This window comes from Salmo salar, chromosome 01, assembly GCF_965601325.2.
Source record: "Salmo salar chromosome 01, fSalSal1, whole genome shotgun sequence".
NCBI lineage: Eukaryota > Metazoa > Chordata > Actinopteri > Salmoniformes > Salmonidae > Salmo > Salmo salar.
The window spans coordinates 134,173,836-134,245,924 of record NC_138291.1 but is presented as its reverse complement, the minus strand read 5'-3'; the positions used below and the strand labels follow the sequence as shown (position 1 = coordinate 134,245,924).

General features: G+C 41.7%; 1 protein-coding gene across 2 annotated transcripts; it reads left to right on the top strand.

Moving 5' to 3' along the window:
• Positions 1 to 36,398: 36,398 nt before the first annotated feature.
• On the top strand, positions 36,399 to 64,507 carry LOC106561213 (zinc finger and BTB domain-containing protein 7C). 2 transcript variants are annotated; one of them, XM_082978817.1, is made up of 3 exons: positions 36,399 to 36,585; positions 58,977 to 60,360; positions 62,264 to 64,507. In XM_082978817.1, exons 2-3 carry the CDS (start codon positions 58,997 to 58,999, stop codon positions 62,952 to 62,954), a joined length of 2,055 nt encoding a protein of 684 aa, XP_082834943.1. In that variant the 5' UTR covers positions 36,399 to 36,585; positions 58,977 to 58,996; the 3' UTR covers positions 62,955 to 64,507. The 2 variants fall into 2 exon arrangements, with proteins under 2 accessions (XP_082834943.1, XP_013980409.3); XM_014124934.3 differs by lacking the exon at positions 36,399 to 36,585 and adding an exon at positions 53,412 to 53,986.
• The last annotated feature ends 7,582 nt before the right edge of the window (positions 64,508 to 72,089 follow it).

Below are 72,089 nucleotides of genomic sequence, written 5' to 3'. Positions count from 1 at the left end.
CTCACCACACTGAGGAAAGTAATTGTTTTTCGCAACAACAAAGTTTAAGTAAAAAGTGTATGAATGTGAATAAAATGTGATATGTTAGAACGAACGTGAGCAACTATAAGCTGTCTCCTGATTAGTAGCAATACTGAACAAAATGATGAATGCAACATGCAACAATTTCATTGATTTTACTGAGTTACAGTTCATATGAGGAAATCAGTCAATTGAAATAAATTCATTAGGACCTAATGTATGGATTTCACATGACTGGGAATACAGATATGCATCTGTTGGTCACAGATACCTTTAAAAAAAAGTAGGGGTGTGGCTCAGGTAAACCAGTCAGTATCTGGTGTGACCAACATTTTCCTCATGCAGCGCTACACATGTGCTTCGCATAGAGTTGATCAGGCTGTTGATTGTGGCCTGTGGAATGATTTCCCACTCCTCTTCAATTGCTGTGCAAAGTTCCTGGGTATTTTTTATTTATTTATTTTATTTAACTAGGCAAGTCAGTTAAGAACAAATTCTATTTAAATTGACGGCCTACCCAGGCCAAACCCAGATGACACTGGGCCAATTGTGCGCTGCCCACCTCAAACTGGATGAAGAGTTCTTCAATGAGTCGGATGGGAGCGATATACTAGTACAGACACCCAACCAGGCCCAGATCCCTGTGATTCACTGGAGAAGGAAACATAGATTTAGTGGAAAAAGATCCGGGTGCCACGTGAGGATCAGGCGACAAGTGGCTAATCTGCCATTACCTTCCGTCCTACTAGCTAATGTTCAATTGCTGGAAAATAAATGGGATGAGCTGAAAGCATGTATATCCTACCAACGTAACATTAAAAACTGTAATATCTTATGTTTCACCGAGTCGTGGCTGAACGACAACATTAAGAACATACAGGTGGCGGGTTATACACGCAAGACAGAACAGCAGCCTCTGGTAAGAGACTATGCGGGGCCAATGCATATATGTGAACAACAGCTGGTGCACGATATCTAAGGAAGGCTCAAGGTTTTTCTCGCCTGAGGTAGAGTATCTCATGATAAGCTGTAGACCACCCTATCAACCTAGAGAGTTTTCATCTGCATTTTTCATAGCTGTCTACATTCCACCACAGACCGATGCGCGCACTAAAACCGCGCTCAATGAGCTGTATACCGCCATAAGCAAACAGGAAAACGCTCATCCAGAGGCGCCGCTCGTAGTGGCCAGGGACTTTTAATGCAGGGATACTTAAATCCATTTAACCTAATTTCTATCAGGATGTTAAATGTGCAACCAGAGGAAAATAAATTCTCTACCACCTTTACTCCACACACAGAGAAGCGTACAAAGCTCTCCCTCGCCCTCCATTTGGCAAATCTGACCATAATTCTATCCTCCTGATTCCTGCTTACAAGCAATAATTAAAGCAGGAAGCACCAGTGACTCGGTCTATAAAAAAGTGGTCAGATGAAGCAGATGGTAAGCTAAAGGACTGTTTTGCAAGCACAGACTGGAATATGCTCTGGGATTCTTCCAATGGCATTGAGGACTACACCACATCAGTCACTGGCTTTATCAATAAGTGCATCGAGGACGTCGTCCCCACAGTGACTGTACGTACATACCACAACCAGAAGCTATGGATTACAGGCAATATCAGCACTGAGCTAAAGGGTAGAGAAGCTGCTTTCAAGGAGCGGGACTCTAACACGGAATCTTAAAAGAAATCCCGCTATGCCCTCAGACGAACCATGAAACAGGCAAAGCGTCAATACAGGACTAAGATTGAATCGTACTACACCGGCTCCGATGCTCGTCGGATGTGGCAAGGCTTGCAAACTATTACAGACTACAAAGGGAAGCACAGGCACGAGCTGCCCAGTGACAGAAGCCTACCAGACAAGCTAAATAACTTCTACGCTCGCTTCGAGGCAAGTAACACTGAAGCATGCGCGAGAGCATCAGCTGTTCCGGGCGACTGTGTGATCACGCACTCCGTAGTCAATGTGAGTAAGATCTTTAAACAGGTCAACATTCACAAGGCTGCAGGGTCAGACGGATTACCAGGACGTGTACTCCGAGCATGTGCTGACCAACTGGAAAGTGTCTTCACTGACATTTTCAACCTCTCCCTGTCTGAGTCTGTAATACCAACATGTTTCAAGCAGACCACCATAGTCCCTGTGCTCAAGAACACTAAGGTAACCTGCCTAAATGACTACCGAACTGTAGCACTCACATCTGTAGCCATGACGTGCTTTCGACACCATTATGCCTCCAGGTGGTAAGGATAGGCAACACACGTCCACCACGCTAATCCTCAACATGGGGTCCCCTCAGGGGTGCGTGTTTATTACCATCCTGTACTCCCTGTTTACTTTTGACTGCATGTCAGGCATGACTCCAACACCATTATTATGTTTGCCGATGACACAAGAGTGGTAGGCCTGATTACCGACAATGACGAGACAGCCTATAGGGTCAGAGACTTGGCCGTGTGATGCCAGGACAACAACCTCTCCCTTAACGTGATCAAGACAAAGGAGATGATTGTGGACTACAGGAAAAGGAGGACCGAGCACGTCCCCATTCTAATTAACGGGGCTGTAGTGGAGCATGTTGAGAGCTTCAAGTTCCTTGGTGTCCACATCACCAACAAACTAACAAGGTCCAAGAACACCAAGACAGTCTTGAAGAGGGCACGACAAAACCTGTTCCCCCTCAGAAGACTGAAAAGATTTGACATGGGTCCTCATGTCTTCAAAAGGTTCTACAGCTGCACCATCGAGAGCATCCTGACTGGTTGCATCACTGCCTGCAATAGCAACTGCTCGGCCTCCGACCACAAGGCACTACAGAAGGTAGCGTGTATGGCCCAGTACATCATTGGGGACAAGCTTCCTGCCATCCAGGACCTCTATACCAGGTAGTGTCAGAGGAAGGCCCTACAAATTGTCAGACTCCAGCCAGCAACAAGTCTAGGTCCAAGAGGCTTCTAAACAGCTTCTACCCCCAAGCCATAAGACTCCTGAACATCTAATCAAATGGCTACCCAGACTATTTGCACTGCTCCCCCCCCTTTTACACTCCTGCTACTCTCTGTTTATTATCTATGCATAATCACTTTAATAACTCTACCTACATGTACATATTACCACAATTACCTTCACTAACCGGTGCCCCCACACATTGGCTCTGTACCGGTACCCCCTGTATATAGCCTCGCTATTGTTATTTTACTGCTGCTCTTTAATTATTTGTTACTTTCATTTCTTTATGTAATTTTTTTTCTTAAAACTTAATTTTTGGTTTAGGGTTTGTAAGTAAGCATTTCACTGTAAGGTCTACAGCTCTTGTATTTGACGCATGTGACAAATAACATTCGATTTGTGTTGATTTTTATATCGGATTCTACTTGGATCCTTGTATTGGAATCCTATAGGATTTCAATGTTTTGTTTTCTCCTATAGCATTTCTATATTTTTTTTCTATAGGAATTATATCGATATTTGCATTAAAGATGCACTATGTAGAAATCCCTCCACCATTCGAATTGTTCTTTCAATTTCAGTTTATGCAACAAAACAAGAAAGTGTGAATGGTCTGGTCAGCCAAAAAGTTGCATAGTCCATCTTTAAATTCTAAAGGATTTATCCTCAAAATGTGGCTATACACTCTACCCTCCAAACCTCTTAGACATGAAGGTGGACAGTGGACACATGGGACTGTACTGGAAATGAAATGCAGCCTTGAATCATTCCCATATTGTGGTGGTGAATAAAACAGAAATGAATATGGAACTGTTGTTTCTAATCAATAAATGTTGTATTGTACTGGAACAAATTACAACAAAATACAATTTAATGGGTTCAATTAAGATTTTTTTTTATAATATGATTCTGATTGACAAAGTCCTACAAGACTACAAAAACCTTTAGAATCCCATTGGATTACTTTTAATTTCCCTTAGGCAAAAAGTAGTCCATTAGGATTCCAATAGGATTCTGATAGAGGTGACACAAAATCCTATAGGATTGCAAGAATCCTACAGGATCCAATAGGAATACTTTTGATTTCCAATAGGAAAAAGTTGTGGAATAGGATTCCAATAGGATTCTGATAAGAGGTGCCACAAAATCGTATAGGATTGTGAGAATATAGGATTTTATAGGATTTTTTGACTAGGATGGTTCTAGTGTCAGCACTGGTTTGTGTCCCAGTCCCATGTGATGAGGGGTTATGTATGCAGTGTGAGAAATCTAACCCAACATCCTCACTTCTATTTATCTTAGAGCTAACATAATGACACAGTGGGTCTATGTGGAGGTTGAGGTTATTCTAAAGCTCATAGTTCTGGCCAAAACAAACCGTGAGTGTATACTTTTTTGGGTTGAATTGCACAGGTAGTGGAACAATATAATATAATTTTCCTTCTCTTATATCTAGCACACAAAATTAGGTCAATTATTTAAAAGCTAAAAAAAGAAGACCATTTAAAATCTAAAAGTGATTGACATTATTAAGAAATACATTAATTCATTTAAAACGTTTTCAAAAATGTACCTTCACTTCACATAATATGTATTGGTGTGAGTAAAATCTTCTGCCTCTTCAGTAAGACTCTAAAGTGGTCCCAGTATGCCCTGTTATGCCCCCTGTTATGCCTATGGCAGGAGTAAATGCCCTAGGAGATGGACTGATTGAAGTGTATTTTATGGCTTTTATTTATACAGTATATTGTATCCTGTAACTATAGATATGCCTACCATAGATACTGTAAAATTAAACTCATTGTTGACCTATTATTCAAGTAACTGTCTCATAACTCTGAAATGGCCAATTAAGGATGTAGACTACAGAAACCTATACTTCCTTTAATGAACCTGATTGCCTGAAGCCCAGGTGGGGGGGGGGGGGGGGGGGGGGGGAGTTGGTGAGTTCAACTAGTTGCAGTAAGTTGTTCCACGCAAAGTAACACTACAATGTACAATCTGTACAATAATTTTATGAGACTCAACAAGTTCACATGGGTTCATCAGGCAGGGAGAATTTTACATACAATTTAAAGAGTTCCTATCGATCGAGATGGAGCCGCCGGTCGGTTGATGGAGACACACACACACACACACCGCACAATCAGGGCCCTGAGCTTTTTCAGGTCAGGATCCCTCCCACTCCTTATTTCCCATCCTGCCTAGCATGCTGTCATCAGCAATATGAGTGCTGAGCTACAGGCTGGTGGGCGGCACTTCTAAGGTGAGGCAGGGGGTTATCGTTATCTTCATCATTATCTAGATGTGATTGGTTTCCACTGGAACAAAAGGATCTTAGAATCTGTCTGTCTCATGGGGGGATTGTGGTCTTTCCCCAAATAAGGTTAAAGCAAACTTGTCTAACTGCAAACTCAATTGCATCTGATGGCTAACTGACTCTGAAGGTAGGTGGGCGGTTAGTAACTGAGAATGACATTTTCTCTCTGAAGGATGAAAGATTTGAAAGGCTGGGGCAGCATAATCTTAGCTGATGTCAACCATTGGCATGACTTGGATTCTGTGAGTCAGTTTTATGTTCTTGTTGATAATCTTCCATTTAACATGATTAAATCACAATTTCCATGTAAATGCTGTAGTTTCTAAGTATTCACACAGTTATTTCAGGAAAAACAACTGTGAGAGGATGTGTAACCAATAAAGAAGGTGTATGATAAGAGGAAAGAGGAGTGATTCTAGTTGGTTGGCAGGATGCCTGTCCGTCCAACACACAGTATCTTGGTCTATCTATCTAACACTGGTGCAGCCTACTCTCTTAGAAACAAAGGTGCTGTTTAGAACCTAAAAAGGATCTGTGGCTTTCCCCATAGGAGAACCCTTTTTGGTTCCAGATAGAACCCTTTCAGGATCCATGTAGAACCCTTTTTTTTGGGGGGGGGGGGGGTCTACATGGAATCAAAAAGAGTTATCCTATGGGGACAGCGGAATAACCTTCCATATTGAGCAAAAATATAAACCTTACATGCAACAATTTCGAGGAAATTACTGAGTTACAGTTAAAATAAGGAAATCACACATTTTAAATAAATTCATTATTGGGAATACAGATATTTTTTAAACCTTAAAACAAAGTAAGAGTGTGTATCAGAAAACCAGTCAGTATCTGGTGTGAACATTTTACTTATGCAGTGCAACACATCTCCTTCGCGTAGAGTTGATCAGGCTGTTGATTGTGCCCTGTGGAATGTTGTCCCCTCCTCTTCAATGGCTGTGCGGGAACTGGAACACGCTGTTGTACACCTTTATCCAGAGCATCCCAAACATGCTCAATGGGTGACATGTCTGGTGAATATGCAGGCCATGGAATAACTTGGATTTTTCCGGGTCCCAGAAATTGTGTTCAGATCCTTGTAACATAGGGCCATGCATTATCATGCTGAAACATGAGGTGATGGTGGCGGATGAATGGCACGACAATGGGCCTCAGGATCCGTAGCTTATGCCTGCCCATACCATAACCCCACCGCCAGCATGGGACACTGTTCACAACGTTGACATCAGCAAACCGCTCTCCCACACAACACCATACACGTGGTCTGCGGTTGTGAGGCCGGTTGGATGTACTGATAAATTCTCTAAAACAACGTTGGAGGCGGCTTATGGTAGTGAAAAGAACATTCAATTCTCTGGCAACAGCTCTGGTGGCCTATCCTGCAGTCAGAATGCCAATTGCATGTTCCCCCAACTTAAGACATCTGTGGCATTGTGTTGAGTGACAAAACTGAACATTTTAGAGTGGCCTTTTATTGTCCCCAGCACAAGGTGTAGTTTTGTAATGATCATGCTGTTTAAATCAACGTATTGACATGCCACACCTGTCAGGTGGATGGATTATATTGGCAAAGGAGAAATGATCACTAACTGGGATGTAAACAAATTTGTGCACAGAATTTGAGAGAAATAAGCTTTTTGTGAGCATGGAACATTTCTGAGATCTTTTACCTCAGCTCATAAAACATGGGACCAACACTTTACATGTTGCGTTTCAATTTTTGTTCAATATAAGCTTATAGCAATTTATTGTGATTCAGAATTATGCTTCTACATTGTACATTTTTATTTTCATAATATATGGCACTTTCTACACTGTGACGGTTAATGTCATGAGTAAGTTGTTGAAAGATCCCTACTGCAAGAGAGAAAGAATGAAAATACAGCTGCAAAGAGGAAGTCATGGAGAGCCTGAAAGTAAGAAAACCTGGGGGGGGGGTTACTACATTGAGAGCAGCTGTATAGAGGACATGGTGGGTGGAAGTGGTGGAGCCCGTGGGTGAGCTCTACTCTGCTCTGGGCTTGACTGTCATTCGTCTATTATGAACTCATAAATATTTCCCAGTGTGCCTTGCCTTTTGAGGGAATTGTAGTTACCACCCATGACTGCAATGGTTTTCAGTACTGTAGCCTTCACCAAGTGAGTGTCTTAATGAATATGTCATCTTTAAAATTAAGCTCCTTGTGACAATACATTGCGTATATCATAAGGCATTTGAAGGTATAGTTACATACTAACACATTTGTCTGAAACTCCTGGTTTACTGGCCATATCAAGCCTACAATTCACATTATGATGTCTTTTAGTCATGAGAAAGTCCTATTGGAATCCAGAGTGAGCACATCTTGTAAATGATGGTGCCAGAGCGGATGGCTGTCGTCTTATCGGCTCTTAACCAACCATGCTATTTTTTTATTTTTTTTTGCGTTGTTCATAACTTGTTTTGTACATAATTTTGCTGTTACCGTCTCTTATGACCCGAAAAGACTTCAGAACTGCAATTACTCACCTCAGATTAGATTAAGAGTTTTTCTTCAATGAGTCGGACGGGAGGGATTTACTACAGACATCCTACCAGGCCCAGATCCCCATCATTCGCTGGAGAAGGAAACTGAGATTTCTTGGAAAAAGATCAGGGTGCCTTGTGAGGATCAGGCGACAAGTGGCTAATCTGCCGTTGCCTTCCATCCTGCTAGCTAACGTTCAATTGCTGGAAAATCAATGGGAAGAACTGAAAGCACTTATATACTACCAACGGGACATTAAAAACGGTAATATTTATGTTTCAACGAGTCGTGGCTGAATGACGACATTAAGAACATACAGCTGGCAGGTTATCGGCAGGATAGAACAGCAGCCTCTGGTAAGACATGGGGCGTGGGCCTATGCATATACACTACGTTCAAAAATTTGGGGTCACTTAGAAATGTCACTTAGAAATGTCAATTTTTTTTGTCCATTAAAATAACATCAAATTGATCGTAAATACAGTGTAGACATTGTTTATGTTGTGAATGACTATTGTAGCTGGAAACGGCTTATTTTTTATAGAATATCTACATAGACGTACAGAGGCCCATTTTCAGCAACCATCACTCCTGTGTTCCAATGGCACATTTTGTTAGCTCCTAGCGGCCGGGGACTTTAATGCAGGGAAACTTAAATCAGTTTTACCTAGTTTCTGTCAGCATGTTAAATGTGCAACCAGAGGGAATAAAATTCTAGACCACCTTTACTCCACACACAGAGACGCGCCCAACTGCAAGGCACTACAGAGGGTAGTGCGTACGGCCCAGTACGTCACTGGGGCCAAGCTTCATGCCATCCAGGACCTCAATACCAGGCAGTGTCAGAGGAAGGCCCTACAAATTGTCAAAGTCTCCAGCCACCCTAGTCAGACTGTTCTCTCTGCTACCACACGGCAAGCGGTACCGGATCACCATGTCTAGGTCCAAGAGGCTTCTAAACAGCTTCTACCCCCAAGCCATAAGACTCCTGAACAGCTAATCAAATGGCAACCCAGACTATCTGTATTGCTTCCCCCCCACCTTCTTCTACTTTTCTGCTACTCTGTTATTATCTATGCACAGTCACTTTAATAACTCTACCTACATGTACATATTACCTCAATTACCTCGACACCGGTGCCCCTGCACATTGACTCTGTACCTGTACCACCTGTATATAGCCCCAGTTTTGTTATTTACTGCTGCTCTTTAATTATTTGTTATTCTTATCACTTACTTAAAAAAAAAAATTGAAAGTAAGCATTTCACTGTAAGGTCTACACCTGTTGTATTCAGCGCATGTGACAAATAAAATGTGATTTGATTTAATATCCAACAATTGGAACTTTTGACCTCTCGCAACCTGCATTCAGAATGACTGCTAGGGTAGGGAAGATTGTTTATTGAAACTGAAGTAAATACATAAACTGGAACAGCCATCTTAGTAACAGGTGCCATAATTTTAACTACTAACAGATTGGAATAGATTTGAAAAAATGTATGGTATTTATGTTTGTGTAGCATAAGATGTTAATCAACCAATCAAAGTACATGCAAAAAGACAGGTATTGAAACCAACAATTCTGAAAAATCTACCTGCCAGAGAGCATGCTGGGAACATGATAATGATGGGTGTGAGCATTTTTTATATTACTCAACAAGCTTGTTCAAATACAACTGACCTCAACCAGAGTTTGTTGAGTAAACATATGTAAACACATTAGCTCAAATTCTTGTCCTTTTGAAGCCCACTCCACTTGCATAATAACGCTGATTAAGCAATTGGTTAAGTTGTCTTTATATATATATATATATATATACACACACACTATTTTTTTTACAGTGTATTAGAACTGTATTCCTTGACTCTTATGCAGACCACTGACACTGTAGTGTTACTTACTGTATATGGTTGTGTTTGTATTGACAATGAAGTAATGTTCTGCAAAGCAGTTGTTTGGTGTATTGCGTAAGCCTATTAGGTGAGGTGGGGCAAAGATCTAGCTGGTTGTAATGTTATTTACCAGTTATTCACCAGGTTGGGACGATGTTGCACAGACAGATCTGGCAGTGGGGCTGAGATGAGGAGTAGGTGGGTTCTACACTCGCCTTGGTTGGGTCGGGGAGTACAGAGGGAGGGAGGGAGGCTGCCCTGCCTGCCCATCTGCACCCAGTCAATTGTAGGTTGTAGAGCCGTGCAGAGAGACTCCATCTATGATAAATAATGAGAGCGGCGGATCCTGAAATAGCCGCCCCCTCTTCTCTGCGGTCCACTCTTGTGAAGCTCTCGTCCAGCCGCGAATTTCCAACTGCACCCTCCCTTCTTCCTCCTCCGTTCTGGTTAGAATCCCGGCTAAATCTGTTGCCGTGTGCCTGTAATTAGGTCCTGTGTTGGAAAGAGCTCCAAACACAAGCTAGGCTATACACAACTAGGTGTCTGCAATACATTTGTGTAGAAGAAGCTAATCTAGATATTTCTCTCTCCCCATCTCTCCCCCCTCTCTCTCTCATTTTCTCTCTCCCTCCCCTAGTTCGCCACCCTTGAGTCTAAAGTAGGCAGTAAGCTGTGTGTGTGTTAAAGACTTAGGGAGCTGGAAGAGCTTTTTACTTGCTATATAAAAATATCTGAGTGAAATTACCTCCGTTCTCCATCCGCCCATTAAAGGGAAGGGGCTAGCTAGCTAATGCTGTATAAAACACAGGCAGGGGCGATTCCATTCCCCTCAATAGTGAATCATAAATTGCATAAGAGAGCAGCACACCCCATACTGTGTCATACTGAACACTACAGGCTACAGTCAGAAATGCCTATTACAGGACCTGGTGCTGTTAACCTATAATTAACCCTGGGTTAAATGCACTTGCCTCTTGACAGGTCGTCGCTAGGAAAATATAAATTCTGTATTGCAGGGTACAGGAGATGTTATGGTGTGCCCAAGGTTGCAGACAGACAAAAGGCCAACAGAGCTTGGTTCTGAGATGTGATAACGTAACTTTAACAAGGTGTCCTCCTGTCTGTCTACAGAAATGTTGTCCTCTCTGTGTACTAGCCACAACAGACAGTAAATAGAACATGGGAATTGCAAGTACACATTAAAAAAAATGATCACGTGAAATCACATTTGCAGTTTCACATGTAAGAAATTGGCCTGATCAACTGTTACGCACGCCTCTAGAAAGAGGGAACGCAACACCCTGCTACAACTTAACTCTCCGTGGTGTGAAAAAGGTATAGAAGTGTAGGTGTGAGCAAGGATGACAAAAAGGCAGAGAATACCATTAACAGGGAATTTATTCCTTCACGCGGTAAGGTTGGGGAAAAGGGTCTGAACGGAACCAAAGCAAAGTAAATATCAAAGCCCCCTCTCCTACCTTACCTGCCTACCCACTACTTACCTAACTAGCACCACCTGATGCACTAACCAAAATACAGGGGATGGTCCACCCAGGTCTTTCCTAGTGTGCATAGACAATAAATTACTAGAGGGTAGTGCCTAAGCACTCCCTAGGTGCCTTCCCCTTCCCCCCTGGGAACAAATGAAACAGAATATTCCAAATGTCTTTACAACAAACTGAGAAAAAACCACTAACTCAGGACATTAAAGAAGCTCTCTCGGAGCAACAAACTAACACAGAAAATTACAATCAGCTCTCACAGCAACAACTACACAGTACATACCAAATGTCTTAGCAACAACCAACATGCTATAACTCTCAGCCATTATCTGTGTCTCCCAGCAAATATCTCTCTGCCATCATCTGTGTGTCTCCTCCTCTGAGCAACAGCACACTAGCTTATATAGCTTTAGGTGGGGTTGTTAATTGGAGACAGCTGCGTCCTGACGAGGGGGCGGGGTCAGCTCTCCAATCAGCAATGGGGCCGACCAATTAGCTGCTTGGAGAACTTCAGGGAGCCATTACCTGAAACACAAACTACAACACAGAAACTGGGGAACGTAACATCAACTCTATGCAAAGGAGATGTGTCGCGCTGCATGAGGAAAATGGTGGTCACACCAGATACTGACTGATTTTCTGATTCACGCCCCTACCTTTTTTTAAAGATATGTATATCTCTTTTTCCAGTCATGTGAAATCCATAGATTAGGGCCTAATGAATTTATTTCAATATACTGATTTCCTTATATGAACCTTAACTCAGTAAAATATTTGCAATCGTTGCATGTTGGTTTATAATTTTGTTCAGTGTAAGAACATGAACAACTTCATAGTTAAGAACCCTATAACAATATGGAAAAAAATGAAACATATTCTACAAGAACCAATATCATTTCCTAAAAACACAACCTTATTGAACAATCTTTGGAGAGCTTTTCAAAATTCACAGATAAATTGGTCCACATGGAAAACTAAAGGCATAGAAATCATAAATTACTTGGTAACAGGAAATACATTGATTTCCATGACATAATTAAAAAGTAATTCTGGACTGACCAATGTAGATAGTTTCAAATGCATGCAACTTAAAGTTACAAAATCATGAAATTTCGATTTGAAATATTTTGGGCATCAGAGCAACCTTGAATCTTATTTGAGTTGTAAAATGTATTCTCGTATCTACGTGCTCTCCTCCTCTCACCTTTTCCCTTTCTTCCTGTACGGAGAACCCCGCTGGCTGAATGGAAGGGGAGAGTATATCCGGAGAGAGCCATTATTTCCTGAAACATAGTATTTTACAGTCCTTGATGTCTCTCTGGATGGAGATCCTCGCCCTGAACTTGTGTACTTATTTGTCCAGGGACTGAACATTAGCGAGTAATATACTCGGAAGCGGTAGATGGTATGCACACCTCCTGAGTCTGACTAAAATCCCACTCCTTATTTCTCAGTGATGGCGTCTTGGAGCAGCCCCTGCGATGAATGGAATTGCTTCGGGAAGTTCAAATAAAGGATCCAATTCAGGGAACTTGAATTTCTAGTCAAAATGCTTGTGAGTGATCGCCGATCTAACGTCCCAAAGTTATTTTCAGCTGTAGGTAATAATGGGGGTGCATGTTTCATGATTAACTACTTATGGTGATTGTGGTATCGTACAGGAACGCAAGTCCTTTTGTTCTCCCGATCTTGAATACCTCACGCTCAAATGCTGACCACATTACCTCCTGAGATAATTCTCTTTGGTCATTGTCATGGCAGTGTATAGTCATCACCAAGTCGACACCACAATGGCTCTCAAGGAACTACACTGGACTTTGTGCAAACTAGAAACTGCATATCCTGAGGCCGCATTTATTGTAGCTAGAGACTTTAATAAAGGACATATAAGGAAAATGCTACCGAAGTTTTATCAACACAAATCATGAGCTACTCGCTCATCGAGCACTTTTGACCATTGCTGCTCCCCCTTCGGGGACTGCTACAAGGCCCTTCCCTGCCCTCTTTTCAGCAAATCAGATCACGCCTCCATTTTGCTCCCCTCCTCCTTTAGGCACAAACTTAAACAGGAAGTACTGTTCAATATTGGTGTCACCAATTGGAATCTATGATTCAAGATCGTTTTGAGTGCACGGACTGGGATATGTTTTGGCTTGCCTCTGAGAATAGTATTAACGTGTACACTAACTCTGTGACTGAATTAATCAGGAAGTGCATAGAGGATGTTGTTCCCACTGTGAGGATTAGAACTCATCCAAACCGATGAGAAAGGGGCACAAGACAGGGATGTACCCTCTCCCCCCTCCTGTTTGCACTGGCAATTGAACAGCTTAGAGAAAACATATGACAGGACCCAAACGTAACAGGTCTCAGTATTGGTAAACATGAATATAAACTAAACTTGTTTGCAGATGATTTCCTTATATACCTGACCAATACTGAAAAGTCAATGCCCCATTGCAAAAAATATTTTACAATACTCAAAAATCTCAGGATTTAAACTGAACGTAAAAAAACCACACTAAATAATGGCAATAAAAAAATGTATTAAAAAAACTCACGATCTACAGAAATTCTTTAAGTGGGGCACAACATTTTTTAAATACTTTGGATGCTTAATAAGTGAGAACAAACACACGTCATTCCATTCTCAACAATATGAAAGCAGATCTAATTAAATGGAAAAATCTTCCTATATATCTAACAGGTAGAATACATCTCTTTAGAATGGCATGGTTGCTAAAGTAATTTTTTGGTAATACCAATTACCCCACCGAAGATATTCTTAAAAAAGTATACTCTGTCGTAACAGACTTTATATGGGCAAATAAAATGTATAGAATAAAAAGGAAAGATGTACATCTTCCCAAATCTGGGGGTGGTTTCAACCTTCCAGACTTTGAATTTGATTAACTTGCTACACAAGGCTTTTACTCATGATATATAAATAAATGCACTAAAGAGGAACAATTGGTACATTTTGAAGATATGCATGCTCATCCCCAGAATTGTTTTACGTGTCTCTTTTCTAAGGATAAAGCTATACTGAACAAAAATATAAATGCAACATGTAAAGTGTTGGTCCCATGTTTCATGTTCAGAAATATTCCATATTCCCAAAAAGCTTATTTCTCTAAAATGTTGTGCACAAATTTGTTTACATTCCTGTTATTGAGCATTTCTCATTTGCAAAGATAATCCATCCACCTGACAGGTGTAGCATATCAATAATCTGATAAAAAACCTGATCATTACACAGGGGCACCTACAGAATTGCTGGAGACAATAAAAGGACACTTTAAAATGTGCAGTTTTGTCATACAACACAATGCTAGAGATGGCTCAAGTTTTGAGGGAGCATGAAATTGGCATGCTGACTGCAGAAATGTCCACCAGAGCTGTTCATTTCTCTACCATAAGCCGCCTCCAATGTCATTTTAGAGAATTTGGCAGTACGTTCAACCGGCTTCACAACCGCAAACCACATGTAACCATGCCAGCCCAGGACCTCCACATCCAGCTTCTTCACCTGCAGGATCATCTGAGACCAGCCACCCGGACAGCTGAGGAAACTGTGGGTGTGCACAACCAAATAATTTCTGCACAAACTGTCACAAACCATCTCAGTGAAGCTCATCTGCATTCTCATCATCCTCACCAGAGTCTTGACCTGACTCCAGTTGCATTTTATCGTTGGCAATTTGAATGCAAAGAGATACCGTGAAGAGATCCTGAGGCCCATTGTCGTGCAATTCCTCCACCACCATCACCTCATGTTTCAGCATGATAATGCACAGCCCCATGTCACAAGGATCTGTACACAATTCCTGGAAGCTGAAAATGTCCCAGTTCTTCCATGACTGTATCCTCACCTTACATGTCATCCATTGAGCATGTTTGGTATGCTCTGGATTGACGTGTACGACAACATGTTCCAGTTCCCGCCAATATCTATCAACTTCGCACAGCCATTGAAGAGGTATTCTGAGAGTGACTGGTATTCTGATCCACACCTCTACCTTTTTTTAAAGGTATCTGTGACTAACAGATGCATATCTGTATTCCCAGTCATGTGAAATCCATAGATTAGGGCCTAATGAATTTCTTTCAATTGACTTGATTTCCTTATATGAACTGTAACCTAGTAAAATCTTTGAAATTGTTGCATTTATATTTTTGTTCAGTGTGAGAACTTTAACAACTTAGTTTTATTTATTTATAAAATCTTTATTTAACTAGGCAAGTCAGTTAAGAACAAATTCTTATTTACAATGACAGCCTACCCTGGATGACACTGGGCCAATTGTGCGCTGCCCTATGGGACTCCCAATCATGGCCGGATGTGATACAGCCTGGATTCAAACTAGGGACTGTAGTGACGCCTCGTGCACTGAGATGCAGTGCCCTAGACCGCTGCGCCACTTGGGAGCCCAAGTTAAGTACACTATAACAATATGGAAGAAATGAAACGTATTCTACAAGAATATGGAAGGGATATGGAAGGGATATGGAAGGGATATGGAAGGGATATGGAACAATCCTTGGATAGCTTTTCAGGAATTCACTGATAAATTGGTCCACATTGAAAACTGAAGCCATAGAAACCGTAAATAACTTGGTAACAGGAAATACATTGATTTCCATGACATAATTAAAATGTAATTTTGGACTGACCTATGTAGATAGTTTCAAACACATTCAACTTCAAACTTACATATGAAGTAATATCGATTTAAAATACTTTGGACATCAGAGCAACCTTGAGGGAATCTTGTTTGAGTCAGAGAAGGATGTTCATGTGATAAGGAAGATATACAAAACCTTGCAGAGAGCATATCCAATTGACAATCTCTTAGAAGATTCTACAGTGCAACGACAGAGTCATGTCTTAAGTGTAAAACTAATAATAACTTAATAATCCATGCTTTCTGGGAATGCTAAGAAGTCCAGAAGTTGTGGGCGGAGCTAAAAAGGTGGCTGTCAGAAGTATTACAATGTTAATATACTATACTTTAAATCCGTCTGTCTGCATATTTCAAGACATGGGATATGGGGGTGCAGTGAGATACCCAATGGTTTGGATGATTCACTTCTCATCAAAAATCTTGAAAAAACGTAACTCGCCGTCACAATGGAAAAACCGAATTATTTATTTTTGAAATATTGAAAGTGCGTGGGCTATGGATAGAAACAGAACGGTGCAGTTTCAGGCCATTTGGCAGACAGTAATGCGGGTGCTGGAGATGGGGGTGTGTGCTAGTCGGTCTGGGCAGGTGTGATGTAGGGGATGTTTGTATGATGTTGTCGTATGTTTAGTATTAAAAATATACATTTTTATCCAAAACAAAAACCATGGATAAATGGCAGCATTTGTGCAAAACTCAAAGTGGGAACCATCGCACTTAACCACGGCAAAGTGACTGGGATGTGTGCAAACATGGACGTGTGCAAACAGAGCAGCTATGCCTTCCGTAATGCAATCAAACAGGCAAAACGACAAAGTGGAGTCACAATTCAACGGCTCAGACACAAGACATATGTGGCAGGGTCTCCAGACAATCATGGATTATAAAGGGACAGCAAGTCACGTTGTGGACACGGCACCTTGCTCCCGGACAAGCTAAACACCTTCTTCGCCGCTTCTAGGAAAACACGTTCTTCATTCTACGTGGCTGACATAAGTAAGACATTTAAGCGTGTTAACCCTTTCAAGGCTGCCAGCCCAGACGACGTCCGAAGCCGCGTCCTCAGAGCATATGCAGACCAGCTGGCTGGATGTGTACGGACATATTCCATCTCTCCCTATCCCAGTCTGTTGTACCCACTTGCTTCAAGGTGTCCACCATTGTTCATGTACCCAAGAAAGTGAAGGACATTTAACTAAATGACTATAGCATTCACTTATGTCATCATGAAGTGCTTTGAGAGGCTAGTTAAGGATCGTATCACCTCCACCTCCACCTACACACTAGACCCACTACAATTTGTATACCCCCCTAACAGATCCACGGATGACACAATTGACATCACACTCCACACTGCCCTATCCCATCTGGACAAGAGGAATATCTATGTAAGAATGCTGTTCATAGACTACAGCTCAGCCTTCAACACCATAGTGCCCTCCAAGCTCATCACTAAGCTCGGGACCCTGGGTCTGAACCCTGCCCTGTGCAACTGGGTCCTGGACTTCCTGACTGGTCGATCCCAGGGGGTGAAGGTAGGCAGCAACACCTCTGATCCTCAACACAGGGGCCCCACAAGGGCACGAGCTCAGCCCCCTCAACTCCCTGTTCACCCATGACTGCATGGCCAAGCACGTCTCCGACTCAATCATCAGGTTTTCAGACGACACAGTAGGTTAGGCCTGATTACCAACAACGACAAGACAGCCTACAGGGAGGAGGTGAGGGCCCTGGCACAGTGGTTCCAGAAAAATAACCTCTCCCTCAACGTCAACAAAATGATGGGGCTGATCGTGGACTTCTGGAGACAGCAGAGAGAGCACACCCCCATCCACATTGACAGGGCAACAGGGCATTGACAACCTGAAATGGTTCAACCTCAGGAGGCTGAAGAAATGTGGCTTGGCCCCTAAGACCCTCACAAACTTCTACAGATGCACCATTGAGAGCATCCTGTCATGCTGCCTGGTACGGCAATTACGCTGTCAGCAACTGCAAGGCTCTCCAGAGGGTGGTGCGGTTAGCCCAACGCATCACCGGGGGAACACTACCTTCCCTCCAGGACATCTACAGCACTGTGTCACAGGAAGGCCCAGAAGCGTATCAGGGACATAAGCCAACCGAGCCACGGCCTGTTCACCCCACTACCATCTTGAAGGCAAAGACAGTACAGGTGCATTAAAACTGGTACCGAGAGACTGAAAAACTGCTTCTCTCTTCAGGCCATCAGACTGTTAAATAGTCACCACTAGCCGGCCTCCACCCAGTACCCTGCCCTGAACTTAGTCACTGTTACTAGCTGGCTACCACCCACTACACTACCCTGCACCTTAGAGACTGCTGCCTTATGTACATAGTCATTGAACACTGGTCACTTTACTAATGTTTGCATGCTGTTTTATCCATTTCATATGTATTAAAAAGTCTAGTCAAGGCTCATCCTATTTAACTATTACTGTAAACACCTTTTCTATTCATATCATTTTCATAATGTCTGTACACACCATCATATACATATATATTTATATTCCGGACTCTGACATTGCTTGTTCTGATATTTATTCAATTGTATATTTTGGATTTCTCTGTATTGTTCGGTATTACTGCACTGTTGGAGCAAGAATTACAAGTATTTTACTGCACCTGTGATAACATCTGCAAAATACACTACTTGACCAAAAGTATTTGGACACCTGCTCATCGAACATTTCATTCCAAAATCAAGGGCATTAATATAGAGTTGGTCCGCCCTTTGCTGTTATAATAGCCTCCACTCTTCTGGGAAGGCATTCCACTAGATGTTGGAACATTTCTGCGGGGACTTGCTTCCATTTAGCCACAAGCGCATACTGATGTTGAGCTAATAGGCCTGGCTCAGAGACGGCATTCCAATTCATTCCAAAAGTGTTCGATGGAGTTGATGTCAGGGCTCTGTGTAGGCCAGTGAAGTTCTTCCACCATTTCTGTAATGATCTCGCTTTATGCACGGAGGGATTGTCATGCTGAAACAGGAAAAGGCCTTACACAAACTGTTTCCACAACATTGAAAGCACAGAATAATCCAGAATGTCATTGTATGCTCTTGCGTTAAGATGTCCCTTCACTGTAACTAATGGGCGTAGCCCGAAACATGAAAAACAGCCCCAGACCATTATTCTTACTCCACCAAACTTTACAGTTGGCACTTTGCATTGGGGCAGGTAGCATTCGCCTGGCATCCGCCAAACCCAGATTCGTCCATTGGACTGCCAGATGGTGAAGCATGATTCATCACTCCAGAGAATGTGTTTCCACTGCTCTAGAGTCCAATAGCGGCAAGCTTTATACCACTCCAGCCGACGCTCTTACATTGCGCATGGTTATCTTAGGCTTGTTTGCGGCTGCTCGGCTATGGAAACCTATTTCATGAGATAAATAGCATTCCTCTCTGTTTGAGTCAGGTTGTTGAGTAGGCTAAATTAGCTGCATTAGCTAAGTAAGTAAAAGGTAAACTAAGAAGAAGAAAACAAATAAAACTAAATATATATAAACTCAGCAACAAAAAAACGTCCCTTTTTCAAGACCCTGTCTTTCAAAGGTAATTCATAAAAATCTAAATAACTTCACAGATCTTCATTGTGAAGGGTTAAAAACACTGTTACCCATGCTTGTTCAATGACCCAATGGGCCTTTGTACACTGTCATGACGTTGCCCTCTCTCAGAGAACACAGTTGAACCCCCTCCCTCTGCACCAGGCCTTTTCTATGCACCATCCCCCAACCTCTATACTTCTGACACAAGGCTGTGTGAAGGCGGTCGTAAAATTCCAAAGGAAAATGTCCTGCCTCATGACCCCAGTATAAAGAGACAGAGTGTTTTCATGGAGAGAACAAAGGATTCTTCCACCTCACAGAATTGGAGAACCGAACGACATTTATGTTCTGGAGAAGGTATAAAAGATCAGGTGAAGAATCCAGCTACGAACTGGTCCGCTTGGTACAATTTTGTGAGGCTCATTAGAGACAATATGGCCATATTACCATACTAAGGTTTATATACTAGCCTCAGCGGTGAGACTTACATCTAATGGTTGTATACAATGATTTAATAAGATTAAAGCTATTTGGAATATGTTGAGAGGCTATGTACTGATGTTAATGTGATAGAATTGTATTTCTGTTCAAAGCTTAACTCAGACATCGGCACGCCCCCAGGGACACAGACAGGACAAGGCGTCATGTGACAGTTTTTCGACGTTCAGTATATAAGCCCCCCCAGGGTTACTTTCTGGAGACCAGCTTACCTCAGAAGAGAGAGCCAAGGTTTGACCATGCATTCCTCTACTGAAGTTTAACCATACCACATGGTTAAACTTTTAGACTATCGATACCGACAGAATAATAACAAGTCTGATATTAATTAATAGTCTGCAGCTAGAAATTTGATATCATTGAACGCGAAGACCGTCGAAACATCCATTCTATAACGACATTAATGAATGACGCTTTGAAAGATCCATTCTAACCGAGAGAGAGAGAACACTGACAAAAACTCTCCAACAGGACAAAAACTCTCCAACAAGGATCCCGACGACACACTGAGCGTAAATATATATTGATTGCAATTGTTCCCGAATGAGTGAGTGTTCATGTGCAAAGGGTTAGCATATTAATTGTTAATATTTATCAACTCTGTGTGCCTTCTCCGCTGCCCCCAACCCCTTGTTTGTTTATCAAGCCGCCCACTAGGGCACATTGCTCTACCAATTCTTTGTGACGATAACTACTGTTTGTATGCTTTCTGTGAATTACTTTGTTTAGTAAATAAATGATTTTAAGACAGTTGATGTATGGATGACTTAGTGAAGACTGGGTTCGTACAGATACAACGATTTACGACATTTGGAATGAGACTGAACGAGGTAGAATACACCATTTAAACCAGAAGATAATCGGTCAGATACTATAATATAATATATGTTATAATATAGGAAAGTTATATTAGGAAAATTATAACTTTGTAATCTGAATATTTTCCTTGGTGCCCCGATCTCCTAGTTAATTACAGTTAAACGATTAATCAGTTTAATTGCGTAATAATAATTACTGGGAGTTATTTGATAAACATGTCTTCAGTTTAATTTTACCCAAAGACACGACAACACCTATGTAGATATTCCATCAGAAATCTGCCATTTCCAGCTACATTAGTCATTTACAACATTAACAATGTCTACACTGCATTTCTGATCATTTTTATGTTATTTTAATGGACAATAAATGTGCTTTTCTTTAAAAAACAATGACATTTCTAAGTTACCCCAAACTTTTGAACGGTAGTATATATATATTGTACAGTTGAAGTCAGAAGTTTACATACACTTAGGTTGGAGTCATTAAAACTAGTTTTTCAACCACTCCACAAATTTCTTGTTACCAAACTATAGTTTTGGCAAGTCGTTTAGGACATCTACTTTGTGCAGGACACAAGTAATTTTTCTATCAACTGTTTACAGACAGATTATTTCCCTTATAACTCGTTGTATCACAATTCCAGAGGGTCAGAAGTTTACATACACTAAGTTGACTGTGCCTTTAAACAGCTTGGAAAATTCCAGAAAATTATGTCATGGCTTTAGAAGCTTCTGATAGGCTAATTGACATAATTTGAGTCAATTGGAAATGTACCTGTGGATGTATTTCAAGTCCTACCTTCAAACTCAGTGCTTCTTTTCTTGACATCATGGGAAAATCAAAAGAAATCAGCCAAGACCTCAGAAAAATATTGTAGACCTCCACAAGTCTGGTTCATCCTTGGGAGCAATTTCCAAACGCCTGAAGGTACCACGTTCATCTGTACATACAATAGTACACAAGTATAAACACCAAGGGACCACACAGCTGTCACACCGCTCAGGAAGGAGACGTATTCTGTCTCCTAGAGATGAACGTACTTTGGTGCGAAAGTGCAAATCAATTCCAGAACAGCAAAGGACCTTGTGAAGATGCTGGAGGAAACAGAGACAAAAGTATCTATATCCACAGTAAAACGAATATATACAGGACTCGTTTTACTATATATATATATATATATATATATATATATATATATATATATAAAACCTGAAAGTCCGCTCAGCAAGGAAGAGGCCACCACTCCAAAACCGCCATAAAAAAGCCAGACTACGGTTTCCAACTGCACATGGGGCAAAGATCGTACTTTTTGGAGAAATGTCTCTGGTCTGATGAAACAGCAATAGAACTGTTGGGCCATAATGACTATCGCTATGTTTGGAGGAAAAAGGGGGAGGCTTGCAAGCCGAAGAACACCATCCCAACCGTGAAGCACGGGAGTGGCAGCATCATGTTGTGGGGGGGGCTTTGCTGCAGGAGGGACTGGTGCATTTCACAAAATAGATGGCATCATGAGGGAGGGGAATTATGTTGATTTATTGAAGCAACATCTCAAGACATCAGTCAGGAAGTTAAAGCTTGGTCGCAAATGGTTTTTCCAAATGGACAATGACCCCAAGCATACTTCCAAAGATCTGGCAAAATGTCTTAAGGACAACAAAGTAAAGGTATTGGAGTGGCCATCACAAAGCCCTGACCTCAATCTTATAGAAAATGTGTGGGCAGAACTGAAAAAGCGTGTGCGAGCAAGGAGGCCTACAAACCTGACTGATTGAGTGCATTTAAACTTCTGACCCACTGGGAATGTGATGAAAGAAATAAACCCTCAAATAAATAATTCTCTGCTATTATTCTGGCATTTCAATTCATTAAATAAAGTGGTGATCCTAACTGACCTAAGACAGGGAATTTTTACCAGGATTAAATGTCAGGAATTGTGAAAAACTGAGTTTAAATGTACTTGGCTCGGGTGTATGTAAACTTCCGACTTCAACTAGGAAGTTTTGTTTAAATAGAAAAGAAAAAAAAAGGTTTTATTTTAGGCCGAATTCTAAATATTCTTGCTGCCTCTCTTTCTTGATTATTAACCTGCGAAACATTCCCCGTCTTTTGATTGGAATAATTGATAACAATAATTATTGTTGTATTTTCTTGGATTAAACTAAGATTAGACATTTGTTACAGTCAGTGTCATGTATTCATGGGTGCCAAGCAAAGCCAGGGTTCCCCAAAATATTTACCAACAAAAAACAAAAACATATATGTCACGTCCTGACCAGTATAAGGGTTATATGTTATTGTAGTTTGTTCAGGACGTGGCAGAGGGTATTTTGTTTATGTGGTTCGGGGTGTGTGTATTATGTAGAGGGTAGTTGATTTATGTATTCCAGGGTTTTTTTGGTCACTGCTCTACGTTAGTCTATTTCTATGTTCTTTCTAGTTAGACTGTTTCTATTTTTAGTTAATTGGGGTGTGGACTCTCAATTGAAGGCAGGTGTTGTCTTGTTGCCTTTGATTGAGAGTCCTATATATTAGGGTGTGTTTGTGTTTGTAATTTGTGGGAGGTTGTTTCTTGTTTAGCTGTCTATGCCTGACAAGACTCTCTTTTCGTCGTTCATCATTATTGTTATTTTTGTATACGTGTTTGTTTGGTTTTCCTTCTTTCGCCTATTAAAAGAAGATGAGTATAAGACCCGCTGCGTTTTGGTCCTTTCCAGACGACAACCGTGACAATATACAATAATTTATCTTTCGTTTCTCTGTCCTTCATAATTTTCCTTCAATTCGCAAGAGTGTAGAAAGCATCCGAGTGAGCAAAACAGTGCCCCTCTGTCTCTGTATGTGAAGCCCATCTATCTGATGCTGTCTGGTAAAAATAATATGAAATTGTTGCCGCCCATAGCACTGAAAACATGGAAAGTCAGCAAGCATTTGACCTCCCTTGATAAAAAAATAAATAAATGTAGCCAATCACTGTTTAGCTAATCTGAGTGAGTTCAACTGTGAATGGTCCTGGTGATCTAAAAAAAAGTGTAAAGGGAAGCCAGTTTTGAATTGGCTTCAGACCAACCACATCACCTCAAAAGCCAAATGTAATTCACATTTAAAAAACTTGAATTGTTGCGTCTCGTTGTGTTGTTGTCTTCCGGTGGTTAATTCTCCGTACTGGCCAATGATAATAACGGAAATTCTGATCCAACCAGAAACTCATACATGGTGCCCCTGGCCTGAGGGGATGGAAGTTCAATATGTAGCTATATGTAGTAGGCTAATAGTTAACTAGCTGGCCTGGAATTTTAACCAGGTAGCCTAGGACAACAAACACTAAAAGCGTGTGCCATATCATGACATAGTCATAGACCATTTAGGCAACATGAAAGAGGAGAACGGCATTAGCATTTCTCTACAAGTAGGGTGAGTCTAGGGCCTATGGTGGTCACAAAATTTTGTCAGCCTGTGATTGTCAAGCAAACCGCCGGTCTCACGGTAATTGAACGTTAATTAACATAAACACATTTAGCATTTTCTGACTTCCACAAATAGTCTACCAGCCACTGATGCAGACCTTAGGAACGTCTACATTTTAAAAAGTATAATAAATCCATGTAATATAGCCTACCCCTTCACAATAAATCCATTATTTATTTTAGACAGGTCTAAAGAAACATGATATGAAGAAAATGTAGTCTATTTCAGAAGAACAGAATAGCATTAGTTGTCCTTATGTTAGGTCCTGATCTGGCTATGCCATATGGCTGTCGGCTACACTAGTTATTTTAGCAGACAAGATTTGCTTAGAATTCCGTGGCATTATTTTATATTATTTTATAGTATGAAGAATATAATTGAACCAAGCTGAATGAAATAGAAAGGATATTTTATCCAAACGATTTGAGGGAGTGTGAACATGCAGCGATTCTGTGTTGAGCAGTTAACAAAGAAATAGGTACTCCTAGATGTTTAATTTAGAGTTATTAATGTAAGTTGAGTTGTTCTACAAATGTTAAGCTACATGTTTAGGTTTTTAATACATTGTAAATCTATATGATGCGACTCTAATGATGATTTGAAAAAAGTTGCTTGAAAGGCATGAGCTCTGCTTTGTTTTTTTGCGTAGGCTGTACACACTTCATCTGTCTCTCATTCACAATATGACAAGCACCTGATAATGCCTCAAATTTCCCGGTGGCATCCCCTTATTGTGGTCGTAATACCCACAAAAAAAATCCATGCCTTTTGCAGCCTGTGGCCGTTGTGCCCTTGCGCTAAAAATATAATAATTATAATTCCCTTCTCCCTGAGTGCTGCGTGCACCGAAACACCTCTCACTCACATGGCTCTCCATCACCTGATCGGGCCTTTCTCACAGGCTACAAGTGAAGACAGACACATTGGGGACGCAACTGTGTGCGTCCTTATCCAATTCCCAGGTGCATATTGAAGATATTGGAAGAACTGTTAACATTTACTTTCGTCAGACAACTAAGAAAAGCAAAAGCACTAGTCTATGTCAATCTACTATCCCCCATAGAATATTCTATTCTGTGCGAGAAATAAATATTCCAAACATACTCTGGGACAGTTGTCGGAATGTAATAGATCCCAAATTAATACATCCACTAACATCAAAAAAAAAATTTATGCAATGAGGCTGACGCAACAGATCAGAACGTTTAGCTTAAAATGTTGATAAACTATAATAGCTATTTCTTCACATTATAAGTGCAGCAATGCTATAAACACGAATGTTCCATTAGCGCAAAAACACCGTTATCAAAAGTGACCGCAAATGTGATTACGCATGTAATGCCTTTATTATGAAGGTTCATTTTTATGATGAAAATTATCTTCCACAAACTTGAAACTCATGCGATGCTTATTTATGCCAGTCAGGCTCTACACCCCTTGTAAAGCGGATTAATGTGCTTCATTTTAATAAGTTATTTGGCCACTTTAGTTGTGATACAAACCTTATCAAAACATATAGGTCTATGGGCTAGGATACATGAGGTGTGCCACTATGATTCGAAAACGTCGCAAAAAAAGGCATAGTTTCTTGCCTTACACTGGGCATCATCAAGTGATCATATACTGCTAAAAAAAAATAAAGGGAACACTTAAACAACACAATGTAACTCCAAGTCAATCACACTTCTGTGAAATCAAACTGTCCACTTAGGAAGCAACACTGATTGACAATACATTTCACATGCTGTTGTGCAAATGGAATAGACAACAGGTGGAAATTATAGGCAATTAGCAAGATACCCCCAATAAAGGAGTGGTTCTGCAGGTGGTAACCACATACCACTTCTCAGTTCCTATGCTTCCTGGCTGATGTTTTGGTCACTTTTGAATGCTGGCGGTGCTTTCACTCTAGTGGTAGCATGAGACGGAGTCTACAACCCACACAAGTGGCTCAGGTAGTGCAGCTCATCCAGGATGGCACATCAATGCGAGCTGTGGCAAGAAGGTTTGCTGTGTCTGTCAGCGTAGTGTCCAGAGCATGGAGGCGCTACCAGGAGACAGGCCAGTACATCAGGAGACGTGGAGGAGGCTGTAGGAGGGCAACAACCCAGCAGCAGGACCGCTACCTCTGCCTTTGTGCATGGAGGAGCAGGAGGAGCACTGCCAGAGCCCTGCATAATGACCTCCAGCAGGCCACAAATGTGCATGTGTCTGCTCAAACGGTCAGAAACAGACTCCATGAGGGTGGTATGAGGGCCCGATGTCCACAGGTGGGGGTTGTGCTTACAGCCCAACACCGTGCAGGACGTTTGGCATTTGCCAGAGAACACCAAGATTGGCAAATTCGCCACTGGCGCCCTGTGCTCTTCACAGATGAAAGCAGGTTCACACTGAGCACATGTGACAGACGTGACAGAGTCTGGAGACGCCGTGGAGAACGTTCTGCTGCCCGCAACATCCTCCAGCAAGACCGGTTTGGCGGTGGTTCAGTCATGGTGTGGGGGGACATTTCTTTGGGGGGCCGCACAGCCCTCCATGTGCTCGCCAGAGGTAGCCTGACTGCCATTAGGTACCGAGATGAGATCCTCAGACCCCTTGTGAGACCATATGCTGGTGTGGTTGGCCCTGGGTTCCTCCTAATGCAAGACAATTCTTGACCTCATGTGGCTGGAGTGTGTAAGCAGTTCCTGCAAGAGGAAGGCATTGATGCTATGGACTGGCCCGCCCGTTCCCCAGACCTGAATCCAATTGAGCACATCTGGGACATCATGTCTCGCTCCATCCACCAACGCCACGTTGCACCACAGACTGTCCAGGAGTTGGCGGATGCTTTAGTCCAGGTCTGGGAGGAGATCCCTCAGGAGACCATCCGCCACCTCATCAGGAGCATGCCCAGGCATTGTAGGGAGGTCATACAGGCACGTGGAGGCCACACAGACTACTGAGCCTCATTTTGACTTGTTTTAAGGACATTACATCAAAGTTGGATCAGCCTGTAGTGTGGTTTTCTTGTTTTCACTTTAATTTTGAGTGTGACTCCAAATCCAGACCGCCATGGGTTGATAAATTGGATTTCCATTGATTATTGTGTGATTTTGTTGTCAGCACATTCAACTATGTAAAGAAAAAAGTATTTAATAAGATTATTTCTTTCATTCAGATCTAGGATGTGTTGTTTAAGTGTTCCCTTTATTTTTTTGAGCAGTGTATATAATTCACCAGTGATAGGCTAATATTGTCAACCATCAGAATATTATCCATTTAATCTTTTCATATACTAAATAATATATGTGTGAAATTAGTTTTGATTTAGAATGGACCGTTATCATGCACCTGTTTTGAAACAGGGGCAGGGGAAAAATACATGTCATCTACGCACTTAAATATGGAGGACGCTTTTCCCGTGGTTAATTTTCATGCCAGCCAAGTAAACTATACTTGTGTTGTAAAGAGAAGCAGCATGCTTAATATTAGGAAAGCTATTTTTAACAGAGGCCATCACTCTGTTTTCTCATGCAATTGCATAGCCTATAGAAATGTTGCGCAACAGCTCATGAGTGTTTGATTAGATTTTCGATTACATTTCCATTGATGTCGGAGTTATTAGAGGGACAATAGAGTGCTGAGTACCAGGCAGATAGCAAGTTTGGGAGGCCATTAATGACCATAAGCAGCATCAGAGCTTGGAGCAGCCTAATTACTGTGACTAAACGGTCACATGGAATTTGACTGCCTTCATGACTCGTGACTGCCAGTGTGGCGGTAATACAGGCACCGTAACAGTCCTGGGTGAGTCAACATGTTTTTTCTACTTGCACGCGCGTGTTAACACACAGAAATCAGTACAATGGACAGCCACATCATATTTAGCTTACGTTGATTTGACTAAATAGTTTTTGGTATCTTTTAGTTTTTAATAAATTAGACTATATTAGACTAAGCATAGGTGATTAGATGATGTTGAAATGTTTATTAAGTTGAAATGGTGCTAGAATAGTGGATGAAGCACCTGTTTACTTTGTGACTTACTGTAACTCTCTGTGGCTCTAAATCAATAGATGTTTAGCAGTCTGAAAAGTTCGGAAACATTAACTTGCTTGACCTTTCTGTAGGTCATGTAACTGTTTGTTACATGCAATATGTTTTGTGGACTTCACCGGACCGCTGTTGCTCTCCGGTTTTGTGATGAAACAAAGGTGTGGTTGAATTTATTCTGCCACTGTGTCTTCTTATTGTCTTGGCCTTAGGCCTATACAGTATATCCCAGTGTCAAGTAATATGAACTAACAGGTTATAGAGCAAAAAACTCTATCACAACACATAGGTTGCACCACTACTGGTTACAATTAACCCCCTCTTTCATATCATTACAGGTGATGTACTGCACTTGTCTGGAGGACAAATATGTGTGCACGTTTTTTGCAAGCAGGGGGCTAGAATCTTTCCTGGGTGGGCAGAGTTAACACTATTTCATCCGCTTTCACCCAGCGGAATACACCTAATGACCTGCGCAGGACCGACAGCGAGGCCGGCTATGAGGAATGGAGTTAAAAAAAATAACAATGATACACACGTGCTGGCGATAAGCAAATTTCTGATCATTAACAAACATATTAACAGCCAACAGGCAAACGCTAGTGTTATGTTGCTGTCTGTCATTAGTTAGAAAAAATATTCTTACTTTTTTTTCTTATCTTGTTTTAGTTACTGACGACATTGGCTTACATTTGCTGCCCCTAGATTATTCACTGTATAACGGGTGTGCCAGCCAGTAATGAACAGTTTCGATGCATGAGTAATGTTTGTACTTTATCCAACAATCATGCTCAAAATGTTTAACTAAAACTTCTCGTAAATAACTTGGGACTTCTGCGGTCTTTTGATGGCACGCGCCTGGTTGAGGGTCTCTGAATCTGTCCAATCACCGCTCTCATCCTGTTGACCAATGAAATCGAATCTATGGGCTATGAAACATTCATCGCAACTGTGGGTGTGATTTTGGCTTTACTTTGTTAGACAAAATAATTATGCGAAAAGAACAGTGAAGCTATCTCTCTGTGTCTCATTTTTTTTGCCCGTTTTCCGGTTTGTAAGCATGGTTACGTTTTCAAAATCTAGAGATAACATATTTAACTAAACTGTGTTGAGTTTTCTGGTCATTTTGATGTATAATTTCTTTAGTTTTGGCAGTTTTTTTCCCCCATTATATATGTTTTCGCTCTTAAATTATTTTATGTTTACAAACGAGGGCTCATAAAGTATATTTAAATATGTACAAATGAACCACGCTAATGATATGTATTTTAGAAGGCTACTTTTGATCAAATTTTAATCTAATGGACTCATGCTAATTGTCAACCACTAGCTAGCTTAGTGATAGGCGATAGAATTTCATTTTTAGCTTCTGTTATTTTTAGCTGTTCATTGGTTTTTGTAACATTTAATGCACAAGCCTAAAAGGTATTTGAAAATGTGTGAATGTGTTTGCTTTTGGGATGAACGTAAGCACATTGTCACCCCCTAATCAGTTTCACCTGTCCTCGTTATTGTCTCCACCACCTCCAGGTGTCTCTTCTTTCCCCAGTGCATTTATCCCTGTGTTTCCTGTCTCTCTGTGCCAGTTCGTCTTGTATGTTTCCAAGTCAACCAGCGTTTTTCCAATTCTCCTGCTTTTTGCATTCTCCTTTTCTAGTCCTCTCGGTTTTGACCCTTGCTTGTTTCTGGACTTTGTACCCGCCTGCCTGACCATTCTGCCTGCCTTGACTTTGAGCCTGTTTGACACTCTGTAACTCCTGGAATCTGATCTGGTTTTGACCTTTTTGCCTGTCCACGACCATTCTCTTGCCTACCCCTTTGGATTAATAAACATTGTAAGACTCCAATCATCTGCCTTCTGTGTCTGCATTTGGGTCTCGCCTTGTGCCTTGATACAGATACTTTTCTACAAAGAGATGATATTGAATTAGGGCTGTCAGAGTTAATGAGTTAACTTTTTGTAACATTTATTTTATTGTGATTAGTCTCATTGTCTGTAAGCATTTCAAAATACACTGAAAACATCCAAAATACGTAATCTATATAGCTAAAAACAAGAATGTGATGTCAATGTGAGAATGTGATGTCAATGTGATGTTGACATTGAGGTTAAAGAAAGTGTGATTTATACATTTTTCTTGATTTTGCTAACCATTACTTTTGGACAAAAACAAGACATCAATATTATTGTAATGCTTTATAAAAAACCTTAAACTACAGCTCAATTTGATCACATTCAGAATTTGTGATTAATCGCAGAAAATCCTGCGATTATCTCAAATACGTTTTAAATGTTTGACAGCCATATTTTGAATTGGACAGTCAATAATCTGAGATTGAGAGAAATTAATAGTAAATATACATTGAGAAACCCAGTGTTGGCCCCCCTGGTCTAATGGTCAAGACATTGGCTTCTCCCCTGGGAGACCTGGGATCTACTCTGGCTGGTTTCAAAAACATGTGAAATTTAGAATATCATGTGAAAAATCTATGTAAACCTTCACACGTGTCTGACTCATGTGAAGTTCATACGTGTCTGATAACCACGTGTCTGACTTGTGATTTTTTTGTTTTTACGTGATTTGTTCATAAATGTTTGTTTATACAATTTTTTCTTACGCATTTTTTTATGACTTTTTTTTCATGTTTCAGTTTTTGTTGTTAGGGAAGTAGCCACTCCTCGCTCTCCTCGCCTGGCTATTTTAACAGCTCTCCACAGCTAACCCACAATCATATTCACTGACCAGTCCAGCCCTCTCCTCAACCAAAATCACTATGTAGGATATTGATAGTCAACACTGATGATTATGTACTGAATATATATTTTATTGTCCCCACATGTAGCCACTTCAATCTGGAAAACAGTAAGCAAGTAATCATGGGTAACTACTGTACAAGTCTGTTTTGATAATGACCGAGGTAGAGGTGAAGTCCCAGCTGACTGACCTACAACTGCCCTGGTGTAGACTACTGGTTTATTCTTTATTTGTATGCTTAATTTACTTAACTGCGTTCCACAATACCCACAATAACCCCTTCATGCTCAGAATGAAAAAGATTCTGTGGATCCATCTTGTACTGTCTGTATATGTTCAATATCATGGCTGAGGACACTAACTGCACAAGACAGTAAATAAAATGTTACAACCCCTTTTTACAGGGTGTCTTCGAATTCTGTTAACCCCCGCATCTTTTAATCAGAATTATAAAAAAAAGTTGTGGCTATCAGACACTTTCCTCTTTTCTGAAAAGTATGTCTTGTTGATTTGTGCAGCTCTGAGAAGATTTGATGAGATAGAGATGCTCTGATAAAGCTCACCTCTCCTCCTGGGCCTGTTTCTTAACCACAACAACGAGGTGATGGTACAGTGAGGCCTGATAACAAACACTATAACCTTTAGAGATCTCTCTATTAACCCAGACTCACATCCTGTCTCCCCAATCACATAAGATCATTCTCTTACAGAGAACTAAGAAAATATCTCATGAGAGTTAAAAGAGTGAATGGGTATGATTATAACAATGTGGGGAATGCTAAATAAAGTTAGAAAATAAATGTTTCATGATCATCAAAGTGTTGAAGTCACATACAGTTTAAAAGAAGCAGTTGACCTTATTCATAAGATACTCCCCTTGTCTGGTGAGGGGAGTTATCTTGGTCTGTCAATCACAAGATTATGGTAGGGGCATGCTCCCTGGTCCCCATTGCCTGTGGTTCACTAATAGGGCATACTTATGAAAATACCATGTTTGTCACATTGTATATCGAAATACTGTACATTAACTCATGTCCATACATTCAAATAACTCCAGCCTGGTATATATATATTCTCTCAACCCTATGCAATGACAGGGTTAAGTTGATACAAGTGCTCCCTCCATCCCTCCCGTCCTTATCCTGCCTCCCTCTGTCTCTCCCTCCCTCCTGCAGCTGCCCACCCAACCCCTCCTCCAGCTACAGGGTGGGTAGGATGTATGTTGAGAGAGGAGCTCTGTGAAAGTGTGTAGGAGAGGCTAAGAAAAACATTCCGGCCTGGCAGGAATATCATTAGAGAGGAGGAGTGGAGGAGTGGAGGGAGGGGAGAACCAGGAAGAGAGAGAGAGAGAGAGAGAGAGAGCAAGGGCTGGTGGATGGATGGGTGGGGGGTGAGGCGGGTGAGGGTGTGGATGCAGGGGGGTGAGGTAATAACTTGGGGAGAGAGTGTGGGTGGTGAGATCACATTCCTCTCCCTGTCTTGTCATGCCATTGATTTTGGGCCTGGCTGGGAGAGGGAGGGAGGGAGAGAGAGAGAGAGCTGCTGGTGTGAACCAGTCCGACCACTCCAGGGGTGTAACCTTGGCATTGCCTCAATGAGAACTGTTTCGTCTCTATCCTACCCCTCCCTCTCTCCTCCCTTTCTCTACCCCCCCTCTCACTAATCCCCCCCTTCGCTCTCTCTCTCTCTCTCTCTCTCTCTCTCTCTCTCACAAACTCTTTCTCCACCTCTCATTTTTTAGAAGTGTGACATTGGTTTCCTAGCCAGACTTTGCTCGTGGTGGTGGATAAGGGCCTGTTTGCCTGTTCTATGGAGACTATGGTACATGGGACAATGTCTATGGCACATACCAGTACATATTGTTGCTTGGCATAGATGTGAATTGTACTGCTTTCACCCCTACTCCAATAGCAACAAACCCTGGATAGCGTTAGGGCACCTAGTCACGGAACTCTCAAGGAGAGGGAGTTGGGTGTGTTCCACTTGACATGTGTATTGGTTAAGGAAGAGGATGTGGGCTTTGTCATCTTGACTCTATAACTAGTGCCACAGGATAGAGACAACTCTGTGAAACTCATAGCCAACTTCGGAATGACATAGCCAACATAGGAGAGAGCCATTTTCAGAAAAAAATATTGTCAACTTCAGATAGACAACTCCATACATTTCTGAATAAAACAAAGCCTACTTAGCCCACATTCTAAAAACACTTCCCGAACAGTCTGGCTTTTTACAAGTGTACATTGTGTGATCTCCAGAATTACTAAGCCTATAGCACCCATATGGAATAGTGAACCTGACCTGAACTGTATGTACACACCCATACTGTAATCCTCTCTTCCTTGACATGACACTTATCATACTGTAACTATTAACCACATTTATGTGAATTAAAGTTGCCCCAGTGGTGGCAGGTTGTCTGACTATGATAAGAATATAGACACAGCGCTTCACAGGTAATGCCATCCGTAAGGACAGGTTGTTTAAATACACTATGCTGTCAGTCTCAGGTGAGTGCAGGAGTCAGATGATGCCAGGTGAGGCCAGGGGAAAGGTGGGACAGGACAGTTGGCAGATATGGGAGAGAAGCAGGGAGCAGGGTGTTTGTCTTGGGTGTGTCTCTCAACAAGACAGCATCCTTACCCTCACCCACCCTTATTTTATACCCTACCATCACCCTACCCCTCACCCACCCACCTACCTTCCCTTACCTTATACCCTACACTCACCCTACCCATATGCACTCCCTACCCCTCAAAGACTGGGCTAACTGAGAAAGAGAGCATTTTAATAGTCCATTCTCTGTGCAGTTATTGTCCTTTGTTTGTGATCAGTAATTGAAAAGCCAACAGAAATTAGACAGGAGTTTGAGACCTTGCTCAGGGGTTTTATGTTAATCAGTGTAGTGGAGTAGGACCACCGGTAATTGCATTGTTTTAAATGACTGTGATGAGAGGGACTCATTACACTTTCAATGATGTTTCACACTTAAATTACTGAATTTTGGAAATGTATTCGTAGAAGTTACAACAATCAACAATTGGAAAATAAACAGATTATAATGCACAGCACACCTGTGCCCAGATTCACAAAACCTTCTTAAGAACAAATGTCTTCTTAACTGCCATTTTTTCCTTAACTATAGACTTTAGAAGAAAGTTAACCTGTCTGGGCTAGGGGGCAGTATTTTCACGGCCAGATAAAAAATGTACCCGATTTAAACTGGTTACTACTCTTGCCCAGAAACGAGAATATGCATATTATTAGTAGTGTCCCACCTAGCCCTAGTATGGGCTAGCGTCCCACCTAGCCCATACTAGTTAACCTGTATAGGGGGCAGTATTTTCGATTTCAGATGAAAAGTGTGCCCAGAGTAAACGGCCTAATACTCGGGCCCAGAGTCAAATATTTGCATATTATTAGTAGATTTGCATAGAAAACACTCTGAAGTTTCTAAAACGGTTTGAATGGTGTCTGTGAGTATCACAGAACTCATATGGCAGGCAAAAACCTGAGAAAATTCCAAGCAGGAAGTGGCCTGTCTGAGAATTTGTAGTTCTTCTTTCTAGTCCCTTTCGAAACTACAGTATCTCTGGGGTTACTTAGCACTTTCTAAGGCTTCCATTGGCTCTCTAAAGCCTTCAGAAAGCAGATTGAGGTGTCTCCTGTCTCTGGGCAGAGTATAGGAGCTCAGTTTGTCAGTGGTCTGCCTGGTGACTAAGAGATTGGATATGCGTGTTCACGAGACCACCCTGTTTTTTCTTTTCCTGTTTGAATGAATACACTATTGTCCGGTTGGAATATTATTGCTATTTTACGATAAAATACCATAAAAAATTATTTTAAACAGCGTTTGACATGCTTCTAAGTACGGTAATGGAACACTTAGAATTTTTTGGTCTCGAAATGTACTCGCGCGTTACCCTTTGGATAGTGACCTGAACGCACAAACAAAACGGAGGTATTTGGACATAACTAGGGATTATTTGGAACAAAAACAACATTTCTTGTGGAAGTAGCAGTCCTGGGAGTGCATTCTGACGAAGATCAGCAAAGGTAATACAATTTTTCTAATAATAATTCTGAGTTTAGTGTGCCCCGAAGTTGGCGGGTGTCAAAATAGCTAGCCGTGATGGCTGAGCTATGTACTCAGAATATTGTAAAATATACTTCGCCGAAGCTATTTTAAAATCTGACATAGCGATTGCATAAAGGAGTTCTGTATCTATAATTCTTAAAATAATTGTTATGTATTTTGTCAACGTTTATGATGAGTAATTTAGTAAATTCACCTGAAGTTTTCGGTGGGGATACATTTTCTGAACATCACACACCAATGTAAAAAGCTGGGTTTTGATATAAATATGAACTTGATTGAACAAAACATGCATGTATTGTATAACATAATGTCCTAGGAGTGTCATCTGATGAAGATCATCAAAGGTTAGTGCTTCATTTAGCTGTGTTTTGGGTTTCTGTGACATATATGCTTGCTTGGAAAATGGCTGTGTGATTATTTGTGGCTATGTACTCTCCTAACATAATCTAATGTTTTGCTTTCGCTGTAAAGCCTTTTTGAAATCGGACAATGTGGTTAGATTAAGGAGAGTCTTATCTTTCAAATGGTGTAAAATAGTCGTATAGTTGGCATTGACATCACTGATCACACATTATTATGTTCTCATTATGTTTCTATAGAGCCTTCACAATGACGTGTGTGTTCTTACCTGCTACCAGGCACCGACCGACACACACCAACCCACACCCAACACACACACACACACACACACACACACACACACACACACACACACACACACACACACACACACACACACACTCAGTTAGCCCACCACACCACAGCACACACCCTGACCCAACACACTGAGGTAAATGGTGGCAAAGGTATTGTCTTGAGGCCTTGCCATCTCTGTTAATAGGTTAATGCCCCAGCCCCAGCATCAATTCCAACAGCCTTAATAACTCCTAACCCAAGCTCAGTCCCAGTTCTAGACCCAGTCCAAGATGATACTGTAGAAGCCCAAGTCACAGTCCCAGTTCCATAGCCCAAATCCCAAACCAAAAACCAGTTATAGTCCCAGCCCCAGCCCAAGCCCCAGCCCCATGCAGGTAATGTGTGAGCCCTAGCCAAGGAGCAGGTTAGTTACCAAGCTTTGCCTGTGAGTGTATCACTCCCCTCAGCACAGCACAGGTGGACATGTGGGGAACGCTGCCAAATACTTTTGGTTTAGAGGGAGGGAGGGGTGTTGGTTGGTGGGTGGGTGTGCACTTTTGTTTTGTCTTTTTATGTAACAGTTTGGTGGTAAGGTTAATTTTCCTCTCCCTGCCGAAGGTGACACACCTTCAGTGCAAATTTGAGCTCTTCTGTCTTCTCTTACTCACCCTCTCTCTATATATATATCTCTCACTTTTGCATGCCCGCCACAGAGGACAGGACTCTGGTTACTGACAGACAGGGACCGAGAGTAGAGTGAGAAGAAGAAACTGAAATACAAAACACCTGTCTGTGTTAAAAGGTCAGTAACTCTCTTTCTGTTTTTTTTCTCATTTCAGTCTCATGTTTTTTTTAATGAGTTCTCACAGACTCATTAGTAAAGATTTCTAGTGGAGAGATTGTAGGGCTATTCAGTATTCATATATCATGCATGGTATACCCTCAGGGTTAGTTACATACTGTACATTATAGGGTCTGCAGTGCATACAGACTCATCTACTATGTGCTTTGCCTCAGTATCAAGTCACTACTCCTTTCCTACACACTGACAGAGTGAGTGCATTTCAATCAATTCAACATGCTTTCAAATGTTTCCAAAGTGTGACTTTCTAGTAAAGGAGAGGCTAGGAGAGACTTGGACAACTTTGCTAAAAAAAAGTCTCACTGTATATAGGAAGCCATTCAAATGATGAGGACTTTTTGAATAGATTGCAATGCACTAAATCTGGCACTGTGTGTGTTATTTATTTACAGAATGCACATCAATGTCTTTTTGGTAACATGATAACCTGGCATGACATTTTCTTATTGTCGTTACACTTCCTCAAGAGCATCAGCAATGTAATACTTGAATGGTTATAAAAATGTGTAACACACTGCATTAAGACAATGACAGGATACCAATTTGGAATTATTTATTCAAAATGTTATTTCAGAAAAAAATTCTATACAGTTGGAGTTATATGTCCATGACATAAAATGAACAGATTTTATATAAAATAAATCTCTCATTGCCCAGAAACAGCTAGAATCCAACCTGCTCACAATTGTCAAGGCCAGAGATATCTATACATGGTTATATAAGGTGTGAATCAAAAATGGACTATCACACTCTCCCAAAAGCAGTGAGTGGGTGGGTGGGTGCTTGCGTGCAGTCTTTTGTTACGGCATACTGGATACTTTTACACTGGCTTGTTCACAAACATTTTGGGAATAGCCTCCCTCCCTCTATTTGCGCAGCTCTAGTGTGGTGTGTGGGAATGCAACAGGCAGTACAACACAATGCCCAGGCATTCAGTATCTAGACTCTAGAGTGAGTGTGGTGCCAACATCACACATGGTAACAGCACTGCCTCTTTCTCTCATTCTCCCCTGGTGCTGTGACTCAAAATCACAATATTTTTACTATCATGTGAAGTCTCTTCATGTTCAGTCGGTTAGTGTTACTGCAGGACTCGACATTAATCCTTGTCCTCTTGCCCGGGGCAAGTAAAAAAATATCACAATATCACACATTTAGGCTACTCCGATCAGAATTGGATCAGAATTGGATCAAAGTGTCCTCCGGATGCAATGTTTTTCTCACTGTCCTCCCAATCTCTGCACAGCACATCGGAGTATAATTATTGTAGGCCTGCATTGACAGGCACAAGCGATCTTTCAATCATGCAGTCGCAAGATGTGTTATTGGATCAAAGCGAGCCGCATTTGCACATTTGTTGATAATAATTGCTAGGGCGTTGTTTGCCCAGTTATATAAAATGTTTGGTCAGCAATGAAAATCCTGGAAAAGTAATGTACTCATGTATAACCGCAAATGGCCAAAACTCAGTTGATACGGGTGCGCAGTTGATCAAACCAATTCTGCATACTCCAGTTGTAAAATCGTCTCTCAAGCACTCAAATTGGCTAGGATACTCATCTATTCAATAGTTACAAAGTAAAAAAATTATTCTTAAAGTAGCCTAATTTACAAGTAACACTTATGCTGTCATAACCTTACAAATAGATAAACATTTTAGTTAGCTACCTCGTCCACCTTAGCCATTTGTTCCCTGGCTCATTGAATGAGGGAATTATTTCATAAAGACAATAAAAAGTATTTGGTTGTAATTACAATGTTGCAGAGCAACCAACCCTCATCCAGGAGATTCCAGGAGAGCTACTGGGTGTGCAGGCTTTTGCTCCAGCTGCACAACAGGACCTTGATAAGCTGACTCTGATTTGTTTGAGCAGGGTTGTATAACAAGCCTGCACACCCAGTAGCTCTCCAGATTAAGGTTTGACAGACCACACTGGTTTTATACAGTAGCCTATCAGTGCAGTATTTTACATTATGGGGGGTTAAGTGTCTTGCTCAAGGCCAGAATGGCAGGAGATACAATACATGGGATCAGAGACCAGCAGCCTTCCAAAGTCAATACCAGTGATAATAATGAAGGTTCTTTTGTGAAGTTGTCCTTGCATCTTACAACACAATTTTCAGTCACATTTTTAACCCTTTTTTATTTTTGGACAAGTGACTTTAGCTTTCGGACAAGTAAACAATCTGTCCTACTTGTCTAAAGGACAAGTGGCTGAAACAGTTAAGTCCTGTACTGTAAATGGCACATACTAGTTGCATGGCAGAATAAGAGTAATGCAGTATGGGAAGAGAGATGGGCTCACGTAGGCTCCTGTAGACCTCCCGTAGGCCTCTGCACTGTGTGAGTGTGTGATCATGAGCGTATGTGTGAGTACTATCCTCCTCCTCCACCATGGCGTGGACACAGGTTGTGTGTGTGTGTGTGTGTGTGTGTGTGTGTGTGTGTGTGTGTGTGTGTGTGTGTGTGTGTGTGTGTGTGTGTGTGTGTGTGTGTGTGTGTGTGTGTAAACAGCCATCGCAGAGCAGCTGAATAGAGGGTGGGAGGAGGCTTTTAAGAGGGTATCGTGGGTGGGAGGCCTGATCCGTGCCAAAAAAGCAAGTTTGGGGGATTTGTGTACTTTGTGTTACTCACGAACACACGCCTTTCTTAAACCTTCAGGCATGCACTCACACACCCAGAGGTCTCTCTTCTTTCTTTATCTTTCCCTTCCCCCTCTCTCTCCTTCTTTCTTTCTCTTTAATTTCCCTCTCTCTCTCCTTCTTTCTTTCTCTTTCCTTTCCCTCTCTCCTTCTTTCTTTCTATTTCCTTTCCCCCTCTCTCTCTCTCTCTCTCTCTCTCTCTCTCTTAATCAATCACTTGAGATTGTCCTCAACTAACCCTGTCTTTTCCCCAATGATAAAGGCATCTAAGATTGTACTTGGTAATAGACAACTGTGAACCAAGACTGTCTTTATAGTATGGTAAAATAATCATATTGGCTTTAAATCGGTATTGACATTTAGAGTAAACTACTTATAATAATATTAACTGCAATAAAATTTCAAACTCCAAATATTTATGACATGACATATAAAGATCTTCTTGAATGTCTCCTTTGTTGTCTTGAAACACAAAGCATTCTGTATCTGACGTGATAGTGATACTGTAAGTCCTTGAGAAGAGTTAGTTATGTAGGTGTTTCCTGTGAGGCCAACCGAGCTTATCAAAAATAGTCCTGGTAACCACTGGCAACCCCTTGAGCAGAGCTCACTTTCCACCTCTCCTAGCTTTCCTCCCTCCACTAAATTACACAAATACCTTCACAGGCACGACTCTAAGACGATCAAGTAAAATTAACTCAAAGTGAATTAACAAGACAACAACAGATGTAGAATGTTAAGATTAGAGACATTTATTTATTTTATCTTTTTGTCCAGGGACAGAACAGAAACAGAAAATTAGACCACATTAATTTCATAATGTCTTTCAAAGATCTGGGTTGAAGAAGTGGGTCCACCCACCTGTGTGATGCGGGTAGGGGATGGCAGTTTAAAGAAGACATGAGTGTGTGGGTTAGCATTGCTCTGTAGCGTGCTGTACTTCGGAAGGCTGCATTGATCCACCCACCCACCCCAGACGCACAGCAGCTTGTGTGGTTCATGAAAGCACATTACTGTACATTCCCATGCTCAGAGAGGACATGGTCACAGTCTGAAGATAGATACAGTAATGTACAAGACGATCCAGTAGACTCACACAAGATGGCCCAACATGTACAGTAACTGATAGACCAAAAGAAACTGAAGGCATACTGTATGTGTGAATGCTTGTTTTAGAGTATGTGTGTGTGTGCGGGGGGGGGGGGGGGGGGGGGCTATGTGCGTGTGTGTGTTCATCCTTGTACATGCATGAATGTCTGTGTGTATGTGTGTGTGTAAATCCGCGCAGCTGTGTATTCATATTTTTTTGTCCGTCTGTCTATGTCTTTCTTTCTGTATGTATGTACCTGTCTCTGTGTGTATGTTCCGTAGTTGTGTGTGTGCCTTGGTGTGACAGCCATCTGTCTCCCTTGCCCTGCAGCCTGGCTGCTTTTAATTAGGAGGTGCCAGAGAGCCCCAGGGCAGACAGAGGTTCTCCCTACTCTCCTGTCCCTCCTCTCCTCTCCCCCTCCTCCTCTCCTCTTCTCTCCTCTCCCTCCATGCCTCAGCATTGCCTCCCCCACGTTATCACCAACAGCGCCAGGAGATGTCCTCACACACATACACGCACGCAAGCTCACAGACACACACAGTGTAAACACACACACTTGTACATAAACGCTTTTATACAACTGCGACCACCTGTGAAATAATCGAGCCAAGGTAGTGCCACCTCTTTCTGGCTGGCTATGCTTTATCATGGTTGTGAATAGATGCTGTCTTACAGAATGTCTCTCAAGAGCATGTACAGTCTGTATGTACGCACCAGTGCCTCCCCTCTGGCAGAAGCCTCCCGTCCAGATTAGGATGTTCAGAAACAGACAAAACAAGAGGAACTCAAAGCAGAAATAGATACATTATGTCAGCAGAAAAAAGCTCTGAACCTCAACTCACCCTGAATAGTGGGCTGCTCGGAGATGAGCTGTATATTGACCTTGTTGAAGTGTGTGTCTGTGTGTCTGTTTGTCTGTGTGCTGTCCTTGGAGATGTTTTTTAAGAAGGTCTGCCTGGCTGCTGGAAGATGAGAGTGGGTCTATCTACAATGGGCGTAATAGCTGGCAGAGCTGAAATGTGGGGGTACCTCCACTGCCTCGGCCCTGTCTGCCTGCAGCTTTTTTCCCACATCAACCTTGTCCTTCAGACAACAAGACACATAGGGTGAAGAGTGGGGGTTGTGGCAGGTGGGTGGATTGGGCGGGGAATGGTAAAATGACTGGCCTCTGGGTTAGTCTACTCTTACCCACAAAACAGCACAGACCCCTACAAGTCAAACAGAAACATACCGTTTTTGAATGACCTTATTGGTCTAAAGGCCTTGAAATCACCCTTGAAATCAGTTAATGTTGTTGATGATTGAGATCGAGAAAGCCCTGTTTGCTTAACTAACTTTAGACTGTGCCTTTCTGCCAGTCCCTCCTCATGGGTTAGAAATATGGAGCCGATCTGGTGCTGAGTGATGAGTTCTCTGGCTGAGCTGTCATGCTGTGAACTCAGCGGGTGGCAGCAAACAGGTACACCAGTGCCCAACACTTACTCAGACCCAGTCTCCTGCCTCCTGCTCCTGAGCTGAGTGAGAACAGACTGCACAACGAACCCTGTAAGTCAAGTCAAACTGAGATAGACCAGTAGTTAATACTTACAGCATGGGAACTGTCTAGTGATAGAATTGCAGAGAAGTTGACATTTGATAACATTATGTATGTAATATGGAAATCCAACACTTCTGATGGTACAATGTTCAGTCTCCAGGATTCCGCAATTCTGTGATTGCAAATTGTCTTTTGCGAAATAGACAATTCCCCGCATATTATGCGAGGGCTTGCAAATTTCACCAATCACTGCACTATTTCTGCATAACACAGTCAAATCATCGCAACATTATATTATAATGATCCATCGCCGCAGTACAAAAAGAGGACTCACAATTTCAACCAATCACCGCACATTTACCCAATAATATGGTTCAATCAAGCCACATATCAACAACCTTTTTCCCCCTTCAGTGCATTTTTGCAATTTTTTACATATCTGTAAAATATTCAAGTTCTCAGATTTGAAATTAATAGATTTTAGATGTGTATTAAAATGGGGTTTGTCACAACACTATACACTGAGTGTACAAAACATTAAGAACACTTGCTCTTTCCATGACTGACCAGGTGAATCCAAGTGAATGCTATGATCCCTTATTGATGTCACTTGTTAAATCCACTTCAATCAGTGTAGATGAAGGTTAAAGAAGGATTTTTAAGCCTTGAGACTATTGAGACATGGATTATGTACAGTATGTGTGCCATTCAGAGGGTGAATGGACAAGAAAAAAGATTGAAATGCCTTTGAATGGGCTATGGTAGTAGGTGCCAGGCTCACCAGTTGGTGTCAAGAACTGCAATGCTGCTGGGTTTTTCACGCTCAACAGTTTCCCATGTGTATCAAAAATGGTCCATCACTCAAAGAACATCCAGCCAACTTGACATAACTGTGGGAAGAGTCCATGCCCAGACGAATTGCGGCAGTTCTGAGGGCCTCAAAGCGTAGGAAGGTGTTCTTAATGTGGAAATTACAGCATTTTAACTACTTTGCAGATATGAAACGAACAGACAATCATAATATCAGTAAAAAATATCAAATTCTCAGTTTATGCAACAAAACCAACTTTAGAAGAGGTTTTAAAAATAGGTTCCAATTGACTCATTCCATGATGTACACTAAGGAATTGATGGCAGAATAGATGGAGGCAGTTCAATGCATGATTAATATAATTCACCAATACATTTCTCAGTAGTCCCAAAAATATTGCTATCACGTTGTAAATCACAGCCGGCAGCGTATGTTGTTTGCTGACTCCATTCGGGATGCACTGTTTCAGTTTCCGTGACTCAATATTTTGGACATAAACAGATGAATGTAACTAAGGCTAGGAATGTAAATACAATAACATTTGCAAGGGCAATGATCACAAGTCAGTCATAATGTAGCTAATAGGCTAGCATATCTATTTATTTAGCAAGCTAAAAACACGTAGCCTAACGTTAGTTAGCTAGCTGCTAGGAGGAGTCATGTCATGTCATTGGAGGAGTTGGTGAGTGAATGACTTTTTCCCCTCATATAGTTTTTCGGTGGCTATGCACAGCTAGAGATGCAGGTGTCATTTGGTTAGCTAGCAAGAACTTGAACATCTGTAATCCAGTTAACATATCGCAAATTCCCTCTGGTTATGTGTGCCAGAGGGAATTTGCTTTCATCAAAGCAAAGGGTGGCTATAAAATATATTTTGATTTGTTTAACGCTTTTTTGGTTACTACATGATTCCATATGTGTTATTTCATAGTATTCATGTCTTCACTATTGTTCTACGATGTTGAAAATAGTAAAAATTAAGAAAAACCCTTGAATGAGAAGGTGTGTCTAAACTTTTGACTGGTACTGTATATTGATGTCACAGATGATTCCTTTGAATAGTTCTTTAATATAAAATGTATTATTTGTCACATTTGTCTGTGTAAAACCTTGCAGTGCTACTTTTTTCTCTGAGAGTGAGGCGGATATACACTACAGTTCAAAAGTCTGGGGTGACTTAGAAATGTCCTTGTTTTTGAAAGAAAAGCTCATTTTTTGTCCATTAAAATAACATCAAATTGATCAGAAATACAGTGTAGACATGTTGTAAATGACTATTGTAGCTGGAAACGGCTGATATTTTATGGAATATTTACCGGTAGGATCAAGGACTCTGGTGGGCCATATGGAGAACGTTCCTGCTTCCCCTGCTCGCACCCCTTTTCATGTCATTATGCTGTGGAGAGACCAGTCCAAATCTCTCTGGGTTTTCATTGAATCTGGGGCTGACAATAATTTTTTGGACGCCACCCTGGGGTCCAAGCTGAACATCCCCACTCACCCACTACACCATTCCCATCCAGCTACGGGTGTCAGGGAACAACAGCGAGGCTATCCAGTTCCTGCCCATTGAGTCCCCTCTGATTCCCGTGGTATTGGGATTCTCCTGGCTCCAACGACACAATCCCCTCATTAACTGGTTTACTGGTGCCATCATGGGCTGGAGCCCGTTCTGCCACACCCATTGAATGAAGTCAGCACAACCTGATCCAGGATGCATTCCTGGGGTCTCGGGAAGGTGCCCCGGACCTCTCCGCCATTCCTGCGGAGCACCAGAACCTCCGGGAGGTGTTCAGCAAGACCCGGGCCATGTCGCTTCCACTGCACCGACCCTATGACTGCGGGATTTACCTTCTCCCTAGCACCACGCCACCCCGGGGACGTCTGTACTCTCTATCGGGACTGGAGACCAAGGCTATGGAAACCTACATTGTGGACCACCTAGCTACTGGATTTATCCATTCCTCTTCATCTCCCGCAGGCTTCTTCTTCATGGAGAAAAAGGACAAGACCCTGCCCACGTGCATTGACTACCGGAGACTCAACGACATTACGGATAAGAACCGTTACCCGCAACAACTCATCTCCTCGGCCTTCGAGCCACTCCAGGGGGCCACTGTGTTTTCCAAGCTGGATCTACGGAACGCCTACCACCTGGTGCGGATACGGGACGAGTGGAAGACCGCCTTCAACACAGCCAGTGGCCACTACGAGTATCTGGTCATGCCCTTTGGCCTCACCAACACCCCTGCTATGTTCCAAGCTCTGGTGAATGATGTTCTCCGTGACATGTTGAACCGGTTCGTCTTCATCTGCATTGATGACATCCTCGTCTTCTCCCGCTCCGCTCAAGAACACGTGCTCCACATCCGGCAGGTCCTTCAATGCCTTCTGGAGAAACAGCTGTTTGTGAAGGTGAAGAAGTGTGAGTTCTATCGCTCCACCATCGTCTTTCTGGGTTACATCATCTCTAATGGGAGTGTCCAGATGGATCCCGGGAAAGTGAGAGCTGTGATGGATTGGCCTCAGCCTACGTCTAGGGTGCAGCTGCAACGTTTCCTGGGGTTCGTCCATTTCTATCGCCGCTTATCCGGGGTTACTGTACCCTGGCTTCCCCCCTGTCAGCACTCACCTCACCCAAGGTTCCATTCACATGGTCCCCAGTTGCTGACTGGGATTTCCGGGATCTCAAACATTGCTTCACCACAGCTCCCATCCTGGTTCATCCGGACCCATCTCGTCAGTTCGTGGTGTAGGCCGATGCTTCGGACGTCGGAGTGGGGGCTGTCCTGTCCCAGCATTCCGCCCTTGACCTCAATTTACATCCCTGTGACTTCTTCTCCCATTGCCTCCACGCCATGGAAAGGAACTACGATGTGGGGAATCGGGAGCTTCTCGCAGTGAAGAAAGCGTTGGAGGAATGGAGGCACTGGCTGGAAGGGGCGGAACATTCGTTCATCGTGTGGACTGACCACAAGAACCTGGAGAATCTCCGCACCGCCAAGCGCCTCAACTCAAGGCAAGCCAGATGGGCCCTGCTGTTCACACGGTTCGACTTCTCCCTCTCGTACCGGCTGGGATCCAAGAATGTCAAGCCAGATGCCCTGTCCCACCGCTATAGCCCCACAACTACTACCCCTGAACCCAAGACCATCCTTCGCACCTCATGCCTTGTGACAGCACTCAGCTGGGGGATAGGGAAGCAGGTCCGTGAGGCACAGCGTTCCCAGCCAAACCCCGGGCGGGGCACTGATAACCGCATGTTCGTTCCTGACACCGTCTGCTCCGAGGTCTTGGAGTGGGCCCACTCCTCGAGGCTGGTCTGCCACCAGGGCACCCATCAGACCCTGGCCTTTGTGCGACAGCGCTTTTGGTGGCCTACCATGGTCCCGGATGTGTCCGCATTCGACGCCGCTTGCTCAGTTTGTGCACAGAACAAGTCTTCTACAACCTCTGCCTGTCCCCCACCATACCTGGTCCCACATCTCCCTGGACTTTGTCACGGGTCTTCCCCCATCTGATGGCAACACTGCCATCTTGACCGTGGTGGATTTGTTCTCCAAAGCCACCCACTTCATTCCTCTCCCCAAACTACCCTCTGCCAAGGAGACGGCCCACCTCAATGTGTAGCACGTCTTCCGGATCCATGGACTGCCCATGGACATGGTCTCCGACCGGGGTCCTCGGTTCTCGTCCCAGTTCTGGAAGGCATTCTTCACCCTCATTGGGTCATCAGCCCTCCTCAAGACCACCTCCAAGTATCGATGACAAGCAGATCGCCATCGGACCCCGGCTTCCCAGTATCGTCTCGGGCAGAAGGTAAGGCTGTCCACCCAGGATCTGCCCCTCCGGGTGAAGTCTCGTAAACTGTCCCTTTGGATCATCGGCCCTTTCCCGATCTCCAAGGTCATTAGCCCCTCTGCTGGCCTTCTAGGCAGAGTTGCAAAGAAAAAGCCATATCTCAGACTGGCCAATAAAAACAAAAGATTAACCTCTCTAGGGGGTGTGGGACGGTAGCGTCCCATCTGGCCAACATCCAGTGAAATTGCAGAGCGCGAAATTGAAAAATACTCAATTCAAATATTTAACATTCTTGAAAATATATGTGTTATACATCAAAATAAAGCTTAACTTCTTGTTAATCCAGCCGCCGTGTCAGATTTCAAAAAGGCTTTACGGTGAAAGCAAACCATGCAATTATCTGAGGACAGCACTCAGCACACAAAACATTACGTACAGTTACCAGCCAGGTAGATTAGTCATGAAAGTCAGAAATAGCAATAAAATTAATCACTTACCTTTGATGATCTTCGTATGGTTGCACTCACAAGACTCCATGTTACACAATAAATGTTTGTTTTGTTCGATAAAGTCCCTCTTTATATCCAAAAACCTCCATTTTGTGGGTGTATTTTGTTCAGTAATCCAATGGCTCAAATGCGGTCACAAGAGGCAGAAGAAAATTTCAAATAGCATCCGTAAAGTTCGTAGAAACATGTCAAACGATGTTTATAATCAATCCTCAGGTTGTTTTTAGCCTAAATAATCGATAATATTTCAACCGTACAAAAGCTTCGTCAATATAAAAGGAAAACAAGAAAGGCGTGCTCTCAGTCGCGCGCAGTAACCACCTCTGAGGACATCCCAGGGTCCACTCACTCAATGTTGTCATTCTCCCTCATTTTTCAGAATAAAAGCCTGAAACAATGTCTAAAGACTGTTCACAACTAGTGGAAGACATGGGGAATGGAATCTGGGTCCTATCCCTTTAAATGGTGGATAGGCTTTCATTGGAAAAACAGCCATTTCAATACTCACAGACATTATTTGAACAGTTTTAGAAACTTTGGAGTGTTTTCTATCTACTAATTATATGCATATCCTAGCTTCTCAGCCTGAGTACCAGGCAGTTTACTTTGGGTACGCTTTTCTTCCGGAGGTGAAAATAGTGCCCCCTACCCTAGTGAGGTTTTAAGAAAAAGAACACAGACACTGCACAGAGGAACTCTGCCTGGAAGGCCAGCATCCCGGAGTCACCTCTTCACTGTTGACGTTGAGACTGGTGTTTTGCGGGTACCTCTTACATCTAGACGTTCCGCTAGCGGAAAACCTGCTCCAATATCCAATGATAGGCGTGGCGCGAATTACAAATTCCTCAAAAATTCAAAAACTTCCATTTTTAAAAAATATGACTATTTTAAAGCATTTTAAAGACAAGACTCTCCTTTATCTAACCACACTGTCCAATTTCAAAAAGGCTTTACAGCGAAAGCAAAACATTAGATTATGTCAGCAGAGTACCCAGCCAGAAATAATCAGACATCCATTTTTCAAGCTAGCATATAATGTCACAAAAAACAAAACCACAGCAAAATGCAGCAATAAGCTTTGATGATCTTCATCAGATGACATACCTAGGACATTATGTTATACAATACATGCATGTTTTGTTCAATCAAGTTCAGATTTATATCAAAAAACAGCTTTTTACATTAGCATGTGACGTTCAGAACTAGCATACCCCCCGCAAACCTCTGGTGAATTTACTAAATTACTCACGATAAACGTTCACAAAAAACATAACAATTATTTTAAGATTTATAGATACAGAACTCCTTTGTGCAATCGAGGTGTCCGATTTTAAAATAGCTTTTCGGTGAAAGCACATTTTGCAATATTCTGAGTATATAGCCCAGCCATCACAGCTAGCTATTTAGACACCCAGCAAGTTTAGCCCTGACCAAACTCCAATTTACTATTAGAAAAGTTTGATTACCTTTGGTGTTCTTCGTCAGAATGCACTCCCAGGACTGCTACTTCAATAACAAATGTTGGTTTGGTTCAAAATAATCCATTGTTATCCTCTCTAGGGCAGGTGGCACCAAATCGTCCCACCTACGTAACAGCCAGTTGAATCCTGTGGCGCGATTTTCAAATACCTTAGAAATGCTATTACTTCAATTTCTCAAACATATGACTATTTTACAGCTATTTAAAGACAAGACTCTCGTTAACCTAACCACACTGTCCGATTTCAAAAAGGCTTTACAACGAAAGCAAAACATTAGATTATGTCAGCAGAGTACCCAGCCAGAAATAATCAGACACCCATTTTTCAAGCTAGCATATAATGTCACAAAAACCCAGAAGACAGCTAAATGCAGCACTAACCTTTGATGATCTTCATCAGATGACACACCTAGGACATTATGTTATACAATACATGCATGTTTTGTTCAATCAAGTTCATATTTATATCAAAAACCAGCTTTTTACATTAGCAAGTGACGTTCAGAACTAGCATACCCCCCGCAAACCTCCGGGGAATTTACAAAAAATTTACTAAATTACTCACGATAAACGTTCACAAAAAGCATGTCAATTATTTTAAGAATTATAGATACAGAACTCCTCTATGCACTCAATATGTCCGATTTTAAAATAGCTTTTTGGTGAAAGCACATTTTGCAATATACTAAGTACATAGCCCAGCCATCATGGGCTAGCTATTTAGACACCCAGCAAGTTTAGCCTTCACCAAAATCAGATTTACTATAACAAAAATGTTATTACCTTTTCTGTTCTTCGTCAGAATGCACTCCCAGGACTTCTACTTCAATAACAAATGTTGGTTTGGTCCCAAATAATCCATCGTTATATCCAAACAGCGGCTTTTTGTTCGTACGTTCAAGAAACTATCCGAAATGGTAATTCAGGGTTATGAGCATGGCGCATTTCGTGACAAAAAAATTCTAAATATTCCATTACCGTACTTCGAAGCATGTCAACCGCTGTTTAAAATCAATTTTTATGCAATTTATCTCGTAAAAAAACGATAATATTCCGACCGGGAATCTGCGTTTCGGTAAATAGAGGAAAAAAAAAGAAAGACGGGGGCGACCAGTGCACGCGCCTAAGCCCACTGTCCCCTGATCGGCCACTTGACAAAGGCAATAATGTGTTTCAGCCTGGGGCTGGAATGACGACGTTCAGCTTTTTCCCGGGCTCTGAGAGCCTATGGGAGCCGTGGGAAGTGTCACGTTACCGCAGAGATCCTTTGTTTTGGAAAGAGATGTCAAAGAAAGCCAATAAATGGTCAGACAGGCCACTTCCTGTAAAGGAATCTCTCAGGTTTTTGTCTGCCATATGAGTTCTGTTAAACTCACAGACACCATTCAAACAGTTTTAGAAACTTTAGGGTGTTTTCTATCAATATCTAATAAGTATATGCATATTCTAGTTACTGGGTAGGAGTAGTAATCAGATTAAATCGGGTACGTTTTTTATCCGGACGTGTAAATACTGCCCCCTAGCCCTAAGAGGTTATATCCAAATAGCTGCGTTTTGTTCGTGCGTTCAAGACACTATCCGAAGTGTAAATAAGGGTCACGAGCACGACGCATTTCGTGACAAAAAATATATAAATATTCCATTACCGTACTTCGAAGCATGTCAACCGCTGTTTAAAATCAATTTTTATGCCATTTTTCTCGTAAAAAAGCGATAATATTCCGACCGGGAAAGCGTGTATACGTACAAAGGGAGAGAAAATAAAAGCATGGGATCCCCTCGTGCACGAGCCTGAGTTTCATAGTACTGTGACCGGCCACTATCCAAACGCGCTACTTTTTTTCAGCCAGAGCCTGCAAAGCCACGATTCAGCTTTTTGCCGCCTTCTGAGAGCCCATGGGAGCCGTAGGAAGTGTCACGTAACAGCAGAGATCCCCTGTATTGGATAGAGATAATCAAGAAGGCCAAGAAATTGTCAGACAGGGCACTTCCTGCATGGAATCTTCTCAGGTTTTGGCCTGCCAAATGAGTTCTGTTATACTCACAGACACCATTCAAACAGTTTTAGAAACTTTGGAGTGTTTTCTATCCAAAGCTAATAATTATATGCATATTCTAGTTTCTGGGCAGGAGTAATAATCTGATTAAATCGGGTACGTTTTTTATCCGGCCGTGAAAATACTGCCCCCTAGCCATAACAGGTTAATGAAGCTGCCAGTTGATGACTTGTGAGGCATCTGTTTCTCAAACTAGACACTCCAATGTACTTGTCCTCTTCCTCAGTTGTGCACCGGGGCCTCCCATTCCTCTTTCTATTCTGGTTAGAGCCAGTTTGCGCTGTTCTGTGAAGGGAGTAGGACACAGCGTATGAGATCTTCAGTTTCTTGGCAATTTCTCACATGGAATATCCTTAATTTGTTAGAACAAGAATAGACTGATAAGTTTCAGAAGAAAGTTATTAGTTTCTGGCCATTTTGAGCCTGTAATCGATATTACAGTGAAACCTGCATAGAGTTTCTATGACAACAGCAGACAAAGCATTTAGATAAGGATCGTAGCCAGGGTCTGAGTTTTAGTGATTATTCCCATTTTGCGTCATCGTGGTGATGTGGCCGGTGACACTTTGCTTCTTGAATGTCCAATATCTTAAAAACTTGACTGTTAACATGCAAAACGTATTGGGATTGAGTGGATTTTCTTTGTAACGAAATGGTAAACAAATAAGTTTGCTTTACAGAATTTCTACACATTTTGCCATGACTTATGCCATGTTATTATGTATCTGAGTGAGAGTGATTAACAAAATCAAATGGGGGCACTCTGGAGGTTAAGGTGTGCCGGGTCGGTAAGGTCAGGGAATGATGGCTGCCGGGTCGGAGAGTTCGTGGTGCCGGGTCTGCATGCCGGGTCGGTAATTCTGCCATGATTAGGTTACTACAAGTTTCGATAGCTGGCTAGACTAACTACACTAATTTACCAATCTAATTTTTTTTAACCTACATGGGCTAATTGAGTGAATGTCAGTGAGTGACATATAACAAGAGTAAACTGCTGATGCACGACCACGTTTCGAAATTGCACCTTGTGTATTCTACTATTCTAACTCTCAACAATAAGTTGAGACCCTGATTGAGTAGAATTTTTTTTTTTTTAAATACAGAGGTCCGGACCTCAGTGTCATCATATGTAGCTACGGACCTGCCTGAATAGGTTGTGATTGTTGCTTGTCTAGCCGGCTGGCTGGTCTGCTAACATTTAGTGGCTTCCCTGTTTATATATACCAAGCTCCATCTCAGTATACTTAAATTCTCGCCAACTACGAAACCCTGCAACCACCAAGAATAAGGCTGTGGTCTCGCTACATACTCCCTAGGGGATGTTGGCCTATAAGCATGAGTACAAGTCTATCATACTACAGAATGTGAAGAAACTTGCGAGCAGCCAAATACTAACATAACACATGCTTACTCCTACAATAACACAACCATGCACTTTAAACATGTCAGAACCATCTAGGTTTTGGCAAGAACATTTTATAAAAGTTTATTTGATTTAACCAATACAGGCTTGTTTTATAAGATTTATTCTGCTATGCTAAATGCCACATTTGAACATTTTCTGTAATTTCTAAGAACTGACCCAGTGCAAACTGCTATTACGCTGAGCATTACAAAATAAGCAATAGTGTTGATGTCATGTAGGAAATCCGTAGTGTCCCAATGGGCCAGACTGTCAGTAACAGAAGCTATCCTGTGAAAGTGTCCTGTCATGTGAGTCAGGAAACACTGGGAGAGGATGAGAGATTTACATTTTTCTGTTAGTACTGGCTGTGATGCCATAGACACTGAGTTCATTGTTATAAGACCTAGAAAAAAGCATAAAGTTCATAGGAGAGCCCACCCCTCTGAGCGAATGGTTGGTTTTTCTCAGTGCCTCTAGCTCTCTCTCTCTCTTTCTCTCACCCGCCTATCAAAGTCCACATGCCAGACTGATCATTTCCTTTTCTAAATTGAAGAGGAGGGCAACCACATCTTTTCTCTGTTTCTTCTTTCTCTTCTATGTAAACACCCCGGTCTAAAGAGGCTGTCTTCGACCTCTACAGACAGAGGGAGCTATATAATATACTCCCACTGCTGTGATCACTGAGTCAAACAGAAGAATCTGTCACCTCTCCTCTCTGATACTTCAAACCTTCTAACTTCAGTTTGAATCATATACAGGAAGCCAAACAAGAGGTCAAATAATTGATTAGATATACTGTCGATATCTAAATTTAAATGGTTTGTTTTTATTTTGGATTTAGTCTTGTACAAATGTAGCTATATTTTTATAAAATAAAATAGAATATTATTACAAATTGTAAAAACCATCCAAGACATTCAGGTGAAGGATGCAGCAGCGTTTGACTAGACATGAATCAACAGGAAACAGACAGGTTGTTAAAGAATAGAATGGAGAGCTGCTCCAGATTATATACTCAGATTAGCAGTCTGTCTCCCAGCCCACACTGAGCTCAGACTGAGTTTGTGGTAAAAACGAGTAAGCAATATCCTTTAAGTGTGTGAAAGAATCGAATGGCAGACATTTGTCCAAGTTGAAATTTAGGCCATTAAAGGGCTACAATACTGTACTGTATCATGTCCAATTCAACAAAATAAAACATTCATATTTTGGTTTTAATCTTAAATCTTAAAGTTGTTCATCAATAGCAACACTGTTGTTTCATCTCTGATCTCTCCTCGGTTGAATTCTTAAGTGGCTAGTTTGAAGTCTAAACTTTTCTCCTTTTAAAAAAATATATATATTTTAGTTTTTTCGTCTTTCTTTTTTACCCTCTCTCTCTCCCTAAACAAGCCCTAGCAGCTTCACACCACTCCCTCCATCCCTCCATACTGAAATTCACTCATTCACTCATTTTGTCTGAACTAAATCAGAGGGTGTCTGAGCCATGAGCTTATTACATAGTGTGCTTAACTTGTGTTATGGAGGAGGGCTGGGGTATTATTATCTTTTAGCTACCCACCCTGCTATAAAACCCGACATCTCCACATTGCAGCAGTGCTGCTCTGCTCTCCCTCCCTACTGTGAATCTGACAAGCCTGCCTGGTTTCCCTGCCTGCCTTCTCTCTCTCAACTCCACTATTGCTTTGCTCACCAGCCTGTTTAAGCTTGACAGGGACACCTACACTTCTCTCCGCTCCGATGTTCTACTGTTCCACTCTACTAGCAGTTCCTTATCTTTGTATTGGTGTTGGAAGCGTGGATATTGCCTGTTTTTGTGAATGGGCATCCGATGCGAGGTGGCTGTGACTGTGACTGTGAATGTACTGACTGACTGACGGACTGACGGACGGACGGACGGACTGTCATCTCTGGGTACTCTACTCTAAAGAAGCAATGTGGCAGGTCACTGGACATCACTGGTAGACTTGGAATAATAAACAAAAAAGGAAAGGAAGTAATTAAGAAGGTAGGCCATGATTATGAGGATTATAGTTTGGAATTCTGAACATTCTTCATGTTTATATGTGTAAGTTTATGTGAGTGTGTCTGCTTAGTGCTTGCAGTGTATCGGTCTTAATGTGCTACAGTACACCTGTTCAGTGTGTATGTGTTTGTGTACTCTGACAGAGACTCTGCTCTGTGTGAATATGGTAATTTGATGACTCGTAATTATTTGGAAAGCATTATGAGATGCAGTCTCAAGAAAATGCAGTGCTCTTATTACTGATTCTGCAGTAATTCATGAAACATTACTAGTTCTCTTATTACTGATTCTGAAGTAATTCATGAAACAAAAGTGAATGTTTTTTGAACTAAAGTTAAAGTTGGAGTGTTGACAGAATGAAAACCTGTTATGGTGGAGAGTGGTATAGAAGACTAATGTTTGTGACACTCTTGTTGTTTATTATCTCATGAAACTCTTGCCTCATCTGCTTACAAAATATAAGGATTAGGCTTGTTTGTTTTACAATGGTTGCTTGTTGTCTAGTTAAAACATTTTTGGGGTACTAATAGACGTTCAAGTAAAATTAGCTGTATAGATTAGTTTTACAGAGTAGCAAATATGAAAATATATTTTGTAAGAAAAATGTCTGTATCCGTTGACTATAGCCTCATCTGCTATCTGGTTGACTTATTATTAATTTGTCATAAATCACTAAAACTATGAGATGAGGAGAGGTGGTGAGCTTGATAAAAGTGGTTGTCAAGAAGACACCAACAATTCTCCCAAACTATAAAGTCTTCTGTGGATCATCAACAATTTAATTCAAAGCATCAGTGGTCTAAATTAAACTCATTCATTAAAACAGAACAGCCTGTAATCATAAGAATATAAATTCATGTATGTTTATTATAGATATATAATGTATCTATAAATGAGTAGTAGCCAGCCAATAAACTAATTATGAACCCTTTATAAAGATAACCTTATTGTAAAGTGTTATTGGAATGGAATCAATAATGGAATGTTCCAAAATGGAATCAATAAACCAAAGGTTGACCTCTGAGACCTAATAAACCACAAAAACAATACCTGTACTGTCTAAGCTAGATAATGGTGTGAACCTTCAGGCTCCCCTGGAGACTGAGTGATGGCCCGATAATAAACTGCTGTACGATTGGCTTATAGGTAATAATTTGTCCCCCCACAATAATTCACTACTTCACTAATCTTGGTCTATTAAATGTAATCACTCACTGTCACAGGTGTACTTTTCGCCTATTATAATGAACAAGACAGTAGTTAGATATTATTTTCCTCTACATTCTGTGTAACAGATTGAAATGGCTTGTGATCACAATTTAAGCTTGTATAAAGATACAGGGCCATTTTCTTTAACATGTGGCAAAGTAATGGCATTCATCATTTTCTTCAAGAATCGATGGGTATACTGTATCATTAATTTAATGATAAAAAAATCTGTACATATCACAGTGTGGGTCTTTAGAGCCACGCTATGGGTGTTATGACAAGCATCTAATTCTAAACAACAGGCTGTAGAATAATAGCACATTTTATAGTCAGTGTAGTTTTTTCTAAACTAGTGTTTCCCCCAGACAGTGGAGCTATTTCTATCCATAACCGACTCATTTTAAATAACTGGCTGTAAGTTTGGCTCTGAATGCCAATTGTATAGTGTAGCTTACAGTCCAGATCAGTATTTCCCCAGACAGTGGCCCTTGGTGGGCCTGGGTTCACTAATCAGAAGTGGTGATGGGGGGTTGGAGACACAGAGAGAGAGAGCTGTGTTAATGTTAGCCCCCTAGTTAGCCACTGTCTGGCCCCTGGCAGCCTCTATTGATGACACTGCCTACCACAGGACTGGAGGCAAGCAAGGACACAGGGTTGGTTGTGGTTACACAGAGTTGGGGTGGGTGAGTGGTAGTGGGCAATAGTCACTCACTGTGAGGGGTCGGAGAAGAGGAGCTGTGGACAGGCCAACCTGCTCTCTCATTGTGCCATTTATCCTTGTGTAGTGTATTTCAAAACATCAGATTAAGGCTTGTTCTTCCTGCTCACTATCAAAGATATACAGTACTATTAGGATTTGAATTTAATCAAGTAAAAACAAATGTTTTAATCCAAAACAATAGTGACAGTCTTTTTTACATAATTGTTTCTAATAGGTGCATTATCTGGGACTATTTAACAAAGCAAAGTGGAACAGCTTTGATGTGGTCTATGGGGTCTATTTAGTACAAACACAGGATCAAAGGTGTCTTTCCATGGGCTGACAGACAGGGGGAGACTGGCAGAACAAATCACAAAAAGTGAAGTGGAGTCCCCACCCTGACTGTTTTGAGGAGAGGGACAGAGGGAAAGGGTGATGAAACAGTGATCCATCCAGGACCTTGCGTTGGATAAGCAGTGCCCTCCTCCCCTCTCTGTCCATGTGGCACATCCTCCTCAGATCCTCTCCAGTACATAGTAATTAGCCCTGGTGTGTTAGCACTGTGTGTGTGTGTGTGTGTGTGTGTGTGTGTGTGTGTGTGTGTGTGTGTGTGTGTGTGTGTGTGTGTGTGTGTGTGTGTGTGTGTGTGTGTGTGTGTGTGTGTGTGTGTGTGTGTGTGTGTGTGTGTGTTTGTGTGTGTGTGTGTGTGTGTGGGTGTGTGTGAGTGTAAGAGAGAGATAGAGAGAGGCGCGCTGGCTGCTGCCTAGCCTGTAGCACATGATCCCAGGGTGGGGGAGACAGCCTACATCCCAAATGGCACCCTATTTCTTAGCACTACTTTTGACCTGGGCCCATTGGGCTCTGGTCAAAAGCAGTGCACTATATAGGGAATAGGGTGCCATTTAGGATACTTGTAGAGACCAACCATGGACTCCCTCCTGGCCCTCCCTGGCCCCTCTCCTATCCACTCTGTTGTTCTAAGCTCCGCACCAATTGTTTGACTTGGCTGGGTTTTCCAGGGATGGGCTCCTAGTCCTTCACAGCGTTGATGTTTGTGCAACCTGTTAGGGAACTCTCTATATCTCTTGCCCTCTCCTTCTCTGTCTCCCCCCCTCTCTCACTCGCTCTCTCTCTCTCATCAGGTATTTCTTAAAATTATTTCTGAATAATAAAACGGACAACAAAAACGTTTTATGAACATTCTTTAAACGTTATATGTACAAAACGCTCTGGAAATGTGATTCCACTTAAAGTAGAAAAGGCATTTGGAGAATTTCTGTCATTTTTCTACTTCTTCAAGTCATTTTTACTCAAGATCCCTCCTCTCCTCTTTGCTGAACAAATGCTAAATGTTACTGTAAGGTGAAGTCAAGACCCTAAACCCAACTAACAGATTCTATCTCGCTGTCACTTTTCTTTTCATTGTTAGAGCTGTCCTTCGACATGACACACATGCTTTACAGAGACCTTGAAGTATGATTAGGTCCCTTGTGTCAATATCAACTACTTCCAAGAATAATACTAATATGGTAAAGCAGATGATGTATGTTAGACCTCACTGTCCTAGAGGTTATAGCAGTCTATGTTAGGTGAAATTAGTGACAGTTTAGGCTAATATATAATATATACTCATGGGCTACTCTTAGTACGTACTCTTAGTCTCCATATTGACATTACGATACATATTTGACAATGCAGCAACTTCCTGTTCATACTGACTGTCATTTACTACAACTCTGAAAGCACCACATCAACTATAATCTAACTGAATTCCACTTGGGCTTTTGCTGTAAGCTGCCCATCAATGTTTTTTCATAATGCACAGCATATCAAATCAAATCAAAGTTTATTTGTCACATGCACCGAATACAACAGGTTTAGACCTTACAGTGAAATGCTTACTTACAGGCTCTAACCAATAGTGCAAAAAAGGTATTAGGTGAACAATAGGTAAGTAAAGAAATAAAACAACAGTAAAAAGACAGGCTATATACAGTAGCGAGTCTATAAAAGTAGCGAGGCTACATTCAGACACCGGTTAGTCAGGCTGATTGAGGTAGTATGTACATGTAGATATGGTTAAAGTGACTATGCATATATGATGAACAGAGAGTAGCAGTAGCGTAAAAGAGGGGTTGGTGGGTGGTGGGTGGCGGGACACAATGCAGATAGCCCGGTTAGCCAATGTGCGGGAGCACTGGTTGGTCAGCCAAATTGAGGTAGCATGTACATGAATGTATAGTTAAAGTGACTATGCATATATGATAAACAGAGAGTAGCAGCAGCGTAAAAAGATGGGGTCTCTAACCTAGGTCTTCTTCTATAGGTATCTTCCACTGTGTATGGATACTGTATCTGTATGATAATCATAGAAACTGTTCCCTAGCAACAAGATCGAGAATATTACATGTTTAATTGGTAACTGATCAGCACAATTAGCATAATAAAAAAATCTTCCCCCGGCTTAGACTGCAGATGGATATTATTAACTCATAGCTTATTTACTCTGGCTTTATACTGTAACGTAACATAAGCTATGGACGATTTGGAACCAGTCAACAATGCAGTTGTGGTAAGAAGCCATCTGAAAGTATCTATTCACATGCCTGCTGTAACCGCTGAGGAGCGGACAGCTACAAGTTTAAACTCTATTCATAGACGGGACATGAATGGGCGAGAAAACGGCCAAAACCATTTTATCACTCACTGTAAACATCTTACAGAATTAACACGTTTTCACAAGATCCTCCATAGGATAGCATTCAACACTTCACTCTTCTCTATAATCTAAAGAAAATTCATCTTTCATCAACTGTGGCCTGTGCAGCACTGCAAAGCGATTTTGTTTTATCACTAATCTATAAATTAACTTGCCTGGTGAAAGAATGGTTTAATAAAATTAAATGTCTACCTCCATAGAAATAACACTTGCTTGGCACTGTGTTTCTGATTATTTTTGGATCTAGGCTGGGTAAAGCAGTTAGTGACAACTGTTGATGCTAAAGCAATACATTTGATTGAAAATAAATTATATTGTGTTTCTCTCCATGTGTTGTAAATAAGTAAGAGAAGGAGAGGAGAGGATGGCCCACACAGAGGATGACCTGATCGGGATTCCGTTCCCCAACCACAGCAGTGACGTCCTGTGCTGCCTCAACGAGCAGCGCCGCGCCGGGTTACTCTGTGATGTAGTCCTCGTTGTACAAGACCAGGAGTACCGTACCCACCGCTCGGTCCTTGCCGCCTGCAGCCAGTACTTCAAGAAGCTCTTCACCGTGGCCTCTGACGGAAGTGACCAGCACGGGGTGTTTGAGATAGACTTTGTTGCCCCTGAGTCGCTGACTGCAATCTTGGAGTTTGCTTACACTTCCACGCTGACGGTGACGGCGTCCAACGTAAAGGAGATCCTTGGAGCGGCTCAGATGCTGGAAATCCCCTGCATCATCAACGTGTGTCTGGAGATTATGGACTCTGGCGAGGGAGGAGGTGGAGGTGGAGGAGGAGAGGAGGAAGAGGATGAGGATGTAGAAGAAGAGGAGGAAGATGATGAAGAGGAGGATAAAGACATGGAGGAGGATGATGAGTCGAGGAAGGACGAGCAGGAGGATAACGAGGAGGATAATGCCAGTGAGAGGTCAATGAGGTCGTCAGAGAGTCAGGACCAAGTCGGGTCAGAGAGAGGAGCAGCTCCCAGTCCACCCAATACCTCCCAGTACCAGCAGCAGTACGGGCTGCAGCAGAATGAGAGGAAGTGTCGGGACACAGACTCTCAGTGTGAGAAACCCCGGCAGGAGCATGAGAGCATGGAGAGCCGAGCCCTCAAGGACTTTTCCATTGAATCCCTGCTACAGGAAGGGCTATACCCTAAAATGCCATCAGTCCTGGACAGGAGGGCTAACTTTTCCCCTCTGCTCCCCGGCTTCTACCCTCCCATGTGGGCCGCAGAGTTCCCAGGCTTCCCCCAAAAGGTCCTAGACCCCAACCACCATGCCCCGACTCCCCGCCCCTCCTACCCCCCCCAGCTGGACAACAGACCCCTAGACCTGGTTGTGAAAAGAGAGATCATCAAGGAGGAGCTAAAGGAGGAAGTCCCGCCCAGCATGCTGCATGGGGACCTCCTGAAAAACTTCATGAATTCCGGCCTATCAGGGATGGGAGTTGAGATGGGGGTGGTACGGTCCGAGGGGTCTCACCTCCATCTGGGCCAGATAAAGGACGAGGCAGACTTCCGCTCCTACATGGGCTTCCTGAGCACGTCAAGCCACCTGGGGGCGCTGTTCCCTCCCTGGCAGCTGGAGGAAGAGCGGAAGATGAAGCCTAAAGCCTCCCAGCAGTGTCCTATATGTAACAAGGTGATCCAGGGGGCAGGGAAACTACCCAGACACATGAGGACCCACACAGGAGAGAAACCATACATGTGCACCATCTGTGAGGTGCGATTCACCAGGTATGACAAATTCATATACACTGTCTCTAAATAACCATACTTGTGTTTGAAATTGTAGCTTTTTGGGTTAAAAATAAAACGGTTTATAGTATACATACAGTGACTTCAGAAAGTATTCATACCCCTTGACTTATTCCACGTTTTGTTCTTACAGCCTGAACACAAAATGTATAACATCTATTTCATCTATCTGCACAATAATGACAGTGAAAACACGTTTTTAGAAATTGTTGCATTTATTGAAAATGAAATACAGAAATATATAATTTACATAAGTATTCACACCCCTGAGTCAATACATGTTAGAATCACCTTTGGCAGCGATGACTGCTGTGAGTCTTTCTGGGTAAGTCTCTAAGAGCTTTTCACACCCCACATTGATGTTTTAAAAATTATTCAAGCTCTGTCACATTGGCTATTGAGCATTGCTAGAGTCTTGCCATAGATTTTCAAGTATATTTAAGTCAAAACTGTAACTTAGCCACTCAGGAACATTCACTGTCTTCTTGGTAAGCAACTCCATTGTAGATTTGGCCTTGTGTTTAGGTTTAGTGCCTTGTTGCAAACAGGATTGTTTTGAATATTTTTTTTTGCTGTACAGAATTCCTTCTTTTCAACCTGTCAATTAGATTAGTATTGCGGAGTAACTATAACGTTGTTGATCCATCCTCAGTTTTCTCCTATCACAGCCATTAACTTCACCACTGGCCTCATAGTGAAATCCTTGCGTGGTTCCTTCCTCTCTGGCAACTGAGTTAGGAAGGACGCGTGTATCACCATGCTCAAAGGGATATTCAATGTCTGTTTTTATCATTAGAAAACACTCCCTGGTCTTTGTGGTTGAATCTTTGTTTGAAATGTACTGCTCGACTGAGGCATACAGAGATGAGGCAGTCATAAAACAATCATGTTTAACACTATTTTCTGAAGGCTCTGTATGTGAAACTTTGAAAATTCAATATGCTTTAATTGCCAGGATATCATACTCATTTCGGATTTTCATCTAGTAGAATTCACTGCATGCGATTGAGGAAGAGAATCGTCTTTCAGACCCATGTGTTTGACAACAGCTGATAATGAGTATCAAAATGAACGAATGGTGGGAAATTCCGCATCATATGATGCATTCTCAGTATGAGTCTAGTATGTTGATACTTGTTGCTTACTGCTTAAGTATGAACTGCAATTAATACACAGTATGTAGTTTTAGTAAGTAGTAGGCAAGACAGATTTCGGACACGTCACTTTCCTCGCACTGTAATAGGTCTTATTAGTCCTATAGACTATACAGAATATGGATGCGTAAAACAAAGTGCTTCCCAATCATCTTTTAATCGATGTTACTTGTATATACACCCTTAGAAAAAAGGCTTCCAAACAAGTTCTTCGGCTGTCCCTATAGGAGCCCCCTTTTTGGGTCCAGGTAGAACCCTTGTGGGTTCCACGTGGAACCCTCTATGGAAAGGGTTCTACAAGGAACCCATAAAAGTTCTACCTAGAACCAAAAGGGTTCTACCTGGAACCAAAAATAGTTATTCAAAGGGTACTTCTGTGGGGACAGCCAAATGACCCTTTTTGTTTCAGATAGCACCTTTTTTATAAGAGTGTAGCAATCATGTTGACACTGGCGTTTGAGATCTTTTAAGGGCAATGTTATTAGGGTAAGGGAACAATGTGTTTTTGTGGTTCAGGCTAATTATTTTTATCCTCTCATCTGAATACCACTTGAGAGTCGAGACCTAAAAGGTGGAAACTGGAAACCCCCTTTAATGGTTTCTCATTTCCTGCCTCTGTTATGGCACGATAGTTTCACCTTCCATCTAGTACCCCAAAGTATACCTATGCTTTCATCTCTCTTATATTTTTCAAAACACAGAATATAACTCATTTTTTGTCTTTCCAGGCAAGACAAACTGAAGATCCACATGCGAAAGCACACAGGCGAGCGCCCCTATATCTGTCTCCACTGTAACTCCAAGTTTGTCCATAACTATGACCTAAAGAACCACCTGCGTATCCACACAGGGGTGCGGCCCTACCAGTGTGAGCACTGCTACAAGAGCTTCACACGCTCAGACCACCTGCACCGCCACATCAAGAGGCAGAGCTGCCGCATCTCACGCCCTCGACGGGGCCGCAAGCCGGCCGCTTGGCGCTCAGTCAACAACTTCCTGCAGGGCCCTCCATGCTCGGCCAATCACCATGAGGGCGGCAAGATGCTGACTGAGAGGTCGGGCGGATGCCGGCTCCTGCCCTCCCACGGGGGAGTTAGAGGTAAAAGTCTGGGCCTTGGGGAGAGAGAAAGACGGGACCTGGGTCTGGGTGGTAAGAACCTGAGTTATAAGGACTTGGACAGTGACAGCAGAGAGAGCAGAGAGAGCAGAGAGAGCAGGGAGAGTCGGGAGGCTCGGCACCAGTCAGACAGGAAGCACGTGGTGGACAAGGTGGAGATGGAGAGACAGAGGGGCGTGTTCACCTTTGCCCTGGCGGGGCCTGGGGAGGAAGTCCTCACCCACCCTCCATTTTACATCCCTGACCCCTGGACCCTGAGACTGGAGAACCACACCCCTAATATCCCTGAGCCGGCCAACTAACATTTTTCCAACTGACACTTCCAAATGATAGCTAACTGACACTTCATTTCAAAGTTCTAAGAATCGCACAGAACAGAGAGAGTTCTCTGTCTGGTAGATTTCCCACCTGCTGTTTAGAGATATAAGGGGAGTGATGTCTGGGAACATAGGTATATAGCAAACAGGGTAATTACTTGGAAAACAGTTGACGTTAAACATCTCAGATCAAAATCTTTTGAGCTGCCATCTTTACAATCGCAAGGATTTTGATAAAACATTTATTTTGGGGAAGTAAAACAGGACGAATACATTTTGTATGTTCCAAAAGTACTAAGTTGAAAAAAATTATACACTCAGGACATGATATAACTGTTTATTTTTTTTATTATTAATGTAAACGTGTAATTCATAGTGTAATTAATTAAGGTATGGCAATACGTTGTTTCCTAAATTCCCAGTCTATAAATGAATAAACTGATATCAGATATGAAAGCTCAAAGTTATTTATAAGCTACAAACTATGGATTCCAAATGTACCCAAAGTTGCAGATTTTGGGTACAGTGGTAATAAACAGGGTAGTCTAAGCCACCGAAGAACATTCAAAACCATGACAAATTATTCACTTGACAAAAAAAATCTACATCGAAGACTTGTTTTTACCCTTGTAATGCATTGTTCTCAGATTTTGTCTGCACTATTGTAAATATATATAAATGTTTTAAAGAATTTGACCATAGTTATGTTGATTATTGTTGTATTATATTTGTTGTTGTTTTTTATAATTGATAACTCCTCCAAAAATGTGGAGTTTGATATTGCACAAACTTGAATAAGCCTTGTGTTACATTGCACACAGTACGTTCTGTGTTTCTTCTAAAGACCATGATGTGTAAATAATTTGTGAGACAGATAGATTATTGCTTTAGCTATGTCCTGCTCGTGATTTGATTGCTGCAGTAAGACATTTAAAAAGGGTTTCTACCCTATTTTATTATACCGTTTTTTTCTGATCTGTGTATAAATGTTGTTATTCACAATTATTTGAATTGAAATGGGAAACTATTTTCTTGGTATTTATGCATATTTAAATTAGCCTTGGCTATATTTTGCAAATATGTTGTTTTATAAAGACACTAAATCTTGTACTCCCGTGGGTCTGGGAGTTTAAATTCTGGTTGTCTGTGTGTGTGTGTGTGTGTGTGTGTGTGTGTGTGTGTGTGTGTGTGTGTGTGTGTGTGTGCGCACACATGCGTATGTGTGCACGTGCGTGTGTGCGCCGTGAGTGTGAGAGAGCGTGCCTTTGGTGCAACTCTTTCATAACTGGAATTATGGTTTGGATGCCATTTTAGAGAATGACACAACATCCTCAATCATCTATTGAGCTTTAGCTTGTATTCAAACATCAATATTATAATCACTGTCTTCATACAAGCATACACAACACCTCGACGTTGCTATCAAAATAAGCTGGTGATAATAATGTCAACATGAAGCATAAAATAAATTGGATGCCTTGATATTGTAAAGATTTTACATAAATGTATACTTTTCCAAATAAATTAGGGCTATGGAATTTTGACATGTAAAGAATGTTATTTGATTGTTGGATAAAAATGTACTTGCATTAACGTTTATAATGCTGTAAAAGAGCATATATATATTTATTTTTTTACAAATTACCAGCAGAGTCCTGTTTTATAGACCTGGGTTCCATCCCAGCTTTTTGCCCCTAGTAGAAGGTTTTGCAGGGAGTTTCCTTATGTCTTGAGGACCGTCAAAAACATCACATTTCGACTTGAATCTGGAGTGATCTCACTGGATATGCATGTACTTGCCTGTGTCTCCCTCCTGCAGGACTGATTAAAAGCCAATTTATGCTTGATCCAAAAATGTAGCCGGAGGCTTTGTATGAAGGGTGTAATGCAATTGTGGAGCCTCCGCCGGCATGCAGAGGCCAAATCAACCTCCATACTGCATCCCTGTGCGCCTCTCAACCTTTATTAAAGGAGCTGCATGGTCAATCCGACATCTGCATTGGCAGTGCAGCATTTACGGTGATACGGCTCTGCAGAAGTCATGGCATTCATACTTCTTGCACTTTGCAGAGCAGCGCAGAGTTGTTGATCTGAGCTGGTGCGAAGGAAGTGAGTTTGTGTTTATACAGCTCCTCCCGCCCCCACCTACATGTCAATGTGGGGATATACGGAGGTATACGGAGCCCTCCGCATTGTTACAAAATTTGGGAGGCTGTCACGTATACTCCCTCTCCGGCCTCTAGATCATCAGGCTGCTGATTATCCCACACACCTGGCGCAAACGTCTCGTGCACCTGCGCCTCATGACACTCACCTGGACTCTTTCACCTCCTTGATTATCCTCCTTGATTATCTGTCACTCCCCTTGGTTCTTTCCTCAGGTGTTATTGACTCTGTTTTCATGTCGGTGCATTGTTTGTGTTTCGTGTTCATTGTTTCTTTTATTCATTAAAACAGTCACTCCCTGAACTTGCTTCCCAACTCTCAGCGCACTCATTACAGAAGCGCACCGCAATGCAGTACGGAGCTCAAATTGGCCTCTGCATGCCTCCATATGGAGCCACTGACCACATTTGCGGATCAAGCATAAATTGGCTTTAACAATGCAGAGGGCTCCATATAGCTCCATTATTGGTTTGAAAGTAGGTTGGGACTGTACCTCCTCTACAAACACAAAATCACTTCCTTGACAACTTCCTTCTCAATAGCTGTTCTGCTCTTCTAAGCTCAAGAAGTATGAAAATCCTGATGTCTGTGGAGGCTGCTTTGCAGTATATGCTGTATGGCCACTTCAGATTGACTTAATTCATCTCGCTCCGCCCACAACCGCAGCAGGCCCACACCCACTGGCTTTCTGTCCGACTCCTAACTGCTAACGTAAGGACTGGTCCAGAACCCAACCACAGTCCCACAATGTTATTTTAGGCATATGTGACACAGCTCACTTGGCAGCCATTGTCGCAGCCATTTTGCGGCCTATAGGCAATATCAAAATGCGCAAAAATAACCTAAGAAACAGGTTACATTTACCATAGATTCTCACGTGTCCCATTATAGACACAGTTTGAAGAGAGCTGAGTTGTAGACTTGCATTTTCTCTTTAGCTACCTTTTAGGAGTGGGACGATTTTCAGACAGAGACAAATATGGGTGATCAATATTTATTTATAGGCAATGTAGTAAACTAAATGCCTAATAATATTTATGAAGAAAAATGTGTTGGAAAGATAACTGCCCTGTGCTTCTCTGCCCATTCATAGGCTATAGACTCTATTTAAATAAGACCTGCTCTCACAGTATGGCTACGCAGCCTGGTCTCATAGACTAGATGTAACATAGTGCAGGTACATTCGGGACACTCAAATTAGTATAATATGTTATGTTTGGTATGGTTACATATGACAGATGGTTACTTAAGGCAAAAACGAAAGTAGGGTGGTTGGTCAGGGTGGGTTGGTGGGCTACTGAAGTTGAAGCAACAAGAATGATGAGAGAGGACACTTGCACTTTCTTTTGAGCTACGTTTTTCTCATAGGATATAGCCTACCATTTAGAGGACAATTTGCAGAGACAAATAAATGGGTAATCAATATTGAATGAAAATGAAAAGGGCCTTTTACTTTGCAACGATTATCTTATTTTTTTGCACCTCGAATCACGTTGGTTGGGTGCCCTCCTCTTCTTTCCATTGTCAATATTCATTTACAGCCACTGTAGTAAACTATAGTCCAATCCAGTGGTGTATTGCTGCTTGGAGAAGTGGGAATACTCACATTTTTCCTAAATATTTCCAAACTTCCGGCTAAGGAAATGCGCCCTGTGTGAGAAACAGTGACAAACACTCTGAATTACCTAAAATTATAAATCCCATATTGGTCTTTCACATCAGGCCATCCCGAGCTATATTGTGCAAGTAGGCTAATAGTAGGTCTACCATTGAAACAGATACATGTGAAAATATTTTCCTAATTTTTACAGGTTTTCACTTTCAAAGTCACACTTTTTTAACAGAAAAACAACAACATTTGATGTTCTAAATCATTGTTCCCCAATCTTGATCCTCGAGTACCCACAACAGTACACATTTTTATTGTAACCCTGGACAAGCACACCTGAGTCAACTTGTCAACTAATCAACTAGCCTTCAATGAACTGAATGAGGAGTGGTTGTCCAGGGCTACAGTGCATTCAGAAAGTATTCAGACCCCTTCACCTTTTCCACATTTTGTTACATTACAGACTTATTCTACAATTGATTAAATAGATCAATCTACACACAATACCCCATAATGACGAAAAACATAAATACTTTATTTACATAAGTATTCAGACCCTCTGAAGCACATGCGTTGGTGTATGAAAATGAAATAGCAACTGTAGTGATGCAAATAATCATGTTATCATTCTGACTGGTAGGCTACTTTGTAGCTACTGTAGTTAACATTTAATAGAGAAGGTTTTTAGGAAAGCCTTTCCATCTACCAGAAGAAGGTTAGGCCTATCATTAGCATTGCTATATTTGTTATATTCCTTAATTGTTTGAAACCTGGATGTTTTACTTCATATTATGGAGGCATGTCTTACCTCACTTGAAACTAGTCTATAGCCAAAATCCTGTACCTCCACTAAACTACTTTGGTATGATCAGTGGGGATTAAGAAGTGAGTATACGCAATGCCCACAAAAAAATAAGTGGGTAGGCTATAGGCCTAGGTTGTATGCCTGTGAATACCCTCCACTACACCACTGGTCTAATCATATTTAATAACATTTCCTTGGAAAGATAACTGCCAAGTGATTCTCTGTCCATGGGTAGGCTATTTCATTGAGACCACACATATAGGCTACATAGCGCACGTGATCTCGCAAACCCAACTGGAAGAGGAGAGGTAGGCTGAAGAAGCAAATTCTGAGAGTGTGTGAATAATGAGACAAAGATGTGCTTTTAATACAATAGGTAGGCCTAGGCTAACGCATAGAAATTAGAAAGATCTTTCCAAATAATCTGCAGGACAACAAAAATATGTTCATCCCAAAGTTGTCTGTTTGACCGCCCACTCTCAACCGCAGCATGAGAAAAAATATATAAAATAAAGAATGGCCTGGGAGCCGCAGGTTCTGCATACTTCCCTGTCATGAAGCAGTGGGTCATAATGTATCTTTCCTCAATTCCTCACAGTCTCTCTCCTCGCCTCCTCAAAACGGATTGGAGAAGAAGGTCAGAGCAAGGGATCTTGGACCTTTTGGCAAAGAGATACGGTGTGTGGAATCAAAAATAGCCACATTGAAAAAGAGCAGGTAAAGTATTTTTTTTCAGGTGAAAATGTATGAAATAAAACTGCTTTTGGCAATCAGTTACAGTCCACTGTCTGGTTTTGTCTTCCTGATGGACAAGCAAGAAGTTGGGAGGCTAGCAATGTTTTTACAGACACAGACATTTTCCTCTCACTGTCTAGACTTTATTAATCTGTATTTCTCCACTGCCGTCTACTGGGTGATTGAATATACTACAGTTTCAATGTACAGGTTTGTCGCACACAACCTCTCCACTGTGATGCAGTTTTGCCCCTTTAGAGAGTATAGTATCACTCCCTGATTAGAGTTGAACAATGAACAAATTCAGTGGAACTGGCTTCAAGGTCCAGAGTTGAGTTTGAGGGTCATAGGGCATAGGAAACACTCCGTAAAGCCCTGAATAAGTGATGCAAAGAAAAAGTCAAATGAAAAAAGTTGTCCAAAGAATTAACAATAATTTATGAGTAAGCAATATCAGCACTTGAAGTTCATTTTCTCGTGTTCCACTGTTGTCCCACTAAAGACCCATGAAGACATGGGTCTTTACACTGACAGTCCCATATTTAAAACATTTTATGGGGAACCACATGTATGACAGTATCTTATATTTAAGTTGCCGTTGCAGAAACGTGGTCCCAAAGGAGACTTCTGTATTTTCACTATGAAACTTAACAGATACCATAGGAATGCCAGTACGGTACATGTTGCTGTGAGGCTGTCTGACCCTAGAGCACAAAAACCACATGTGCAGTAGATTGTTGTTTTGAGCAGGGAGAGTCTGTGTTAGCCTTGAGGCCGGTTCCCAGTCATGATCATGGCACCTATTTCCTTATTATTATTTACAGTGAGAGAATAAAGCTCCTAAAGTATACTGAACAAAATGTAAACGCAACATGTAAACTGTTGGTCCCATGTTTCATGAGCTGAAATAAAAGATCCCCAAAAATCTCCATACAAACAACAAGCTTATTTATCTCAAATATGTTTACATCACTGTTAGTGAGCATTTCTCCTTTTCCAAGATAATCCATCCACCTGACAGGTGTGGCATATCAAGTAGCTGATAAACTTTTTAGTGACAGGGGGCAGTATTCGGAAATTCGGATGAATGACGTGCCCAAATTAAACTGCCTACTATTCGGGTTCAGAACGCAGGATATGCATATTATTAGTATATTTGGATAGAAAACACTCTGAAGCTTCTAAAACTGTTTGAATGATGTCTGTGAGTATAACAGAACTCATATGGCAGGAAAAACCTGAGAAAAATCCAACCAGGAAGTGGAAAATCTGAGAATTGTAGTTCTTCTTTTGAATCCCTATCGAAACTACAGTGTCTGTGGGGTCACATTGCACTTCCTAAGGCTTCCATTGGCTGTCAATAGCCTTTAGAAATGTGTTTCATCCTTCTCCTGTTACTGGGCAGAGAATAGGAGCTCAGTCAATGAGTGGACTGCCTAAGGACAAAGGACTTGGTTATGCGCAGGCACTAGAGCTCGCCGCGCCTTCTTTTTCTTCTTGAATGAATACGCTATTGTCCGGTTGGAATATTATTGCATTTTTATGTTTAACATGTTGGGGGTAGGGGGCAGTATTGACACGGCCGGATAAAAAACGTACCCAATTTAATCTGGTTACTACTCCTGCTCAGTAACTAGAATATGCATATAATTATTGGCTTTGGATAGAAAACACCCTAAAGTTTCTAAAACTGTTTGAATGGTGTCTGTGAGTATAACAGAACTCATATGGCAGGCAAAAACCTGAGAAGATTCCTTACAGGAAGTGGCCTGTCTGACAAGTTGTTGTTCATCTTGGCTCTTTTTATTGAAGACTGAGGATCTTTGCTGTAACGTGACACTTCCTACGGCTCCCATAGGCTCTCAGAGCCCGGGAAAAAGCTGAATGATATCGAGGCAGCCCCAGGCTGAAACACATTTACGCTTTTGGCAAGTGGCCGATCAGAGGACAATGGGCTTAGGCGCGTGCACGAGTCGACCCCGTGCTTTATTTTCTTTCCTCTTTTTACTTAACGCAGATTCCCGGTCGGAATATTATCGCTTTTTTACGAGAAAAATGGCATAAACATTTATTTTAAACAGCGGTTCACATGCTTCAAAGTACGGTAATGGAATATTTAGAATTTTTTTGTCACGAAATGCGCCGTGCTCGTCACCCTTCTTTACCCTTTCGGATAGTGTCTTGAACGCACGAACAAAACGCCGCTGTTTGGATATAACAATGGATTATTTGTGACCAAACCAACATTTGTTATTGAAGTAGAAGTCCTGGGAGTGCATTCTGACGAAGAACACCAAAGGTAATAACATTTTTCTTATAGTAAATCTGAATTTGGTGAGTGCTAAACTTGCTGGGTGTCTAAATAGCTAGCCCTGTGATGCCAGGCTATCTACTGAGAATATTGCAAAATGTGCTTTCACCGAAAAGCTATTTTAAAATCGGACATATCGAGTGCATAGAGGAGTTCTGTATCTATAATTCTTAAAATAATTGTTATGCTTTTTGTGAACGTTTATCGTGAGTAATTTAGTACATTTTTAGTAAATTCACCAGAAGTTTGCGGGGGGTATGCTAGTTCTGAACGTCACATGCTAATGTAAAAAGCTGGTTTTTGATATAAATATGAACTTGATTGAACAAAACATGCATGTATTGTATAACATAATGTCCTAGGTGTGTCATCTGATGAAGATCATCAAAGGTTAGTGCTGCATTTAGCTGTCTTCTGGGTTTTTGTGACATTATATGCTAGCTTGAAAAATGGGTGTCTGATTATTTCTGGCTGGGTACTCTGCTGACATAATCTAATGTTTTGCTTTCGTTGTAAAGCCTTTTTGAAATCAGACAGTGTGGTTAGATTAACGAGAGTCTTGTCTTTAAAATGGTGTAAAATAGTCATATGTTTGAGAAATTGAAGTAATAGCATTTCTAAGGTATTTGAATAACGCGCCACAGGATTCCACTGGCTGTTACGTAGGTGGGACGATTTCGTTCCCGCCAGCCCTAGAGAGGTTAAAAGACCCTAAGGATTGATTGTAAACAACGTTTGACATGTTTCTACGAACGGTAATGGAACATTTTGACTTTTTGCGTCTGGATTTACGCTCGCGCATTATGCCTTTGTATAGTGATCTGAACGCGCGAACAAAATGAGGTATTTGGACATAAATATGGAGTATTTCGAACAAAACGAACATTTCTTGTGGAAGTAGGAGTCCTGGGAGTGCATTCTGAAGAAGACCAGCAAAGGTAAGAGAATATTTATAATACTAATTCTGAGTTTAGTTGACCCCAGAACTTGGCGGGTATCTGTATAGCTTGCTTTGATGGCTGAGCTATGTACTCAGAATATTGAAAAATGTGCTTTCTCCGTAAAGCTATTTTAAAATCTGACACAGCGGTTGCATTAAGGAGAAGTATATCTATAATTCTTTCATTAACTGTTGTAAATTTTATCAACATTTATGATGAGTATTTTTGTAAATTGATGTGTTCATTCACCGGAAGTTTTGGTAGGAATACATTTTCTGAACATCACGCGCCAATGTAAAATGGGGTTTTTGGATATAAATATGATTTTAAACAGCGTTTGACATGCTTCTAAGTACGGTAATGGAACATTTTGAGTTTTTTGTCTCGATATGCGCTCGCGCGTTACCCTTTGGATAGTGGCCTGAGCGCACGAACAAAACGGAGGTATTTGGACATAACTATGGATTATTTGGAACAGAAACAACATTTCTTGTGGAAGTAGCAGTCCTGGGAGTGCATTCTGACAAAGATCAGCAAAGGTAATACCATTTTT

What these genes read in the sequence shown, in the direction of transcription:
- LOC106561213 (XM_082978817.1), top strand. Translation starts at nt 58,997, where the DNA reads ATGGCCCACACAGAGGATGACCTGATCGGGATTCCGTTCCCCAACCAC. An exon ending in TGTGAGGTGCGATTCACCAG is followed by an intron (nt 60,361 to 62,263) that starts GTATGACAAATT and finishes TTGTCTTTCCAG; the next exon opens with GCAAGACAAACTGAAGATCC.